General features: G+C 38.5%; 1 long non-coding RNA gene across 3 annotated transcripts; it reads right to left on the bottom strand.

Annotated features, from left to right (window-relative positions):
- Window positions 1-43,017: 43,017 nt before the first annotated feature.
- LOC105463447 (uncharacterized) lies at window positions 43,018-54,623 on the bottom strand. 3 transcript variants are annotated; one of them, XR_976332.3, is made up of 4 exons: window positions 50,325-50,460; window positions 47,290-47,353; window positions 44,652-44,719; window positions 43,031-43,154 (listed from the first exon to the last, which is right to left on the bottom strand). It is a non-coding gene; the product is annotated as an uncharacterized lncRNA (long non-coding RNA). The 3 variants fall into 3 exon arrangements; XR_976333.3 differs by lacking the exons at window positions 44,652-44,719; window positions 50,325-50,460 and adding an exon at window positions 54,544-54,623 and having other exon boundaries at window positions 43,018-43,154; XR_976334.3 differs by lacking the exon at window positions 44,652-44,719 and having other exon boundaries at window positions 43,018-43,154.
- Between the last annotated feature and the right edge of the window lie 17,466 nt (window positions 54,624-72,089).

The raw sequence follows: 72,089 nt of genomic DNA, 5'->3' as shown, positions 1-72,089 counted from the left end.
ACTTGGACAGATTACTGAGTACTTATAAAGAAACAAACCTTGTCAGACTCACTCATTATGACCATGAAAAGTAGGTCAGGAAGACTTGGTGCACTTTATTTCAATTTTAACACATTTTAAATTATATTCTACATATTAAGGAGTCAGATTACAGCCATCCTGTGTAGGCTCACTGGTTGGGGGACCAAATGTGGAGCGTGATAATGAAAATATAGGTCTACTTGGAGGAGGATTGGTGTGGACACAGCGGTCAATAATTCAGGAAAAAAAAGTATACTGGTTAAATTTGCTGCAAATGACGGCATAGATCTTAGAGCATATGATTAGCATTATTAACATAGATTTCTTATGAATGTAGGCAAATTGTACAAGATTCCCAGACAGTCTCAGTTAAAAGTATCAAGTACTTGGGACAGGACAATACTTACTTAAAGGGAGTCCTTACTCTGTAATCTTCCTTAAATTAGCTGATGAATGTTTTAGGAGTGATTATCAAGCAATGAATCCAGAAGACAGGCCTGTAAAAGGTGGGAAGCATCACCCTGGGAGGCAGGAATAGAAGTGCAGAAATCAGGAACCATGAGGCCATTTTCCAGTTATGTCTACGGCTAGCCAGCCATGCCCATTTTAAAGCTTTAGATTTTACACAAAAGTATTTAGATGACTTAGAAAAAAACATAGGAGTGAAAGTAAAAAATAAAAATAAAAAAATAAGATCTATGAGTATAGGTTAAAATAACTGATTATTCAGCTAAGCAAGAGAGGCCTGGGTTATTTAATAGTATTTTTTTAAATAATTGTTTCATTATTATTGATGATAAGCAAGTAATCTCCATTTACACAGCGAGGGTCAAAAGAAAAGGAAATGGGCCCAAACTGCAGTGCGTGGGATTTAGATTAAATATAGGGAAGAACTGGCTGAGAAGGATGAATTACTATGGAAGGATATGGAATTTCCTATGTGGGAGGTCTTTAAAAATAGTCTCTCGATTGTAAAGGCTAATTTCAAAATTAAATCCTGTCTGAATAGTAGGGCTAGAGATTGGTGAATTAGAAGGTGTAGGAGAGTAACATAAACACTAAAGAGACCTTATGATCTTAAAATATAAAGATTATCTTGAAAATAATACAAGTTATGAAGTAGAATTAGAAAATCAGAGGCAGCTAATATGTGTTGTGAGTTAATTCTTATTTTATCTTTCTTCCTCCATTAACCTGGGCAGCAGTTTGGGCATTTGCCAAGCAAGTTATAATTATCTATTGTTGAGATTGAAATCTCTTGATTATGTAACAAGTACCAAGAAAGCCCAGATAGAGACATTGGGAAAGTTCTGCTTTGAAGAACAGTAATAAAAACAGATTCCACTGTTCTTACAGTTTATCAATTTATCAGTTTTTATTCATTGAGTAACTTCTAGATGCTCACTAACCAAACTCGATGCTGTGGGAACATAGAGGAAAATAGGACATGATTTCCAGCCTTTAAGAGTGTAGAGTCTAGGCCGGGCGCGGTGGCTCAAGCCTGTAATCCCAGCACTTTGGGAGGCCGAGACGGGCAGATCACGAGGTCAGGAGATCGAGACTATCCTGGCTAACACGGTGAAACCCCGTCTCTACTAAAAAAATACAAAAAACTAGCTGGGCGAGGTGGCGGTCACCTGTAGTCCCAGCTACTCTGGAGGCTGAGGCAGGAGAATGGCGTGAACCCGGGAGGCGGAGCTTGCAGTGAGCTGAGATCCGGCCACTGCACTCCAGCCTGGGCGACAGAGCGAGACTCCGTCTCAAAAAAAAAAAAAAAAAAAAAAAAGAGTGTAGAGTCTATATGGAATCATTTGATAAACACATGTGAAAGATTAGTACACTATATGAGACAGAATTATAGAATTATGTGATATGTGATATGGGCTATTTGCTGAAAGAGTTGGATAGTGGGGGTTTGGACAGGAGGTACCACAGAGGAGGTACGTTTTAAAGGATGGAAACGAACTAAGGAAGAGGAGGAGTGTGAGAAGTATATTTTTGGGAGGATAATATGAGCAAAGGGATAGAAGTGAGAATATATGTGCTTGAGTCATACTTTTGATACACTGAGGAGCATTGTGAATTTAACCTTTTGGATCAATTCACCATTGTTAATATGTCATGCAAAGTCTTTATGATTTGCTAGTATCTATAGACTTATCTCATCCTATCTTTTTGTGCAATCACACTCCCTTTTCTTTGTCACAACCCTGCGTGTGTCTGAGTTCAAATTCCAGTTCTACCACTCTATAACTCTGTGACTTTGAGTCTTGGTTACTTCATATATAAAATGGGGATAATAATAGGACCTGCCTCAAAGTGTTGTTGTGAAGATTAAATATGTTGATAGACATAAAGTTCTTGGAATAGTTCCCAGCTCATTGTAAGGATCAATAAGATATCATCTAGGGCTGGGCACGGTGGCTCATGCCTGTAATCCTAGTGCTTGGAAAACTTAGGTGGGAGGATCACTTGATGCCAGGAGTTTGAGACCAGCCTGGGTAACACAGTGAGACCCCATCTCTATAAAATAGTTTTAAAAGTAGCTGGGTGTGGTAGTGGACGCCTATAGTCCCAGCTATTTGGGAGGCTGAGGTGGGAGGATTACTTGAGCCCAGGAGGTTGAGGCGGCAGTGAGCTGTGTTCACACTACTGTACTCCAGCCTGGGCAACAGAGCAAGACCCTGCCTCTAAAATAAACATAAAAAAGTCAGATATCATTTGTTACTACTATTGTTATTCATCCTTTAAGCTAAAAGTCTGACAGTGGGTGTTATCTCCTGGAAGCCTCCCCTTTTCTGAGCAGTCTGCATCAGCATCATCCATGTGCTTGCTTGTCCTGTTCCTAGACCCCTTCCACAGTTCATCCTGCTTTGCATGGTGAGCCTAGGCTTCCATATGTGTCTCTTCTCCTAGGCTGTTGGTCTGGAGGCAGCCATGTCTTGTTCACTTTCTTTTCTTTTCTTTCTTTCTTTCTTTTTTTTTTTTTTTTTTTTTTGAGTCTCACTCTGTCACCCAGGCTGGAGTGCAGTGGTGCTATCTTGGCTCACTGCAACCTCCACATCCCAGGGTCAAGTGATGCTCATCATTCAGCCTTTTGAGTAGCTGGGATTACAGCCTCTTGAGTAGCTGGGATTACAGGTGTACACCACCACACCCAGCTAATTTTGTATTTTTAGTAGAGATGGGGTTTCACGATGTTGACTAGGCTGGTCTCGAACTCCTAACCTCAAGTGATCTGCTCACCTTGGGCTCCCAAAGTGCTGGGATTACAGGTATGAACCACCGTGCCCGACCTTTATTCACTTTTGTATCTCAGTGTCCATGAGCCATCTACCAATGGTTGCTGAATATGTAAGTAAATGAATGAATAGATAGTGGAAAGAAGGATATAAACCTATCAATTTGTACATTATATTCTCTACCCACTTCCACTACAATTACTAATTGCTACTACTAATAATTAATTGTTATTAATACTAAAAAGCTTTATTATGACCAAAACATCTGTGGAATACGTAATAAAGGTATATGGTTAGAAATTTAGTAATTTGTTATAACTAGTCTCACTCAAGTAAGCTTTACAAAATGGGTTTGCATTCATATTTCAAAATTTGAGGGCTACCATTAGTCATATAATCTTCACAATCATTCTGTACTTTATAGATTCACTCATAATAATCAACACGAGATATATCACATAATCTAATTAGTTCTAATGTTTATTTTATATTTTCTAACCTTTTTTTCTTAGGTTAATTGGCAGTAAAGGTAGAAGGATATAGGGATAGGAATCTGGAGATATGGCAATTTTTTTCATATTGCCAGATGCTCTTGTTTGAGGGTTTGAACTAAATGGCCTCTAAAATCCCATTCCCTGTTACTCAAGATTCTCTGAGCTCAGTGGATCTGTGATGTAGTTGTGATTACAATCTAGTTTTCCTAAAGGTAGACTAATGGTCTTTTTCCTTAAAACCATATAGTTTTATTAGTCATGCGACTAGTCACTCTTTTTAATTGTTTATTGACTAAACTATTTTTTCTGAGCAGAAGCTCTAATATGGAACAATGGCAATGGAGACTGTCAATATCTGAAACAAAAAATAAAATAGCATGACTAGGACATTTTATATGGAAATAGCATATAAGACCCTATAAGCTATTAGTTAACAATAACCAGTAGTACTTGTTAGTTATCAGTGTAACAATTCAAAGCACTCTAGTGGGTAAAGTAACCACTTTTAGAGGCACATTATTTTATTGTTACATACATTTCATATTTCAATATAAAAGAAAACCAATAAATTTATTTGAGATAGAAAATCCAAGTATTAGAATATGTATCCATTAAAAAAATCAAATAGGCCTATTGTATTTGCTTTCATCCGGGGCTGGTTCTTTCTGAGGGAGAGGCATTTGAAGACCATAATTGTGTTAGTGAAATAGCTGGAACACCACACAGTATTCCAGGCATCTAATGACCAAGTGGGTTAGCAGATCAATTACTAAAAAATCAACAGGCAGGGATGAAATTAGCCATGGCACATTCTGTCTGCTACTTACTCTCATCTATTAATTGGATTGTTTAGTGACTGAACTGATCCATCATTTAGCAATTGTAGTTAATTAACATAGCTGGCCAGACTGTACTATGCTATGGTTAATTGAGACATACACATGACCCCAGCCGCCCTGGTTCAGAGAGTAACGGCAAAAATAAGTTGATCAAGGCACTAATCTGGTAAAATGATTAAACACCAAAATAATCCATTTCAGTTTTGCCACCAATATTCTGAGAAAAATATTTCCATTCCTGTTCTTTTCTACTATCATTTGTAAAGTTGGCATTATTTATTCTAGAAGTCTGTAAAATATACTTCCCTCCTTTCCTTATGATGACATCTCTATCTCTGGTGGCTGTAGAGGATACTGCAAGCATTCTGGTGGTATAACATAGTGGCCAAAAACTGTAGAGTTAAACCTAGGAAAAGTCTTAGCATTCACCTGCAGCATTAATGTTTTTGTTCTCTACAATGGAAGTTACAATATCCACTTCCTTAGGTTGCAGGGATTAGCAGGGATGATGAAGGTGAAGGTCTTGGCACACAGAGAGTGAGGCAGGTAACGATCAATTAATTTAGCTCTTTGGGTTAAGTGGTGATGAATGAAGGCAACCAGAAGTAGAAATAGACAGTCACTTTTCTTTCCATTATCATTTGATGGAAAGTTTTAACTCAACTTTTACTAGAATTGATTGTTGCTTGAACTGCAAAATGGTATCTCTACATGTGAGGCACTCCAGGAAATGAGGATGTATGGTATTGTTTAGAAGCAATAGAATTTATTTTCCTCATTCATTATCTAATGGTCAGGCAGTATTAGTAAAAGGAAAAAGAGCCAAAACAATAGCCAACTAAATAAAACACTGGTCCTAAGGGTCTCGTTACTTGAAATGTAGTTTATTTTAAAACTGATGTGCGTTGAATTAAATCACATCCTAATCTTTTGACAGACTCATTTACTGTGAAATAGAGAGTGTGAGATACACTGGATGCAGAGAAGGTCAAAACTGAATTGGAAGATTTTATCCAGTTCTGGCTTCTACAAGTGAGGGGGAATAAAGACAACCCGTGGAAGGTAAAGTGATAAGGCCCAAAGATGCCAAGAGGCTGGAGAGGGAAGCCTGGGAGGAAATGCTAATGGGATTGTGATTAGAAAGCCTGGAGAGGAGTTGGACCATAAAAATACTACAGCCATGAAAAGAGCTGAGATTCCATGTGCAGCAGGAAGGCAGCCTTTAGTGCCCAGAGGGCCAGGCCAGACCAAGAGGTGCTGGGATGGAACCCCGCTTCTTCCTTTGGGGTCTTTAATTCTGCTCGTCTGAGGTGAAGAAGTCCCTTCCCACATATCCGTCTTTCCCTTCCCTTTCTTTTCTGCTTTCCTTTCCCCCTTTACTCCAGCATGTCTTGGTGGAAATATAAGATTTGCAGCCAGAAGTTCTGAATGTGAGGTTTCAGCAGTCATTACTAGATGTATGAACTTAAGCCAGTTCTCTGAGTTTCATTCTTAGAAAAAGAAATGAATACATGTTTTCTAATTTGTACAAGGAGGAGAATAATATCTGGCTCATAGGATTTCTGAGAGTGTAAAATAAAATAACAGATAAAACAACTTCTTTGTAACATGTAGAGTAAATATGGATGTGAGTTTTAGTGTGATCGATGGATTTCCTCAGTCTTTACCTCTTTCCTCTCTCCCTTGGAATTCCAAGTAGCAGAATGCTGGAAAATATAGATAGGAAAGTCTCACCTTTCTTTCTAAGGTAGCTTCTTATCTCTAAGAAAAAAGCTTCGTGGTTGGGGACTGGATCGTAGGCTCTGCTAGGCTTCATGCCAGTCTTAAGATTTCGTGACAAATAAGCCTTCATATATTTCCACTGTGGGGTTGTTTATTGATTTTTTCACAGTCCAGAGCAGCCACTATCCTCTTCTAACTCTATACTGTGAGACTCTGGAAATTTTTAAAAGTATAGACTAAGGACGGGAATAATTTCAGAGGCGTGATTATACTGATGAGGCTTGGGCAGTGAGCCCATTCCAGGTTTACCACCACCAAACCTTGTTCCACCTATGCAGCAGCCAGTGTGGATTTAATCCTGCAGGGTTCATGCCTTGGGGAAGAGGAGATCAAAGAAAGCCCACACCCAGGTCTTCCGCCATGAGGGCCCTCGTCACGGTTTCCATGGTGAGCCCAAAGGAGACCCGCCCTCTGCTTCCTTGCTGTTTCAATTGCATCACCTGAAAGACACAGGGCCAAATCATAGCCACACTCTCACTACTCATGCTTTTCTAAAATCACAATAAACGCGGACAGCTCTAACCACATAGCATGCTCCAACATTTCCTGGCCTGCCATGGACCACGTTCCTTCACAGCGGGACTTATGATCTGCTAAGAGACCACTGCAGATTTCTGCAGTTTCCTCATGGTCAAAGCCAGAATTTCACAGGAACCTAGAGAATCACATTGACTTTGTCCTTGATCTATTTCTGTCTGAAGGGACTGTATTCATTTCCTAGGGCTGTCATAACAAAGCACCACAAACTGTATGGCTGAAGACAACATAAATTTATTGTCTCCTAGTTCTGGAAGTGAGAAGTCTAAGATTAAGGTATTGGTGGAGTTGTTTCTTCTGAGGCCTGTGGCCTGTGAGGGAGAAATCAGTCTGTTCCATCCACCTTTCTCAGCTTTGGGGGATTGCTGGAATCTCTGGCCTCTGGCTCCTGTTCCATCATCTTGTTCTCTCTCTCCAGTTCACATGGCCTCCTCCCTGTGCTTGTGTCTATGTCCAAATTTTTGCTTGTTATAAGGACACCAGTTATATTGGATTAGGGGCCCACCTTATTCATTTACTACCTCTGCAACAACTTTATTTTCAAATAAGGTCACATTCTCAATTATGGATGGTTAGGATTTCAACAGATAAACTTTAGGAACATAATTCTATCCATAACTGGGATAAAATTTTTGAAATACCTTGATTTAAATTGAGTGTTCAATACAAGCATGGTTGTGGGCATTCTCGACATTGCTTAAAGATGTAAATTAGGGATTAATTTACATCTTTAGTAATTAGTAGATCCCTGTAAATAGTAGATTTACTATAAATAGTAGATTTACCCCATAAATTAGTAGATCCCTGTCTACTTAGAATTTACCTCTTAGTTAGAACTCAACCCTCTAGCTGAATTGAACAGATGTGTAGAAAATTATCAGATAGATGGAAAGAATCTGACCAAAATTAATAGTAGATATTCAACTTTTTTTTAATGTCAGAGAAAAATCTTTGAGATCTTACATAGGAGCCCAACATAGAAAACAAAGAAAGCACATTTGCTCTGTTTCAGATAAGATAGAGGATTTAGAGTTCCTTCTACCCACCTATTTATTTTTATAGCAGCCATGGAGGCTTCATGGGAGAAACATAATGCAATAGGACTCCAGAGAATAGTTTGGAAAAGCAGAGGTGAGAAGAGGGAGAATGAGCACACAGTATGTGAGGATAAGTTTGGAGGTAGGGATATGGAAGAGGTCTTTAGAATCTAAAGAGCTGGGCTTTTTGGAGAACAGTGGAAGCAAATATAGAAAAGCAGATCAGGGTCCTCGGATGGAGAATTCCCATCATGGCTTGACTGAGTTCAGATCCTTGAGATATATGTCAGGGGACCAGAAGCTTTGCTGGCTCCCAGTGATCTACATATACCTCAAGTCCTTTTATTTTCTTGCCTGTACCTCATTCTCATTCTGATGGTTTCCACTCCCTAGATTCCCTTTTTCTTAGAAAGGCAAACATTTAAGCAATTTGAGGTTTGGGACGGGGTTTTACAGATCTGTCTCTGCACTTCTGTTCTTTACTATGCAGTGTAATTTGAAAAAAAAAAATTACTAATGAATTCATATGTATAATGCAGAATTATGGATTTGACCAGGATCAGATAAAATTATGGAAAGGACTGTCTCAGAACCTGAGATATAACATTGCATTTTATCTCTACAGGTTTCTAAGAAAGAGATATTGCTATTCCTAATTTACAGATAAAAAATTTGAAGTTCGGGTAAAGTAATATACCTAAGATCACAGCTGATAAGTGTAAGAGTGGAAATCTGAACCTAGATCTGCTTGACAATAAAGTCTATGGTTTTTTTCCCCCAATATTATTATCCTGGAGAACAGAAAATATGGAAATCTAACACAAAGTAAAAGCCTGTGGTCAAATCCTAGGTCAGAAATAATAAAAGGTAGCAAAAATAGAAAGTTTGGGATCTGGGAAACCCTGAATCCAGGCCATTCAATATAGATTGGACTTTCCTTAAAGACCATGACCCAATTACATCTTTATTTAAACTTGGCCTTCCATTATCACTGTTGACCCAAGGAAAGAATTTTCCTACTCAGAAATGCACATTGAGTAAGTGAGAGTGATGTCTGCATTGTCTCCAGCAATCCCATGATATGGAGTGGTCCTCATGTGCTTTCATCCTTGTTTGTCTGTTGCTGCTGCCTACATTCTCGTCTCATTCATATGAATCTCATAACAGATACTGTGTTTTCTTTTAGTTATGTGCACATTATTTTTGATACGCATATATAGTCCACATGTTATATAGCACAAAGTGATTTAGCAGAAATGCAGGTCAACTGCTGCCTCTAGCATGATACTTAATGGTGGTAGCAGGAAGTGGGTCCTGAATTATGCAATGAGCTTTGAACAAGAGTTGCTTTTTCCTTCTAAAGGATGTTCAAAATGTCTTTCCATTGTCAAAATTTGCCAAACATTGACATAACAAGGAGACTGCAGCCACTATAGAAACTGAACATGGAAAAGTCAGGTATGAGAAAACCACCATATCACATGCTATTTACATTGAATAGAAGACAGGTAACTAGTATTTTACAAAGCACCCTAGAAACGTCTGCCACAGAACTCAGCTGATCCATTCTCACCATTCATAGACCCTACATGGAGCAAACATGTAAGCAAGAAACAGACGCTCAGCGAAAACATTGAGATATAAAGAAAAGTCAATATACACATGCAATTCTAAAATAAAGGAAGCAAAAATGGAGAAATTGCTTTAAAAGAGCTGTGACTGTTGTACAGTTTCATTCAGACAGGCTCCAAAGCTGATAGGCAGAGCACTTTGCTGAACCTATGAAGTCTGAACTGGGAATCTGGCCACAACAGGGAAATTGAATCGTGGATATACTTAGTTTGGGTTTAGTGAAATTTATTTCTGTACTTCACTGTCATTTCCATGAGTATTTATGTTATTGCTGTCTGTCCTGGTGTAGGGAAAACCTCTATTCAGAAATGCAGTGACCTGCTCTGTGCTGACCCACGCAGCACTATGACACAGAGGCACAGGTATATCAGGATATAAATACGTTCTCTAGTGGTGAAAATGTGGAGCCTGGAGTGGAGGAGAAATAAAGTGTTAAATGTAACAAGTCGGGAGAGTGAGCCAAAGAAAATGTTTTCATATTTTATAGTTTATGTAGGAAGCAACCTGCATGACCCCACATTCCCACTTACGGGTATGTATCAAAAATTAAATTGAAAGCAGGGTCTCAAAGAAATATTTGCACACCCATGTTCATAATAGCATTATTCACAATCATCGCCAAGGGGTGGAAGCAACCTGGGTGTTCATGGACAAACAAATGGAGGTACAAAATGTGTTATATATACAATGGAATAGTATTCAGCCTTAAAAAGGAAGGAAATTCTGACACATGTTACAGCAGAAATGAACATTGAAGATGTCATGTTAAGTGAAATAAGCCAGTCACAAATGGACAAATGCTATATGATTCCACTTCTGTGAGGCATCTAGCAGTCAAATTCAAAGAAACAGAAAGGATGGAGACTACAAGGGGCCAGGGGAAGGGAAAAAGTAGTTGTTTAGTGGGTGGAGAGTTTCAGATCTGCAAGTGGAGAGTTTCAGATCTGCAAGATGAAAAAGTCCTGGCCATCTCTTTCACAACAGTGTGAATATGTTGAACACTAGCCAACTGTACACTTAAAAATGGTACACTTAAGATGGTAAATTAGCCAGGCATATTGGCTCAAGCCTGTATTCCTAGCACTTTGGGAGGCCTAGGCAGGCAGATCACCTGAGGTCAGGAATTCAAGAGCAGCCTGGCCAACATGGCAAAACCCCGTCTCTATTAAAAATACAAAAATTAGCTGGGTATGGTGGCGCATGCCTGTAATCCCAGCTACTCGGGAGGCTAAGGCAGGAGAATCACTTAAATCCAGGAGGCGAAGTTTGCAGTGAGCTGAGATTGCGCCACCGTACTCCAGGCTGGGCCATAGACTCTGTCTCGAAAAAAAAAAAAAGATGATAAATTTTATGTTGTGTGTTTTTTACCACAATAAAAAGGCAGGGAGAATAAAAATAGAATGTTTACCAAATTTGATAATAACACAAAAACACACATGACAATACCAATAATAACTTGTGAAGCTGAAAGAAACTTTCTAAAGTATCATTAATTAAAACAAACAAATCTTGGTCTATCATGCTGGGGCAATGCTGAATTATTTTTCTATTCTCTCAATAAAAATTATAAAATTGTTGTCTTAAGAAGTGGTGAGTTAAAAGGAAGCAGCCAAAATTTATAGTTAAAAAAAGAATTATAGAACTGTGTCAATTAATAAAAACATTGTTATTTTTCTGGATTTTGTGATGCTCATCTTATTTTTCAGTCTTTAAAAATATTTTTATATTAGCTTTTCCATTTCTAAATAAGCAATCATTTTGCACCGAATTTTACGTTCATGATTTTGCATTCTTTTTCTTAAAGAAAGTCTTCCTAGGATAAGCTTCAAGCTTTGCGAAACTGGATTTTTTTTTTCCTGAATTTAAGCAATAAATATAATAGCTGATGATGTTCAAGATATCAAAACAATAGACTTTTAAATATGGTTCTTGTAAATCTTAATGCCATCAGAAGCAACATCAGGGAAAGGATTCTCTGAATTGCCAATCCAGCCTCACTCTTTCAGAAGTCTATCTTAGATTTTAAGAATATATAAATTTGGGCCTAACTACTTTTCAGGAATCTGTTAGTCCTGATGCAGTTTCTCTCAACCTGGATATGGAAATATGGACAAACACACAACAATGCTGAAAAGTAGAAGTAAAAAAGGCCATTCTATTACCATAATTTATGAAGAATCGCCATGAATTATGAGGCCATTAAAGTTTCCACTCTGGGTAGTAGTTTATACACGGTTTTCTTTCTCTAACAGATCTCATTTGGGGGTCTCAAACAAGACTGAATTATTTCAGTCCTATTCATGTTGAGCTTTGGCTGCGAATTCCTGTGTCTATTCCAAACATAAAATGGGCAACACAGGTGTCTTTGTAGCAGTTTGCTAAGGCACCATTCCCCATTTCCTCTCACCATCAGCAGCTCTTTCTATACACATTTTAGAATGAAAAAGCAAAGTAAAGATATAGCACAAAATAGGCTGTTGTAAAAAGAGAATGGGAGTGACCTATTATGTCATGAAGGCAAAAAGCTGTAAATAGAGGAAGATCTGGAAAAGCCCTTATAGGAAGACAAATTGCAAATTAGATTATTTCACACATTTCATTTACTCCAAAAGAGTGAGGATTAGGGATTCAAAGACCTGCATATAGAAGATGCAGGAATGGAGCTAGAAGTTGTATACATAATCTTGCTCTCCAGATGAGTATATGAGACTGGGAATCTACCCATCAAAAAATGGATAGTAAATGGAGCTGGGGAAATTTAGAGAGTGAATGAGTCATTAAGAAAAAAACATTAAAACAAAATTAGCCGGGCACAGTGGTGTGTGCCTGTGAGTCCCAACTACTCAGAAAGCTGAAGTGGGAGAATTGTTTGAGCCCAGGGGTTTGAAAATAACCTGGGCAATGTAGAAAGACTGTCTCTAAACATTAAAAAAAAAAATTAAGAGTGGAATACCCTCTTGAAGATTTATTGGAAGAATAGACCGCAGAAAGTGAATTACTGCAGAGAACAGAAGAAAAATTTAATAAAAACACCTAGTCTACACAATTTACAAGAAGATAAAATTTTTATTAAACAAGAGCAAAAACTATCCAGCAAAGTAGTACTATAAAGATAAACAATGGAGGTGGGATTAATTTTTTTTAAAGAACACCAATAACTAATGACAGAATTAAAATATGCCAGAAAAGGGAGGAATTAGCATTATGGAAAACCAAATGAGTAATGTCAAGGGTAAATGTGATAAGTGATCCCAGAGTGCAGAGACATAGGACAAAAACATGACAGCAAAGAGAGAGAACAGTTAGTGAAGACCAAAAACAAGTACCTAACATAAAAACTACACGTGAACCTAGAGGAAAATGCCAAACAATTGGAACAGACGCAGTAAACAAAGACAAATTGAAAAATAGTGTCTGGACTGAAAAAAAAGAAAGACCTGAGCATATGGATTGATAAAGCTCAACATGTTCTAGATAAAATTATGAAAAGAACTTATGCCAAGCTATCTCTTGGTTAATCTTTTGAATAATCAGTGACATCAGTCAGTGTCTCTACACAAAATATATGAAGACTCAAATGAGGATAATCTGAGGAGAGTTTGTTTACAGAGAGATTTATTGCAAAGGGGTGAACGGGATGTTAAGAGAACTGCAAGAGATAAGGCGAAAACCCAGGGCTGGCAGCAGCAGGCTGCCACCCACTGTAGATCCAAGGGGAAGACAGGTTATCCCATCCAACATGTAACAATGGTACATAGAGCAGGCCACCTTGAGATGATCAGTGACTTTCTGTCAAGGAACATACCAACTTTAGGCAACCTCACAGAGGAAAAAAAGTACTAATTTTGTAGTAAAAAATTACTCTCCTTTCTCTTCCAAGATTTGGCCCCATAGTCCAAATCTAACAGAAAGCCACAGGGCATGGGATCTCAATGCTACAAGTCACTGAGGTCAACCTCTCAGGGCAGAAAACAGGATAGAGAAGGGACACCGAGGGACAGATGGAAGATACTTGGCACAGCATTGCAAACAAAACACATAATAAACCCAACGTTCAAACATTTGACAATAGAGGGAATAAAGTAAATGAAGAAGAAAGAAATAATCAGACTTAATAAGTACATTAACATAAATGATTATCAATATAATTTTTAAAAATGCATAAGCCTTAATAGAAAATATGTATAATGTCAAATGATTTGAATTCTAATAGCCCCCATTTCAAGCTAAAGATTAGAGCAGGATAAGGTGGGTAAAATAATATCTGTTCTCAAAAGGTATAAAAGAAAGATAAAAGACATTATTTCATTTCATCCCAATAGTTAGAAAAAGTTGTATTTGTGTGTTTGAGACACATAAAGAGTAATACAAATAGATACAAAGTATATTTTTAAAATGACAGGAGAAATATAAAATTGCATATAGCAAAAGGTAGAGATTTTTAAAAAGGTAAAATAAGAGGCCAGGAGTGGTGGCTCATGCCTGTAATCCCAGCACTTTGGGAGGCCGAGGTGGGTGGATCACCTGAGGTCGGGAGTTTGAGACCAGCCTGACCAACATGGAGAAACCCTGTCTCTACTAAAAATACAAAATTAGTCAGGTGTGGTGGCACATGCCTGTAAACCCAGCTACTCAGGAGTCTGAGGCAGGAGAATCACTTGAACCCAGGAAGCAGAGGTTGTAGTGAGCCAAGATGGTGCCATTGCACTCCAGCCTGGGCAAGAAGAGTGAAACTCCATCTCAACAAAAAGGTCAAATAAGAAAACGAAAATAAGCCTAAAAATATTTTTAATACTAAATTACTGTGTATGTTCTAATCTGCATAGTAAAAGCTGAAAACACTCAGAATATGTTAAAAATATTAATAGTATGCTGCTTTAACAAATTAAAATAAAAAATAAATATAAATTGTATTATTTACTGTGACTTATAATAATGGTTCTTAAATGTTTTAATGTCAGGATCTCTTTTTTTTTACCTCTTAAAAACTATTGAAGATGCCAAAGAGCTTTTATTTATGTGGATTGTATCTATGGATATGAATTGTGTTACACATTAAAACTCAATTTTTCTTTTGGTCCGGTTGATAGATCTGAATACAGTAAAATTCACCCTTTATGTATAAAATTGTGTGAATTTTGGCAAATCTATACCGTTGTGCAAATGTCACCACAGTGAAAATACACAATGTTTCTGTGTTCCTTTGAGATCAATTGTCCATCTCCACTTCTTGCCCTGTTTTGTGGCTATGTAGTTTTGTGTTTTCCAAATATTATATAAATAAATCATACTTTATGTAGGCTATGAAATCTGACTTATTTCACTTAGCATAATGCTTTTGAGATTCATCTATGTTGTTACAAGCTCTTTGGTTCAGTAGTTTGGTTCCTTCTATTGTGGAGCAGTACTCAGTTGTATAGCTGCACCAAGATTTTTTTATCCATTCACTGGTCAGTGGATATCTGGAGTTTTCCAGTTTTTGGTTATTACAAACAAACCTACTATGAGCATTTGTGTCCAGGGTTTTGTGGGACATACATTTTCATTTCTGTGAGTAAAGAACCAGGAGTGGGATTGTTGTGTCATATGGTAAGTGTATGCTTAACTTAATAAGAAATTTTATAAGAAGCAATTCCAAAGTGACTGAACAATTTTGCATTTTCACCAGCAATGTATGAGAATTCCACTTACTTAGCATTAGCATTCTCGTAGCACTTGATATTTTCAGTTTAAAAACATATTTCATCTATTCTAATAGATATGTAGTATTATCTTACTGTGGTTTTAATTTGTATTTCCCTAAAGACTAATGATGTTGAGCATATTTTTATGTGCTTATTTTCTGTATCTCTTCTTTGGTGATGTATTATGTCTATTCAAATCTTTTGCCCATTGGTTGTTTGTTTTATTACTATTAAATCTCGATAGTTCTTTATATCTTCTGGATACCAGTCTTTTATTAGATATAAGTTTTGTAAATATTTTCTACTACTCTGTGGCTTGTTGTTTCTTTCTCTTTTTTCTTTTAGCAGTATCTTTCAGAGAAGTTTTAAAATTTTGATGAAGTCCAGGTTATCAATTTTTTATTTTATGGTTCATGATTTTGTATTCTACTTAAGAAATCTTTGCCTAACCCGAGGTCACAAGGACTTTCTCCTATGTTTTCTTCTAAAAGTTTTATAAAATCTGAGAAATTTTTAAAACAGAAAAAAAAAACATACTCAAGCACACATTCTGTAAGCCATCAGTGTTGATGTCATCACGTGTCATGAAGATTGGAAAGTCCTTTGCTCTCATTTTCTGAGGAGTGAAAGTCCTTACACTCCTCAGAAAATGAGAGTAAATAAGGCAACTAATATCTTAGAATTATTCTAATGATATTGACCTCATGAGCTTTCAAAAAGGGTTTCAGAGACTCTGAGGAGTTCCTAGACTACATTTGAGAATCATAGATCTAAAATGTAAAGACAATCACAGAAATTATGAGTGGTAGCATTACATTTCAAATAAAGTAAAATTAAGAGCAATATATTAAAGATGGCAAAAGTACTTTCATATTAATAAACTTTCCTTCACCCAATGAAATTATAATAGCTGTAAGTTTTATATACCAAATAGTACATTTTCTGAATATATTTTGGAAGTCTAGAGATACATGGGTAAACTAAAGTCAATGCAATTTATTTGAAGATCTTATTCTACCTCTTTATTTTTTTAGGAGATAAAAAGGTCAATAATATAGATATAAAATTTTCAGTCTTTTAAAGAGAAGGTATTATCTGGACTATGTGAAGTTTTATGTCCTGTACACAAAATTACAACTTTCTAAAAAAGCATTTATTGAACATTTAGAAACAATGCTATGTTAGATTTCAGTGTAGAAATCGGTACAGGTTCATTCATTTATTCTTTGAATAAATGCAATAAAATTAGAAATTAGCCATATAAATGGGATGAATAAACAAAATGAAAATTACAGGACATTCTTCTAAATAATTCTTAAATCATAAAATATTCAAATACCATATTGATAAACAATATAGAATATAACAAATAAGAGAATATTGTATGCCAAAATTTATAAAATGCTGCCAAAATCTTACTCAAAGGCAAACTCAGAGCCTTAACTTTTTTATTAATTAACTAGTAAAGATGACAAAGAAATAAATTGTGCAGCATTCAAAAAAGAAAATAATAACAATAGATAAGCTTAAGTAGTGATAATTGAATAATAATAATGGTAAAGTCATGGAAAGGAAATATAACTCTGAAACATCTAATGAAGAAAAAGGGGAGAAAATGCAAATAAAATATTGTAAATAAAAGTGAAATATCAAGAAATTACAAAGACATTTTTAAAAAATATTAAGTATATAACATTTTCCTGTTAATTTAACAGTCTTCATGAGGTAGGTCGTTTTTTGAGAAAAGAATTTCCAAAAGTACATATGAAGAATAGAGAATCAAAATATATCAATAACCATAAAAGAAATAAAAAAATAAATAAAGCCATTATCACCAAAAATTACTCAGACTAGTAGATTTCATAGGAGCATTCTTTCAAACTTTCAGAAAAAAAAATTATATGCTTTACATTTAAGTCACCTTAGAGAACCAGAAAATACAAATTAATTTTGTGAAGCTAGCATAAAACATGTGCCAAACACAGAAGAAAAAGAAAACTATGTTTCTTTTCAAATTGTTAAATGGAACACTTGACTGTCCTGTGAGAGGTTAATAGTTATTCTATACAGATAGCATTGTGTATATTTAGCAAAATATATTTAATAAACCAGTGGTGAAACAAATCTTAACAGAGGTCATTAATACAGGATATCCTAGAATCTAGAATATGCTAATATACATTATAAATCTCTATAATTTATGTGACCATGAGAACCTCCCCTTTATTTTTTTCTTTGCCCTGCTCTATATACCTATTAAACACGCACAATGTTTGTCCCTCAAGTGTTCCAGGCCTTGGTATGTTCTAGTGTTCTCAGCTAATATAGAGACTGTCAGAGACCAATATTCCTAACTAACATAGATGTTGAGATCCTAAATGAAGGAGATCAAACTGACACCAGCAGAGTATTCACAGAATCATCTTGTAGATTTTATTCTAAGAATGCAAGATTGGTTTACTACTGTGAAACAATATAAATATTTTAGCAGGTTAGATTTAAAATATTATAATTTAAACTGATGGCAAAATGAGCTCTGTATTAATCTGTTTTCATACTGCTGATAAAGAAATACCTGAGACTGGGAAGAAAAAGAGGTTTAATTGGACTTAAACCTCCCTTCCACATGGCTGGAGGGGCCTCAGAATCATGGCGGGAGGCGAAAGGCACTTCTTACTTGGCAGCAGCAAGAAAAATTAGGAAGATGCAAAAGCGGAAACCCCCAATGAAACTATCAGATCTCACGAGACTTATTACCACAAGAACAGCATGGGGAAACCGCCTCAATGATTCAACTGATTTCTCACTGGGTCCCTCCCACAACACGTGGGAATTATGGGAGTACAATTCAAGAGGAGGTTTGGGGTAAGGACACAGCCAAACCATATCATTCCATCCCTGGACCCTCCAAATCTCATGTCCTCACATTTCAAAACCAATCATGCCTTCCCACTAGGTCCCGCAAAGTCTTAACTCCTTTCAGCATTAACTCAAAAGTCCACAGTCCAAAGTCTCATCTGAGACGTGGCAAGTCCCTTCTTCCTATGATCCCATAAAGTCAAAAACAAGTTAGTTACTTCCTAGATACAATGGGGGTACAGGCATTGGGTAAATACACCCATTCCAAATGGGATAAATTGGCCAAAACAAAGGGGCTATAAGTCCCATACAAGTCCGAAATCCAGCAGGGTGGTCAAATCTTGAAGCTCCAAAATGATCTCCTTTGACACCGTGTCTCGCATCTGGGTCACGCTGATGCAAGAAGTGGATTCCCATGGTCTTGGGAAGCTCTGCCCCTGTGGCTTTGCAAGGTACAGCCTCCCTCCTGGCTGCTTTCATGGGCTGGCATTGAGTGTCTGTGGCTTTTCAAGGTGCACAGTGCAAGCTGTCAGTGGATCTACCATTCTGGGGTCTGGAGGATGGTGGCCCTTTTCTCACAGCTCCCCTAGGCAGTACCCCAGTAGAGACTCTGTGTGGGAGCTCCAACCCCACATCTCCCTTCTGCACTGCCCTGGCAGAGGTTCTCCATGAGCACCCTATCCCTGCAAAAAACTTCCGCCTGGGCATCCAGGCATTTCCATACATCTTCTGAAATCTAGGTGGAGGTTCCCAAACCTCAACTCGACTTCTGTGCAGTGGCAGGCTCAATACCAGGTGGAAGCTGCCAAGGCTTGGGACTTACATCCTCTGAAGCCACAGCCCGAGCTCTACGTTGGCCCCTCTCAGCCATGCATGGCTGGAGCAGCTGGGATGCAGGGCACCAAGTCGCTAGGTTGCACACAGTACAGGGATGCTGGGCTGGGCCCAGAAAACCATTTTCTCCTAGGCCTCTGGGCTGCCGTGAAGACCTCTGACGTGCCCTGGCGATACTTTCCCCATTGTCTTGGGGATTAACATTTGGTTCCTCTTTACTTATGCAAATTTCTGCAGCTGGCTTGAATTTCTCCTCAGAAAATGAGTTTTGCTTTTCTATCACATTGTCAGGCTGTGAATTTTCCAAACTTTTATGCTCTGTTTCCCTTTTAAAACTGAGTGTTTTTAACAGCACCCAAATCACCTCATGCTTTGCTGCTTAGAATTTTTTTCTGCCAGATACCCTAAATCATCTCCCTCGAGTTCAAAGTTCTGTAAATCTCTAGGGCAGGAGCAAAATGCCACCAGTCTCTTTGCTAAAACGTAACAAGAGTCATCTTTGCCCCAGTTCCCAAAAAGTTCCTCATTTACATCTGAGACCACCTCAGCCTGGACCTTATTGTTTAAATCACTATCAGCATTTTTGTCAAAGCCATTCAACAAGTTTCTAGGAACTTCCAAACTTTCCCACATTTTCCAGTCTTCTTCTGAGCTCTCCAAACATTCCAACCGCTGCCTCTTACCCACTATCAAAGTTGCTTCCTTATTTTCAGGTATCATTTCAGCAACGCCCCTCTCTACTGGTACCAATTTACTGTATTAGTCTGTTTTCACACTGCTGATAAAGAAGTACCCAAGACTGGGAAGAAACAGAAGTTTAGTTGGACTCACAGTTCCACGTGGCCGGGGAGGCCTCAAAATCATGGCAGTCGGTGAAAGGGACTTCTTAGTTGGTGCCAGCAAGAGAAAATAAGGAAGATGCAAAAGCAGAAACCCCTGATAAAACCATCAGATCTCATGAGATTTATTCACTACCATGAGAATAGTATGGGGGAAACCCACCCCATTATTCAAATTATCTCCCACAACATGTGGGAATTATGGGAGTACAATTCAAAATGAGATTTGGGTGGGGACACAGAGCCAAACCATATCAGGCTCTAATAAAAAAAAGAGAGGAATACATTCGTTTATGAAACTGGCAAAGCAAAGAGAACTTTGTTAGAAGTTGACCAGATTGCTGGAAGGTGGACTATCGCAGATCTTGCTGGGGGCAGTGTCACTTAGCACAATCTGGGGGACAACATGGTGACACATGTGTTTAATATGTAGCAAATTCTTTAAAAATTTGCTGTCTAACGATGCCTTAGATTCTAAGTAGAATGATGAGTCCAGGAGAAAGGGAGCATGCACAAGAGGAGAGGAGAGGGCTAGATAATAGTGTCTTTAATTTATAAATTTGCTCTAGTTCTTTGGAATAATCCATCAAGCCATCCTCTGACCTCCCTTCCCTGACTCTCACTCCCATAGCCAGGAGACTTCAGTGTTAGGAAAATGAAATTAAGTATCCAAGTAAAAAATCATTACTGATCCCCAAGTAAGTGATGTGTAAATAGTTTTCTGGGATCATGGGTTAAAATGTTACTGAGGTTCTCAAGTCCTATCAGGAAGACAATCTTTGGCTCAGTCAGCTGGGCTGAAGTAGCCAGGTTTTCTCTGAACAGTAATAACTTGAATTGCTCTATTACCCAGGTTCCTGAGAACTGAAAGTGCTCACAGGAGAGGCCAGTTTACCAGCAACTTCCTTGAAAGTCCAGAATCACAACCAAAAGACACAAGTGTGGTTCTTCAGTCAGAACATTCCTCCTTTGGGATTCTTCTTTTTCTTTATCCACATTCATAATACATACTAGACCTTCAGGATTCTTAATGCTAATGTGTTTTTGAAAATTTTAAAATGCATTTTGTTGTTAGTTACTCCCTGAGTCCAGAGTGTCCACAGAGCTATAATGCAGTAATATCTAAGAGGTGGGTTTTCGGTTCCCCTGCCGTGGTCTTGTAGCCACAGTGTCATGCTAATGAATCTCCTGCAGGATCACAAAGAACTCAGAATGCCAGCAGTGGAGGGGCCTAAACATTACTTACGCCTATTTGTTATCTTCAAGGTCAGCAAGGATGCACCTGGTAAACACAGATGCTGTAACCTAAATCCCGCCTGCTCACAAAGACTTGTCTCTGATTAGCCTATTTGAATAAAACATTACTTGGGATCTCACATGATACACTTTCATAGCCTGGTATTTTAAAAATCTGGGTTATGTAGGATATGCTGTATTTTAAAAAGTTTAGTGTAGTTTACCAATTACATATTTTACCTCACTTTTTACAGACTTCTAATAGCCACAGCAATGGGACTACCAAGGAATATTTCATTTAGATTCCATATAATGAGAATGTAGATACATGTAAAAGTACCAAAAAGACCGAACGTGTGTGTGTGTGTGTGTGCGTGTGCATGTGTGTGTTTTAACTATGGATGTATTGCCATGGCAACGTCTGGAGATGGAATACAGCAATTAACAAACTTTGACAAACCTTTTTTTTTTTTTTTTTAATAGAGTCTTGCTCTGTCGCCCAGGCTCGAGTGCAATGGCGTGATCTCGACTCACTGCCAGCTCCACCTCCCGGGTTCACGCCATTCTCCTGCCTCAGCCTCCGGAGTAGCTGGGACTACAGGTGCCCGCCACCACACCCAGCTAACTTTTTTTTTTTTTTTTTTTTTTTTTTGTATTTTAGTAGAGACAGGGTTTCACCATGTTAGCCAGGATGGTCTCAACCTCCTGACCTCGTGATTCGCCTGCCTGGGCCTCCCAAAGTGCTGAGATTACAGGCATGAGCCACCGCGCCTGACCGACAAACTTTTTAACCAAACCTTTGTCATTTTGAGATGTATTAGAATATGTGCTTACTTGTATTTCTCTTCCTCCTACTTTCACCACAATATTAGGTCTTGATGCTCATACCAAAGGATAGTCAATTAAATTCTAAACAACACTCCAAAATGACTTTGAGACTGTTATATAGCATTTATGATTAATTTTTCAATTGGCCTTCATTTAAAGGCCTAGAGCAAAATTTTTTATCTCATGAGAAAGAATAAGTGAGTACTGGAAGATTTCTACTGCAAAGACTTTATTAAAGTAAAATATTATGAAGCACATGATTTAAAGAATGTAATTTTATACTGCCCATATAATTTAATAATGTCATTTACACTAAGCTCAATGAGATGACAGCATCAGAATAATGACACATACTAGAAAGTCATTAAAGCTAAATATTAAAAATATTGTTTTATACTTTTAGGTATACAAATAAATTATAATGTATAACTGGCAATCTGGATAAGAAGCAGAGAATGGCTGTGAAAAATCTCTGGCCGATGCAAATACAGGTTCTGACTGCTTTTAATGTATAACTTTCTGATTGATTCACGGCCCATTGAAGTGAATTATGCTAAATGAGTAAAAAATGTAAGTTCTTGAAGGGCACCAAAAATGTACCATATTGACTTCAGCCAGTCACTTATTCTCTCAGTGCCTCAGTTATGTAATCTGTAAAATGGGGTCATTTGTACAATGGAATGAGAAGAGATATGTGAATGGTACCAGGAAAAACAAAGGTTATGAAGTGGACCATAGCCAGACTAGTCACACAGCCTTGTCGTTCATGTTTATGAGGGTACATTTTTGTGATAGATTTGACAAGAATAAAATTGTATTTTTACAAAGCTCTTTGAGGAGCATGCTTTTCTGCTCTCTGCATGTATGTTCCACTTTCCTCTATTATTTGTCCTTTTACCTGTACTAATAACTTCTGTTCCCTGATAAATTTAGCTTGTGTGTCTCATCATTGTTCCTCCAGCATCTCAGTTTTAATTCTCACTCTTATCTATTTCATTTTCCTGGTGATTTTTAGGTCAAATTTCTGAGAAAGGAAACTTAGTGGTTTACTTATCTTTCAGTGCTTAGTGCCATGTATCATGAGCCAACAGGTAGATTGAGGTAGTACCAGTCCTGGTTTCACCAGCTCTAGTTGATGTGGGTAAAAAGTTCCTATGCTATAAAACATTACTGATTAGGAATCAGGAGACCATGGGCTGGAAAATTTCACTCATAAGGGGCTGTGGACAAGTAGGTGCTGATGGATATTTCATGTGCATTTAGACATATTGAACCACTTCAGCTTCCTAAAAGTGACATGATCTTTCGTTCCTCTGGGACTTTGTAGATGTGATATTCCCTGGTCCATTTCTGTCATGGCTCTCAAACTTTGCTCAATAAATAAGGTTACTCCCTTGATTTTAATCTCTAATATCCCTTCCAATGTGGAACTGGGTCTTGGGTCTCTCTTACCATGGCTTGCACATGTGTGCTTTTAATGAGCTGTGTTCATATGTGTTGGGGAAATAGAATCTTGACAGGTAGAATGGAGAAAACCAACGTAGGTAAACTGTAGACATTTTCTTCTGATTGGATAACAACAGTTTCTCAGCAACATCATGCTATCACAGAACTTTTTCTTCACTTTTTGGTTTTGCATCACGGAAAAAAAAGGAAAAAAAAAGACCAAAATTGGAGAGAAAAGAGAGTTGAAAAGGTAAACTGACACTGTCTCTTGTGTATGCAAAGTGTAGAAAGGGGTGACTAGCCTGAAAGAGAATAGACTAAGTTTTCTAACAAGCTGCTCAGGGAAATTTCTCTGAAACAAGCTTGACCTCAGAGAGAGGTAATTTTCACCATCTGAAAGAGGTCCAGGAAACTCTTGAACTGCACCTTAGATTTTTTCCTTTCAAATGTGTTTCTAAAGTGTTTTATGCTGTAATAGTTAATACTATTTAAGTTCAATTATTTTTATAATATATTATCTTTAGAGAAAAAAGATAAAATTTACTTATGTCGATCAAATTAGCTGGCAGTTTTAAACCTTCCAAGCTTGGGTCATGTGACTGACACACTATTGCAAGCTTTTGGAATTTCATCTGTCTTGTAGATTGGTCTTTTGGAGTCATTAAATTCAAGTCAGAATTTTAAAAATTAAAGCTATTAAGTAACAACAAAGTAAAACGGGATAATGGTAGTCAAGAATGTGGTAATAGAGTCAAGACTTCACTTGTGGAAAAAAGAAAAAAGAAGAAGAAAAAAAACCTATTGGCTTTGATGTCTGAGAGAGCTGAATTGAGTTCAAATTTTAGTATTTACCTATTACATAATATCAAGCATCTTTCTTTACTTCATATATAGTGCCTGCAACTGTGTGGGGTGCTAAGTACATTGAGGAGAAAAACAATATAGTCCATGCCCTCTGAAAGCCTAATCCAAGGATTACCACAATTTATATTTTAAATATGAATAAAGTTTTATTTATCAGTTTTTTCAGACTGAGAGAAATATGATTAGTTTAATTATTTTCCCCAAATTTAAAGTGTTATTATGATTAGAGACTTTATAAAGTTTCTGATGTAAGTTCTTTACCCCTTGTAAATATGCATAATAAGTGGTATTCATTATTCACATAGTGTCTTCTAAAATTATAGTCTGAGACTATGATGATGCTGGTGATAAATAAAAGTTTATTAGGAATATAGTTAACTGAAAATGTTAAGTTACTTAAGTCAGGGAGATAAGTACATAGGTAGTATGATACAACTTGTGTTGTACATAAAAAGAATAACTTTTTCCCAGGTGATTATATATACCATATATTATTTTTGGAAACCACTGTTAAATAAATTATAAATACAAAACACTAATTGTTCTGGAAAGTCTTTGTAAGAATAGACTTTTATGAGCTGTTTAAATGAAAGGAGGGAGAAAAGTAAGTGAGTTTAGACAGGGGAGGTATTCTGAGTTTAGAGTGCAGCTTGGGAGAAGACTTGGCTGTGGGTGGGAGTGGAATGAAAACAGGGAAGAAGGCTGTTTGCCCATGTGCTCATGGCACAGTGAAGCTCCCCAGAGGAATAAAGGAATCTAAAGGGAATGAAGGATAAAGAGGCAGCGATTAACTAGATTAACCCTAATCTGAAGTGTAATAGATTACCGCAAAGCGAAATAGTATAATTCATTGTTCAGATGATGGGCACCAGTGGGTGAAGGATGCTTTTGAAGTCAGAAACTGCTATGGATAATTGTGAGGGGAGCCTTAGTTCCTAGAGACTGAAGAGAGGAAAAACGCAGGGCCCTGCAAATGGTAGGGAAGTTCTAGTTCTTGGAAATACTGCCTAGGATTATGGCAATGTACTTATCCTTTCTAAGTCCTTGGAAGAGATATAACTATAATCAGAGAAGCTTGGCAATGGCAATGCATTTCCTTTCCTGGAAATTCAAGAAACCAGATCTCAAACTGAACTGTAGGAACTGAGAGGCAAAGGGAAGGATAAGGGGGTGGAGGGAGAAAAAGTTTAGACAGAGAACAGGTAATATAGGTCAAGCTCGAGGATTTCATAGAACCTGAAAATATCACTAGAGGCTACCAAAGGCAATAGGAACCTTTTATAGTGTGACCTAGATTGAGCACCAGGGCCATGGAGTGAACAGGAACTCCCAATGGAGCAAGTCCAGTTTGGACTTTCACATTGGACAGGGAATCTGGAGAGCATATCTTCGAAACAGTTCATGTAAAAGACAATTCAGAGATTTTACCAGAGAAGAGACATTCAATAAGTCCTAAAGAAGAGTGGATCAGAAGATTTGAGAAATGTATCAACTGTCTGGGAATATTAGAAAAGATCAGTTACTTTTAGAAATATCTGAGAATCATTTTGTGCTTCTTGAAAGTCTTTTATATATCATTTTCTGATCATCTTTCATCTAATATAGAGTGTGAAGAGCTAGCATAAAAATGTGGCCATATTTTCCAAGATGATATCAGTTAGAGTCTGTTTAGAGAACAATTTAAGATTATTCTGCTGTATGTGGCAGTGTGGCCCCAGCTCTTCACAGACAGTGGGCAGATTTTACAAGCATATCACAGTGCATTAGCTATTCTTACTTTAAATATGTAAATAAGTTGTTTCTAAAGCAGACATACTGACATAGTTCTTCAAGGTTGTTCCTGAAATTCCTACTACCTTAAACTGTGAGTAAATTAGATGAACAATTTATTTGTAAATCCATTCTACAAATATTTATTAAGTACTTACTGTTTATAAGGTACTATTCTAGGTGTTGAGAATACAGAGGCAAATAAAAAAGATTTCGTTTTTGCCCTCCTGGAGTCAACATTCCATTGGTGATGGATGTGAGTAGGACATAAGACATGAGTTATTAAACACACAACGAGATCATTTTAGGCCATAATGTGTGGGACACAGAAAATACAACAGAATGATATGATGAAAGGGAATGGGGTGGGGTGGGGCTTGAATGATCGTGAAAGACCCCTCTGGGATGGTGACATTTGAGCTGAAATCCAAAGGACAAGACTGCTGGGGGAAGAGGGGATGGCTGAAGGGGGAACAAATGCAAAGGCTCAATGCAGCAGTGAGCTTCGTGGGGTTTCTAGAACAGAGAGGGTGTGAGATAGGCTAGAGTGTGGTGAGAGAGGGAAGAACAGAAGGAGATAAAGCTGGAGAGAAAGACACAGTCCGTTCACACAGGCCATGGCATGGCATGGAATTGGGAATTTATTTCCAGCCTAGTGGGAAGCTATTTAATGAAGAGCAACATTTTTTTGTTTGTTTTTTTTTGTTTGTTTGTTTGTTTGTTTTTCAGAGACAGGGTCTTGCTCTGTCACCCACAGGTTGGAGTGCAGTGGTGTGATCTCAAGTCACTGAAACCTGCACCTCCTGCTTTCAAGCAGTGTTTGTACCGCAGCCTCCCAACTAGCTGGGATTACAGGCATGAGCCACCACACTGGTTTCACCATCCTAACCTCAAGTGATCCACTCGCCTCGACCTCCCAAAGTGCTGGATTTACAGGTGTGAGCCACCACACTAGCCTTTTTTTTCATTTTAAGACAAAAATATCTCCTTTATTACTGATGAAAGTAATATTGCAGAATGTGACCAAAATATCAACTTTATTATTTGACAAAACTGATTATATCAGTCCATTTTGTGTTGCTATAAAGGAATGACTGAAATGAGGAATTTATTTAAAAACAAGAGGTTTATTTTGGCTCATGGTTCTGCAGGCTGTACAAGAAGCATAGTGCTGGCATCTGCTTCTGGAGGGACCTCAGAAAGCTTATAATCATGGTGGAAGGGGAGAGGGTGCAGGTGTGTCACATGGCAAGAGAGGGAGCAAGAGAGAGAGGGAAGGATGTACCAGGCTCTTTCAAAAGCCAGCTCCCTTGCAAACTAATAGACTGAGAATGCACTCATTATCATAGGGAGCACATCAAGCCATTCATGAGGGATCCACCCCCATGGCCCAAAGACCTCCCACTAGGATCACCTCCATCACTGGGGATCACTTTTCAATGTGAGATTTGGAGGGGACAAATATCCAAACCATATCACTAATATTTTTGAGAATGTGACCAAAATATCAACTTTATTATTGATAAAACAAACAGAGAATGTGGGCTGTATCTATGGACGAAGTGGTATTCCAAATACTAGACAGCATTAGGATTAGAATTGCCCCCCTCATCACAGGAAGCATTGGATTGGGCTGTCCCTTGAGAGTCTTGCCCTTCTGAGACTGACACCCTAGAAGGACAAAACAGAAAGGGTGTTCTGGAAGCCGATTGATCCTACAGAGTCCAGTGGAGGTGTTTAAGTAGAAAGTGACACCACACACTTTCCGAAGTACAAGAAAAGGTTGAATTCTCTGCTTTCTTCCTCGCTTTTTCGCTTTACCAAACACTCACAGAGACTCCCTCGTGCATCAGTCCCTGTGCTGCATACTGGTGATCCAAGCAAGATTGTAACCTCATGGATCCTCTAGCTTTATGATAGAGATGACATATTAACTAATGCTGGTAGAGGTTTGAGCCAGCAGAGGTTTTTTTTAGAGGAAAAAATTTCTTATTCAGGAAAATGATAGAACGGGCTGTTTTTAATTATAAAACACAACGTCTCTTAGGGGTAGTATGGTGGGAGAGGTTTGGACAGATGAGCAAAACTGATCCACATAATAAATGTGAGGAATTTGTAGTTTTCATATTGGTCCCCAGGAAATGAAATAAACTAGAGAGAGCAGTGGAAAGGATTTTAGAGTGAGACATGACAGCAGGCAGCAGGCTGGGCTCTCCGGAGAGGCAGGGCCAGTGAAAATTTCCTGTCATGGAGAAGTTTTAAGGAATATGGAAGGCGAAGTTATTTCTTGTACTGGGCTACAATTAGTGCCTGTTATTTATGACCTTATTTATGACCTTAGGAAAAGTCTGTTATGTCCAGCAACCTTATATTCCTGGTAAGTTGGAGGAACGCAGGAAAAGGAAATTTCCGTTGTGTGGGTGAAATGCTGGAAAGCAAAGAGGTACTCTTGGAGGTAGGTTGATGAATGAGAAGAGGGGATCAGAGTGAGTGGTGGCCAGAACTTAAGGCCCTTGGAAATGCAAGCTAATGAGGGAGTTTTCCTCTGGAAATTGCCTGGAGTTTTCCACCCAAGCAATTTAATGTAGGCTTTGAAGGAAATATGATGACCCAGAACTAATGAGGACTTGGAGACTTTGGGTGGCAAATATTGAGTTAAGCAGAAAATTATTGCATATAATAATAAATGCAAGGATACTGCACAAAAAGCTCGGGGCGGGGGGAGGTGGTTAAAGGTATTGCCTAAGGAATGCAATAGGAATTAGTTGTGAAGTTGAGAATGGGTGTGGGTGAGGATGAGGCTTCCCAGACAGAGGAAATATTATGGGTGCAAAGGCCCAGAGCAATCAGGGAATTAATTGCAAGTTAATTCCAAGCATTTGAAGTATAGAACTGGAGAGGGTAGGAAGTAGTGGGACTGAAAAGAGGAGTAAGCATCAGATCCTAAAGAACTTTCTGTGCTCTACTCTGGGCCCTATTCTGACAGCAGGGGGATAGAGGAAGATCTTTGAAGGCTTGAATAAAATGACACTTAAAACTATATCTTTTAAAATGCATGTAAGCAATAAAGAAGTAGCACTTTAGGCAGATTTCAAGTTGGCTCCAAAGTGGACATGAGCTTCTTTAAAGGCCCTTCTCATTTCTTCTCCCTCCTGTTGAAACTTCTGGTCATTCCAGACTTTCAGACTCTCAGACCATATCTGGGGTCAGGATGGCTTCCTTCCCCTAGGGGCATCAGCTGTCAGGGGTCTGGTCTCCCTACTCTATCTTCCTTTCCTTATCAAAGATGACTGGTGTAGTCTGGAGACCTTGTCTTCTTCTAAAGAGCGAGTTCAGCACATGTTTCTTTGCATGAGCATCTTCTCATGAGGGCTGAGAGGAGGTGAACTTGCACTTACTGAGCATCTTCCCTGTGCCATGTTACAAGCGTCATGTCCAGCGCCTGGCACTGTGCCTGGGACATGGTATGAGATGAATGAAAAAGCCTAATTAATCATCATAACTGGTTCTATCTTGCTCCAATTTAGAGATGAAGAAATTCAAATTAAGGCAATTATTAAGCTTATCCAAGGTCACATAGCTGCTGGGTAGCCCAGTCAGGATTTAAACTGAGGTGGTTGGCTTTCCAAAACCACAGTTTTGTCCATCTATCATAATGTGTCACTCACAGAGACAAAATTAATATGAACTTCAGAAAAGAAGCTACCAGTGTGCATAGTAATATTCTTATGGAAATGATGGAGAAATAGGATGTGGATCTAGGATAATTAAGTGGATACATACCTTGTTTAACAACCACACATAAAGGCACTGATGGATTGGTTATTGTGGGCTCGGAGTAAAGTGTGAAGTAGCTCACCCAATGTGAATTCCTTAAGCAAGTTCACCTCAGCAATTTTGTTTATGACTTGGGTGAAGATATATTGGTAATATTTATTTAATTTGGAATAATAGAAATGCTGGAAGGATAGCAAGAATGAAAAACAATTCAAAATTCGAAACAGTCTAAAATATTGGATTGAATTCTCTCTGAGGTTTTAATAAGAAAAATTCCATACATACAATGAAGTTGAAAGAATACTACAATGAATACTCATATACCAAGTCCTTAGATTAACAAATGTTAACATTTTACCAGTTTTATTTACATGTCTTAGCAAATATTGAATTTCTTACTATTTGGAAGCAAATCGTAGACCTCATGAAATTTCGCTATTTCATATCTTCTAAAAATACCTTATCTTATACAACTCTAGTACTATGGCTCACACCTAAGAAGATTAGCAAGAATTCCCTCAGATCATAATATCCAATCCACATTTAAATTTCCTCCAAATTTTTTTATTGTGGTAAAATATACACAACGTAAAATTTACCCTTGTGTTTTTTTTTTGTTTTTTGTTTTTTTTTTTGAGATGAAGTCTCGCTCTGTCGCCCAGGCTGGAGTACAATGCCACGATCTCAGCTCACTGTAACCTCTGCCTCCCAGGTTTAAGCAATTTTCCTGCATCAGTCTCCCATATAGCTGGGACTACAGGCATGCGTCACCACGTCCAGCAATTTTTTTGTATTTTTAGTAGAGACGGGGTTTCACCATGTTAGCCAGGATAGTCTGGATCTCCTGACCTTGTGATCTGCCCGCCTCAGCCTCCTAAAGTGCTGGGATTACAGGTATGAGCCACCACACCAGCCCCTTTTGGTTGTTTTTAAATGCACAGTTCGTTGGCAGTAAGTATATTGTTATGCAGCCATCACCACCATCCATCTCCAGAACTTTTTCATAATCATTCTCAATTTTTGCTAAAATGAATTTGAAATGAAACTTTGTAGGGAGTACATATGATCTGATACTTGGATGTAAAAACCAACTTCATAAGCATGAGGCCAAGGAGATGGGAATATATCTATAGCATGAGTGAAAAACAATTATGGGTCTTAGCCAACAGGCTCAATTGTGATTGCCAAAGAGTAAGTGCAAACTTAGATTGAAGAATAGTCCTGGATTCAACACTGCCATTTTCCACACTGCCCACACTCTACGTACTGTGTCCAGTTCTCAGTTCTATACCATTGGTAGTCAGAAAACTGTTACCAGGAAGATGAAGGGATTTAAGAACATATTGAGAAAGAGGAACACATTTTAGAAAGAGGAAGAAATTGAGTATTTGAGTCTTGGGAAAAACAAAAGTTAACTCTTTGACTAAGAGATATCTATTAACTGCCTTGTAATAGTAAAGAACAGCCTTTTGGAAGGTATCCTTGTTTCTTCTAAAGGTAGGTCACAGACTACTAGAGGAAACTGCCATGGGAGAGACATCAGTTCAAATAGAGTAATTTAATAATAATGGTTAGAGTTGATCAAAAGCATTGCCTTAGGAAGTAGCTAGTTCTCTGACACAAGTGTCCTTCACTGTAATACAGACAGAAGACATCCAAGCACTGAGTGGCTTTTTAGATTAGATGATATTAGTCTAACTACTTTTTATTTGGGATCTTTTTGGTTGCAAGTGACAGAAACCCGAATAATAACTTCTTAGGCAAAAGAGAAATTTTTTGAAAGAATGCTTGAGTAATTGTATATAATCAGTGTTTGAGCTGAACACTGAAACTCAAGGAGGATGGAGCACAATTCTCTTTCTCACTCTCGCTCTCACTCTTGCTCTCTTCCTTGTACTTGCTCCACTCTCATTCTAGCTCTGGTTTCTTTATCTCTCAGTGATTCAAAGCAGCCTGGTAAGAAAAAATAAGGTGTTGACTGTTTCTGAATTTTAACATGCCTAGTTGAAGAATCCTGGTGAAAGACTCTGTGTTGCCAGTCAGCTCTGCCAAGAAAAAATGATGATCAATGAATTTACTCAGTTTGCTAAATTGTGAGCTCTTTCAGGTAACAAGGGAGTCTATCACAAAACTTTCAATGCTACAAAAGACAATGGTAAGGTTAAGACCCTGTCCTGCCTTAAATGACATGGACGGTCAGTTCTGAAGGGAAATATCTGTCTGCAGAATCCATGGCAAATTCAAGCTACCCCATAGGAGAAAATGCTTGAAGGTCGCCTGGAAGTACCGCATTCAATGTCGTAGCATATTTGGGAGCCACTGGGAAATCCCTGCCACCCACAGACTGGCCAGGAATGCAGCAAATAAAGTAAGGCTTTTATTTTCTGAGAAAGTATGGGAAAACTGTGAGACAAGGGTAATGGTGCATAGCAGCTCAGGCTCTGCAAACATTTGCACTGTGGCTGAAAGCCAAGGCTAGGGCTTGGAACCTGCAGGACTGTAGATGAGATCCTGGTGTTTTAGTAGAAAAGTCCATTCTTCACTGTACACAAAGGAAAGTTGATCCTCAAGGTGAAATAACAATTCAGTGGCATAAATTTCCTTAACATGAAAGTTCCTCGACTCCCATCTCTTCCTTTTTATATACCACCTTGCCTTTGAGAAATTATGTTAGCTCTGCAGAGGTCCAGTTTGGCTTCCCAGGCATTTATGGTCTGAGAAGTACTCAGGCTTAACTTTGCAGAGGGGGACAGATATCCCCAAATACCAGTTCATGGGGTCATTGCAAAGACACCAGTTGAAGAGCTTTCAATTTTAACTTTTGCATTAGTTATTTTTAAATTTGCAGAGTATTTTTGTGGAGTCAGGGTGCCACTATATTGCCCAGACTTGTCTCAAGTGATCCTCCCACTTTGGCTTTCCAGAGTGCTAAGATTACAGGCATGAACCACTACACCTGGTCACATGTATTAGTCTGTTCTCACAGTAGTTTAAAGAACTGCCCAAGACTGGGTAATTTATAAAGGAAAGAGGTTTAATGGACTGATAATTCCACATGGTTGGCGAGGCCTCAGAAAACTTACAACCATGGTGCAAGTGGAATCAAGGACCTTCTTCACATGGCATCAGGGGAGAGAAGAAGCTCGGAAAAACTGCCATTTATAAAGCCATCAGATCTCATGAAAACTCACTCACTATCATGAGAACAGCATGAAAGAAAGTGCCCCATGATCCAATCACCTCCGTCCCTTGACATGTGGGGATTATAGGTCCCTCCCTTGACACATGGGGATTACAGTTCGAGATGAGATTTGGGTGGGGACACAGAGCCAAACCATATCACCATGCATATTAGTTTTGCTGTGAAGTTATTCATTTTTGAAAAAAAATTCTACAAGTTGTAACAGGGAACTAGGGAAGAGAACACAAATATATCACCTGCCCTGGGAGCTAAGCACTCTCTTAGCTGCCCACCTTCCAAATTTCCTAGTCTTATCTGTATTTCTCTCCATCCTTGTAAGGCTAACTTGGAACTAGGCCAGCTCCAGGAAAGTATGAAGCAGGATTCAGAATGGATGTCTGTTGGTACAGCTAATCTGGCTTTTGTACAATCTGCCATGGAAGTGAAAGTTAGATGATGACGATGATGATGATGATGAGGAGGATGATGATGATGATGATGACAATGATGAAAATGGGTTGCCCTGCCAACCAGCAAGTGCAGGTGGATCTGTTTTGCTATTCTGAGAACGTTGTTGGAGTGCAGAGGTAACTAATGAAATGAAAGCTAAAGCGTGTGCACACTGTTGCTTCTCTGAAAACCCATAAGGAGAATGTCAAATGTTTGAATGTTTTATTATATTTTATATTTCATAAGATGCTGCAGGGTACAGAAAGAATAGAAAGTAATGGCTCAAAAGTGGAGGAGCAGGAGTGATAAGTCCTAGAATTGAAAATAACCATCACCCTTAGTTACTGTGGGTAAATAATACACTATAAAAGCCTTGGGAGGGAAAAGGGCATTGACTCAAAAGAGTATCCCTGACAGTGAATCTAATTAGGTCTACAAAAAAAAATAAAAACCAGTTGGGACAAATGAGAAACAACCTTACCTTCTCTTCCCAAACAATTATGCCAGAAAAGATAAAAGCGACATCATTTGAGAGAATTTGCTACAGACTATAACAGTGGCTGCAGTGACAACAAAAACGTTCTTGCCTCATCATGAGTTATTGATGAAGCCTATGTCTATGACAAATGTGCCTCATGAAAGCTACGGCATTTCAAAATAGATGCTTTTCCCCTACTGCATCTTTTAATACAGAACACATAATCTATTGAAGATGTATGCAAGTTCATGCTCAGAGTAACTAAGAGTGAGTCCTGCAGGATTGGGATATGGAACGCAGGCCACTGCTTTTCCTTTGTAGCCTACAGGGAGTCTCCAAACATTTTAGTATGTATCTGTGTGAATATGTTTTAGAAGGTGGGCTTCTAGGAGTGGCAATATGTCTTTTTAGGTTGCTCAGCAATATGATTTTTACACGACTACTTGAACTTTGGAAATGGAGAAAACCATTTATAAAATGTGGGAAGACATTTCTTTTTTCCTTAAAATATGTATTTCTCAGCACAAATGGCTATTTGTTGGTCAAATTGAGCAGAATGTGTGTGAAGAGTATTGCCCCAGCTTCCTCAGGGAGAATGAAGTAGAGTATGCAATTTGTGAAGGCAGTGTTTTCACATCTTTTTGATTATGACTCACACTTAACGCATTTTACATCTTTTACATTATACCCGAAATATGTATAAGCACATGCACGCGCGCACACACACACGTGAAGCAATGATTTCATGAAACAATAATTACCCTTGAATGTTTTCCACTCTTCTCTATTCTTTCTTTCTTCTTCCTTTTTTTTTCTTTGCTATATGTTAAATTTTTTGTAGATTGATGCCTGAAAAACTCTGAATTCAAGGACACCAGAGCACATGTGCTCTGTCCAACAGGTTGACGATAAGCTCTTAGAGGGTAGAGGCATCTCTAGTGCCTAGTGTAGGATTTAACGCATTATGGGTACTAAACACATGTTGGTTTAGGTCTAATAAGGTCTACAAAAAATTATTATCAACACCATCCTCTAATTATTTGACCTTGGGCAAGTTGTTTAACTTCTCTGCGCCTTGGTTTTCTCACCCATGAAAAGATACTACTAGTACTAACCTCTTGGCTTTGTTGTGAGATGAGAGCATCTAGAACAGTGCTTGCCACATAGTTAGCTATCATTTTTATTGCTTATGCTATGATTAAAGACTCCGTGGCAAATGTTGTCAGTTATGGCCAACTTACTTGTCCATTATCTCATTTATTCATTTCAGCAGTGCCTCTTAAGTTCCTTGAACAATGCTAAGCATTTTACATTCATTTCTTTTGTTATCTTCTTAACAACCCTATGAGGCAGGGACTACTAGTGTAGTTTACAGATTAGGCTTATAAAGGTGAGCTGTTTGCCTAGCATAACACGTAACACATAGTTCTTGACAACAGGGCTATATGACTCCAAAGCTTGAGCAGTTATGGTGAGGGAAGGGGAGTGGGGCCAAAGGTATTTCAGGCAGATGATATGCCAATTGCAGAAGTCCAGGGAATGATCCTAACACTATTTCATATATGTTCCTTCCCTCTGATTTTTGTAAATACTGTGAATTCGATAAGTTGCACAAAAGGTAGAAAAGGTTCATATCATTTTCAGCATAGAAAAGAATAAGGGAAGTACAGGTTTACAGGCATATTTTGTTTTTGTGGGCTTCCCTTGTGCCTTGCTTCATCGTGATTTTTTACAAATTGAAGGTGGTGGCAACCCTGTGTAGTGAGGCTATTGGTGCCATTTTTCCAACAGCATTGCTCACTTTGTGACTCTGTGTCAGCCTGTTTTAACAATAAGGTATTCTTAAATTATGGTATATACATTGGTTTTTTTAGATGTAATACTACTGCACACTTAATAACTGCAGCATAGTGTAAACATAACCTTCATATGCTGTGGGAAACCAAAAAAATTGTGTGACTCACTTTATTACAATATTTGTTTTATTGCAGTGACCTAGAAACAAATCTGTAATGTCTCCAAGGTATGCCTGTTGTACTAGTTCATTTTCATACTGCTATGAAGAAATACTCGGGACTGAGGAATTTATAAAGAAAAAGAGGTTTAATGGACTCACAATTCCACATGACTGGGGAGGCCTCACAATCATGGCAGAAGGTGAAGGAAGAGCAAAGGCACTTCTTACATGGTGGCAGGCAAGAGAGCATGTGCAAGGGAACTGCCCTTTACAAAACCATCAGATCTCATGAGACATTCACTATCACACAAACAGCATTGAAAAACCCAACCTCATGATTGAATTACCTTCCACTGGGTCCCTCCATGATATGTGGGGATTATGGGAACTACAATTCAAGATGGGATTTTGGTGGGGACACAGTCAGACCACATCATTCTGCCCCAGTCCATCCCAAATCTCATGTCCTCACATTTCAAAACCAATCATGCCTTCCTAACAGTCCCCCAAAGTCTTAACTCATTTCAGTATTAACTCAAAAGTTCACAGTGCAAAGACACATCTGAGACAAGGCAAGTCTCTTCTGCCTATGAGCCTGTAAAAGCAAAAGCAAGTTAGTTACTTCCAAGATACAATGGGGTTACAGGCATTGGGCAAATACACCCATTTCAAATGGGAGAAAATGGCCAAAACGAAGAGGATACAGGCCCTATGGAAGTCCAAAATCCAGCAGACAAGTCAAATCTTAAGGTTCCAAAATGATCTCTTTTGACTCCATGTCTCACATCTAGCTCATGCTGATGCAAGAGTGGGTTCCCATGGTCTTGGACAGCTCCTCCCCTGTGGCTTTGCAGGGTACAGTGCCCCACTCCTGCCTGCTTTCATGAGTTGGCTTTGAGTGTCTGTGGCTTTTCCAGGTGCACAGTGCAAGCTATCATTGAATCTACCATTCTGGGGTCTGAAGGATGGTGGCCCTCTTCTCACAGCTCCATGAGGCAGTGCTGCAATGGGGACTCTGTGTGGGGTCTCCCACCCCACATTTTCCTTCTGCACTGCTCTAGCAGAGGTTCTCCATGAGAGTGCCACCCCAACAGCACACCTCTGCCTAGACATCCAGGCATTCCCATTTCGCCTCTGAAATTTAGGTGGAGATTCGTAAACCTCAATTCTTGAGTTCTGTGTACCTGCAGGCCCAACACCACATGTAAACCACCAAGGCTTGGGGTTTACACCTTTTGAAGCAATGGCCTGAGCTGTATGTTGGCTCCTTTTGGCCATGACTGGGGCACAGAGCACCATGTCCCGAGACTGCACAAAGCAGCAAGACCCTGGGCCTTGCCTACAAAGCCATTTTTTTCCTCTTAGGCCTCTGGGCCTGTGATGGGAGGGGCTGCCATGAAGACCTCTGACATGCCCTGGAGACATTTTCTCCATTGTCTTGGTGATTAACATTTGGCTCCTTGTTACTTATGCAAATTTCTGCAGCCAGCTTGAATTTCTCCTCAGAAAATGAGTTCTGTTGTATAATCAGGCTGCACATTTTTCAAACTTTTTTGCTCTACTTCTCTTTTAAATATAAGTTTCAATTCCAAACCATACTTTTGTGAATTCATAAAACGGAATGCTTTTAACAGCATCCAAGTCATCTCTTCAACACTTTGCTGCTTATAAACTTCTTCCACCAGATACTCTAAATCATCTCTTTCAAGTTCAAAGCTCCACAGATCTATAAGATGGGGCAAAATGCCACCAGTCTCTTTTCCAAATTGTAACAAGAGTCACATTTATTCCATTTCCCAAAAGGTTACTCATCCCCATCTAAGACCATCTCAGCATTGACTTCATTGTCCCTATCACTATCAGCATTTTGGTCAATGTCATTTAAGAAGTCTCTAGGAAGTTCCGACTTTCCCACATTTTCCTGTCTTCTTCTTAGCCCTCCAAACTCTTCTAACCTGTGCCTGTTACCCAGTTCCAAAGTTGCTTCCACGTTTTCGAGTATCTTTATAGCAATACCCCACTCTACTGGTACCAATTTAGTGTATTAGTTCATTTTCATACTGCTATGAAGAAATACCCAAGACTGGGTAATTTATAAAGAAAAAGAGGTTTAATGGGCTCATAGATTCCACATGGCTGGGGAGGCCTCATAATCATGGTGGAAGGCAGAGAAGTAGCAAAGGCACATCTTACGTGGCGGCAGGCAAGAGAGCATGTGCAGGGGAACTGCCCTTTATAAAACTGTCATATCTCATGAGACTTATTCACTATCATGAGAATAGCAGGGGAAAAACCTGCCCCCATGATTGAATTACTTTCTACCAAGTCCCTCCCATGACGTGTGGGGATTATTGGAGCTACAATTCAAGATGAGATTTGAGTGGGGATACAGCCAAACCATATCACCTGTACTTCTTTCTGATTTTCCATACAACTACTTTCTTTGGAAGCTGCTTGTCTTCAACACTGTGGGTGTGGTACTTCCTTGGTGGCAGGATAGAGTCAGACAAAAGAAATTAAAGCTCCAAATTTGACAGAGGCCAAGGAAATGTGGCAAAAGGTAGTTTACCTAAAAAGCAAGAATAAGAGATACCCAGGGTAAAATGGACAAATCTTAGACAATGGTGTACCAAGTAAATAAGAACACATAAACAGATAAGCTTTTGAAACTGGTGATATCAGGGAATGTAGGCTGGACTGGTAATGCCAATTGCCTGGGGATGGTTTTATTTGCCCAGGTGCCACTTTTGAAGGGGTAGGGCTGTCCTATCCTTGGTTCAAGCCTTGAATTTTGGAACCCAGCTTCCAATAATCGTGGCAGTTGCAGCCATTGTGTTCAGTGGCCTGTGGCTCTTTCTTCAAATAAAATTCTATTTCTTATTAATTATAACTTACTTGCTTATTAAAAATTTCTTTTCAAACTTAGGTCATAGAAGTAAAGTACATTTATTGCGCCTCCTCTCTGGTGTTCCAAGACTAGATTTGAAAAGCAATTCATTTTTGTTTGTCTTGGAGGAGACAAAGGGCTCTCTACCTGTTAAACATCACAGTTGGCATCACAGGATAAAAAGTCACTCTTTCTGCCACATGGCTTGGTCTCTGAAGGAAATGGTCGAGGCATTCTTAACTTACTAACTGGACGATTTGATGAGTGAGAAACCCTTTCTTGTAGAATGGGAATTTCCTTTTTAGGGATGTACTTATTACAACCTTTTCACCAAATCTGCCTATTGCGTATTTTGCTGGACTTTCTGTTGCATCTCTGACCCATCTCAGATTATGTCTGTCCCTCCTTGGAACAGATAAAGGCCCTTTGTTAGAAAGGACTCCCATGATTTGGTGGCTTTTACACACCAGAGAGCTCAGCTACTGTCTACCCCCCACTCTCCATTTCCTTGGATGCTTCCAGGCAGCCTCTCATCATCTCTATCAAGCTACCAAGTATACACACAAGTATGTGTGCACATATTTGAAATATTAGGCCTGTACACCATGGACCATGGGTACTGGCCTTAACAAACCACTTGTATTGAGTGAATAATAGTCCAGCTTGCCAGTACTTTATATTATCATATAAAATTTATGATATATTATCATAAATATCTGAGGAAAAAGAGGTATTTCTTATATTAAAGGAGCATTCTCCTTTGGTCAGGAATGGCAGGCTTGGAACAGAAATTCCTGGACCGTTCTTTGAATTATGTGCTCAGCTCTGACTCTCCTTTCTACCGAGGGCCACCTCTCTCTTAGCTGGAAACTCATGGAATCCCCTCTGCTTTGTAAAGTCTTTTACCACTGTTTGCTGTTACTGTTAGCAGTTTTATTCTGTTAGGCCCTCTGAGCTGATATTTCTACCTGGGAAACGACTATTTCTCTCCAGTTGTCTATCGTCTGTTCTGCTAACCTCTAGTATGTCACTGAACAAAGTTGTATGCAAATGTGTAAGTCTACCAAAAGGCTTTGAGAATTAAAGGACATTGCAATGACTCAGGAAAGTTTGCACAATTCTCCTTTAAATATGACATTTACCATAATCCTACTCATTTAAGGGAAAAGCATTTGAAAGCTAAACCCTTCAGAAGGTGTTCTTTCTAGCAGATTTTCTCAACAACACTGTCAACACTTTGGGCCAGATAATCGTGTGTTGTGGGGGCCATTCTGTGCCTTGTAGGATGTTTAGCAACATCCCTGGTCTCCACTCACTAGATGCCAGTAGCACTTCCACAATGACAACCAAAAAATGTCTCCAGAGATTACCAGATGTCTTCTGGGGGTCAAATATCCCCTCTGTTTGAGGAACACTGCCCTCTAGAACCTTGCTCTTCAAAATGTGGTCTGAAAACCAGCAGCATTGACATTAGCAAACTTGTTGGAAATGCAGAATCCACCTGAACCACAGGTGTACCTAATAAGAATCTGCATTTTAACAAGAACCCCCTGGTGACTTATATTCAAAACCTTAAACGCTGTGAAGCCTTGCTTCTCTCAGAGCTCCTTTTCATCTTTCCTGACAAATTACCACCTTTTGGGAAATTCCTCAAGCTGCTCACAGGTATTTGTGTTGACTCAAGACCTACAGCCTCACTGCTTCCTTCCAGCAGTACCTGTTGTGTTGGACCCCTGTTAACTACAACAGGGATGACACCAGGTTCAAGAAGCCGAAGAAGAGATCCAGAGCCAGTGAGTGAAACATAGGGTGTATTTGAGGGAACTTGCTTACAGGGTTGTCCAGTGTCAGTGGGCTGGACAGGAGAACTGCTCCCACTTATAAAAAGCATGCAGTTTATATACATAGTGTCTTCACTTAGCTCCCTCCCCGCAGTAACCTCCATGTGGTAACCCTCATTTCTTAGGATATTGCTGTCAGGTGTCTACCACACAGCACCTTTCCTCAATTCTGGTTATATACAAGCATATATAATTTCTCTCTTGCTTCAATATATATATACTGGTTTTTATGTTGTTGTTCCCTAGTCTCAGCCCTATGCTTTTATTCTATGAAGTTGGGCCTTCCTGGACTGGGTATTCAGGCTGTAATAGTGCTCTAGAGGCTCTAGAATAATATTCCACAAGATGACCCTGGGCTGAGGAGGGAAAAAGGAATTTGGGTCTTTAAGTCTGCAGAAACAGCTGAGGTGGTACTGACACTGTGTGTGTGGCCACTTTGATGTCTCCTTGCTTGCGGCATTTGAAAGGAAGCCTAGAGTGACTTTGTATTTAAGATTATCAGCGTTCATCAATTAGTATTACCCATGATAACTCATGAGATTCAGAATTATGAACTGACATGAAAACATCGAAAGTCTGTTAGTCTGATGCCACTGACACTCTTCATTTCCACTAGTCTTTAGATGTTAGAATCCAATATCATTGCTTAACACTCACAATGAATTAATTTATATACTTGAGTACTATACTACTGTTGCTAATATACCTGCATTATTTTGACACTGAATGTCCAAGTTTCTTTTAAAATTATTGTTTGGTTATCTAGTCTATGTTATTAAAATTCAGAACTGGGACAAAACTTCCACCCACTTTTATATACTTATGCTCTTTGTATCTCAATTCATAAGTGGTTTTTTTAGCAATTAAAGGCAACCCGTTGCTGGGCATCCCAGCTACTTGGGAAGCTGAGTTGGGATGATTCCTTGAGCCCAGTGTTTAAGTTGAAGACTAATCTGGGCAACATAGTGAGATCCTATCTTAAAAAATAAACAAACAAAAGAAAAGAAAAACAGCAACTATTGGGTATCACACATGTGTCAGTCCCTGAGAGACAATGTGAAATTGTGAGCCATATAGTTATAGATTTAACAGGGCTGGGTATAAGGAGAGACAAGCAAGGTACCTAGGACACAGACACACTTTCCTGGGTTTCTGCAAGTGCTGACTCTAGTCCTAGACCTAAGACCTAGTATTTTCAATCTGCCTGTGGTATGTTTTCCTCTAAATTCATTTCTCTGTCACTGAAATCTTGGTAACAACTAATTTCTCCGTTATTTAAATTGTTTCCTAGACTCAACTCCATGCTTTTATTCCATGAAATTTGGTCTTCCTGGACTCCTATATCTAATGGAGTCACTCCAGTAACTTGATGATTGGGAAAGATATAATTCAAGAGAACAGACTTGGAATTTTGTTTCCCAGATCTATTACCCACATGTGCCAGTTGCCAATTTGTTACCTTCTTAGTACAAATTCACCCTCCCGTGTACTTCATTTTGAAACTGAATCTGGATCCTATAAAAATGTCTCTTGTGCCAGTAATCTCCAGGTTAAGCTTTATCAGTAGAGGATGCTGGAGGAACTCTGCATGAGCACCTTGTTCCATTGCTTTTCTTCTGGCTTCTACAATGCAGTGTCCAGCAAGCATCCTCACATGGGAGACCAGAGAATGCACATTCTCCAGCAAGTCTTACTGGCACTCCTGCCAGCATCTTTCTAGTGAGTTCTGCCAGCACCTCAGTGGGCAGCTTTCAGTGAGTTTCACCAGTACCCCAGTGGGCAACTCCCTTGACAGTGCAGTGAGGGAGACTCAGTACTGTCCATCCCCAACATGTTTCCCTGACACCCCAACTCGTTGTTTCCTGCTTGTCAATCCCAGCCTATGACTCCTCAGTGTCATCCAGTGGGCCACACCCTCTCCAACAAGCTATAGATCTCAGTCTTGGTGGGGGTGGCATAGAGGCTTCTAAGTTTGTTTCTTCCTTGAGTATTCTCAATATGGTCCAAAAGGGATTCACAATATGGTCCAAAAGAGATATGTTAAAATGTGATCTTACTCTATTTTTAGAAGCCGTCTGAAGGAGATACAGGACCACCAATGGTTTGAATGTGTCCCCTCCAAAATTCAGGTATTCCCAATGTGATAGTATTGAAACAGTCTTGTTATCTGAGGCATCACCTGGAGTTCTTCATCATAACTGAAGAAATCAAGGAAAGTGGACTCCAAGGGTGAAGTTAGAGCAGAAGTTTAATAAGCGGAAGGAAGAGAGAAAGCTCTCTGCCACGAGAGGGGTCCCGAAAGAGGGTTGCTGCTTTACAGTTGAATACAAAGACTTTTATAAACAAGCTAGTGGGGAGAGGTGTTTCCTCTACATAAGGTGCAAACCCATTAGGACTAGGTATGTCATTTGCATAAGATGTGAATTCCCAACAGCCCCCACCCTGTTCTTCTAGTGTGCATGTGGGCTCTTGGCTGAAGTTACTCCATGTTGTTTAATCTCCCTTCTTGCACGTGGGTTAGGGGATGGGATTCTCCATTGCGGATGTGCCTGGTCCAGTGTAGCTCCTCTTATCTGTGCAGCTGTAGACATGTTCCAAGCAAACCTTCCACGTGTGTAAGCTTCCTTACCTAGGTATATCTGAAAAAAGGAGAAGAATGTGCCCACTGAGGCCCATTGTGTTTACGTGAGGCTTGCTGGTTATACAGAAGACCTTATTTTATGCTGGACCTTGCTTTCTTATCTGTGCTTGCAGCTTGGTCTTTCAGGCTGTCCCTTCTGTCAGAAAAGAAATTCAAATCAGGACTTTGCCCTAGCTATCTGCCTAACTGATCCTATCCTTTCTTCCCTGTTGGTACTAAGAAGTGGGGTTTTAAAGAAATGATTAGGCCATGAAGGTTCCTCCTTCATGAATGGGATTAGGTACCCTTATAAAGGGGCTTGATAGAGGGAGTTTGGCCCCCTTGCCTTCTACAATATGAGAACACAGTATTCCTTCTCTCCAGATGATGCGGCATAAGGCACCATCTTGGAAGCAGAGAGCAACCCTTACCAGCCAACCCAACCTGACAGTGCCTTGATCTTGAACTTCCCAGCTTCCAGTACTGTGAGAAAATACATTTCTTTTCCTTGTAAATTATGGCATCTCAGATATTCTGTTGTAGATGCCCAAAACAGACTAAGACACGGTCCTTATTGGGTCCACTGTCCATTTCCTTGTAGACAGTTTAGAAATGGGCTTAGAGCAGCTTGGAAGTAATGAAATGCTAATTGAAAGGTGCAATGCAGCAGTAAGTCTTTGTTAGTATAGCTTATCTTCCTGGGCCCTTGCCCTCTTACTATTTCCTCTTTTTTAGTTCTAACCATACTACAACTACTACCAATATTTGGACTCTGTTTATCTACATTTGAGTCTCAGGCTTTCCCTGAAATGATGTATATCTCTCTCTCTCTCTCTCTCTATCTATCTATCTATCTATCTATCTATCTATCTATCTATCTATCTATCTACCTATCTATCTGTCTATCTATCTATCTTTATCATCTGTCTATCTAAATGTAAATATAGATATACACCAGGATCTCCCTGGAGGAATAAAACAGATTCTCACTTTTTTCTTTGGTTTTTATTTTTAGTTTTTATTTTGACAATTCTCAATCACTGGAATTGCCTTTGTACATGACTTTCTGTGCTCAGTGTAGGGTCTTTTTGAAAAAGTGCTTACTTATACCCAGGATTAATGTTTTCCTGACTAATCTTTCTGAGATTGATAGCAACCACATTGCTTATTAGCCTTAATGGGAAAGTAAAATGTTTCTCCATTTCTCAACTATGATTTTCCTATCAGCTGGGTCAAGAGGCCATCTGACATAGGAGGAGTTTTTGAATACTAACTTATACAGGACACTCATTGGCTTGAAAATATACATTAGCATTACTGTGTCCTTAATTCTGAGTTTAGATATAGCTGAAATATAGGGAACATTAATATATTTAGTTTGCATGCCTAGAGACAGGTTTTTTAATACTCAGTATTCATATTTATGAAAAATAAACTACACATCAGCATTTGAGCCAATGGCCTTAACCCAGATTTTTAGCAGTGAAATACTACAACACCGATTTCTGATTCATACCCTTCATAAACAGGTCTCACGCCTGCCAATGTGGTTTTGGTAAGCATCTTTTTCATTATTTCATTTTCCTGTCGATAGAATTGGCATTGAATTATATTTTGGGGTCCATACATGGGCTGCACATATATAAGCTGCAAAGTGTTATTACCAATGATAGACACACTGAACTTTGAGGGTTGATAACTCTCTAAGCTGGCATACTAAGTTTCATACAGCTTATCAGGTAAAGTTTGATTTAACAAGGTGGCTTTCACAATTGACTATGTTTCTCACTCTAAACTTTTCCATGAATATTTTCATTTGCACCTTGAGGGCTGTATCTCAGCATCTCGAAGTGCCTTGTGTTATCTATCACTATTACACTGTCACCCGAGAACAAGATAAATGTTCCGTATAGACTTATTTAATACAGAGATTCTATTAGAATATATTTTTAAATACTGTGTCATTTATAGACTGTGAAGATATAAAATAAGCAGATTTTTTCCCCTATCTTTGTGGTCAGCAGCTTCATTCACTGATTTTTGCATCTTAGTTATACTTTAGCAAGTAACAACAATAAAAAACTCCATGTCAGATAAAAGCAGCCTGAAAATGGTACCTTCTTACTGACAGCATTAGTGATATTACGGAACACAATTCCTGTGTTTTAAAAAACAATGGGGCTTGTTGTGGAATTGAGCTTCCCAGAGAGTGCCACATGACCACAGGCTATTAATTATACAGTTTTATTGTTATCTTTTGTTCAGAACAATAGTGCTCTGCAGGTCCTGTGGAACTTTTCTCCCATACGATCATGTCAGGTTTTGATTAAGCATCATTATATACAGTTCATTAACAATGTATCTTAAAATGAGTTTTTGATTGAGCATTTTTATTGGTCATTTACCATAATTGATGAATTCTGCTGCAATTTCACATAGAAAATTTGCCAGGACAGTAACAGTATTTTTCATTATGTATCATTATGCTTTCCCCGCCCCCCAAAAGAACACAAGTTTCCTCCAAAAAAAAAAAAAAAAACTAAACTAAAATATTAGATATTGATCCATTGCAAAGGCAGTTGCTCTTTCCATAGTTCATTCAGGAAGGACATAAACTGGAATATTGAATAGGAATGAGAAAAATTTGTAAACTTAAATAATTTTATTAATGTTGCCCTTTTTCTCCTAGTGCCCAAGTCATTCTTTAGGGAAGTAAATCATCTTTTTCAAGTTGGTAAGTGTCCCTTCAATGTAGTATTAAACCTGAGTTGTTTACCTGGATTCTCCAATATTGTATTAGCCACAATATTCACTGCTTCTGTTTTTAATCTTTTAAAAAACCCTTTAATCAAAGAGTTAAAAATAGTTTGGCAATAAATTATCTGATTACTTTTGGGAATGCTCTTGTTAAAGAAACGGTAAAAATGTCTTAGAAATTATTTAATACATTAGTAAAAACTGCCCTGGAATATTTTGATGGTGAATTATTGTCACTGGAGGTATTCAGGCGTGGCTACATAGCTACTTGCTGAGAAGGAGAAAAGGACAAAATAGATAATCTTCAATATTTCTTCCAATTTGAATCTTCTATAAACTACTCGTATAATAACAGCATAAGACATAGGCCAAAGGGAGAAAAAGAACTGGCAAAGAAGTGTGAATAGTACTGCCTGGTCTCAGGTGGTTACTTAACTTATCTTGGCTTCAGCTACTCTATCCGTGATAATGAGGAAATTGGATAAGATGGCCTTAAGGATTTTTTTCCTACTGTAATATTCCATGTTTCCCTATTTTACCAATGGTTGAGTAGTAAATTAAAGTCTTCTAGGAGACTATTTTTCAATTGGGAAAAACTAGACACTTGAGGCAATAGAGCCTACTAACAAATACTGGCAAATTTATAAAATTTCAGTGAATTGACAGTTTGGCTATCTATTGTATTTATTACACTAACACATATTCCTACTTCACCTAACTTTTTGTATAATTTTTCTTCTGCTGAAATTGTGAATAATATACACATTCAGGAAAAAAGCTTTCTCTTCATGATTGTCTATTTTCTTTTTTCAAAATAACAATTACTGCTGCCTCTGGAAGCTTCTATGAAGTGGAATATACTTTGTCATTGTCATCATAGAGAAAGGGTCACATTAAAGTTTTAGTTGCTGAGCATGGGTTATTTTTTCAGGAAAGGAAGAGCTGGTCATTGTTTACTTATCTAAATATCATCTACTGATGTCATTGTCCTTCTGTATCTGTTTTCCTCTTTTCTACCCTGGGTAAAATATAAGGCCTATTCGCTTACAAATATATGTCTAACTCTGTGGTGAAATCAGGTCGATGGGGCGGTTAGAAATTAGCCAACCAACCATTTTTTTGAGGGTCCCAAAGTATTAAATATTCTGGAACTTAAAAGAAAAGGAATCCTAAATGTAAAGTCCATATTTTAATATTTTTATCTATTACAGAACTCTACTTTCTCTTTTTATTTCTCTCTCTCTTAATATCTTATCTCTTTAAACTGCATGGTACCACTAAGGAAAAAAAATGTGCCAGAAATTTACTGGCTTATAATTTATTTGATCACTATTCACTTTATGACATTGACTGGATCATACTTCCTCATTAACCTGTATCTCAGAATTAATTGCTACCTCAAGTGGTGGCCATGTAGGACACTGTCTCACTCTCCCCTCTCTTCTTACCTTGATCTTCTTTCTATTTCAGTGGGGAAAAAAATATGAGAAAATATAGTGTGAAGAAAACAAATCCATTGTAACATTAGGCTTATGGATCAAGTTTGACTGTGTTTAAGTTCATTCACATGATGTTTTATTTCTCGTAAAAGAGGTAAATGAGCAAAGTAGCTTTGTTAGCATTTGCTGTTTTAACCATATAGAGAAGATACGATACTTTTTATTACCCATTTTATTATGGAGTTGGTCTAGTGAAATAATAGGAATTTCCTTCCCCATAGTATATCTGTACGCATTTGGATTGAGGGAAAAAAAAAGTCACAGAGTCAAAATGGCAGCTTGAATATCAACTAACCATTCTGTCAATTGGTGTTCTTGGCCAGAAGAGGGAAAAATAGACAAATGTGACTCTGTGTCATCGGTATTTAATTATTGGAAAAAATGTCTAGCATATAAACCCTATGGATTATCAATATTATGATCTTTATGTAGAGAGAACAGAATTTGAGAACAGATTCCAATTATCCAACCTCGGACAAAGATGAGAAAACCAAGGTGTCTTATCTTTATGCCAGCAATAAGATATTTTGGGAAAAACGTAGAATTTGGTGGTTAATAAACCTGGTTTCTAGCCTTCAGTTTGTCTTCACTACTTGAATAGCTTAGGCAAGTTAATTCATCTTTTAGATTTCGTTTCTTACTGTATAGACAAAGATTTCGTTTCTTACTGTATAGACAAAGACAGGAAACATCCTGTGAAAATCTCTGGCACAGTGCCTAGCATATAGCAGGCACATAAGAAGTAGAATCATGGGTTCTGAATGTTTTTTACTGTCTTCATCCATGACATGAGAAGTCTTAATTGATAACACAAGCATTCTCAATTTTGAAAAAAGCAATAGAGCCTTTTGAACAACAACAGCAACAAATTTTTCATGGAATCCTAACAAATGAACCAGATAAAAGCTAAGCGGTCCTGACTAAAGTGAAAGTAGAAAGCCGAGAGCTACATCCACTGGTCATTTATGGCGTGAAGCCAAAAATATGGTATTAATTCAGGCCTCCTGTTAGTGCATCACACTACCACACGTGTCACAAATGTTTTCATCACCTTTAAATTATTCACTATTTCTTGGACCAATACACATTTCTTGTGGGCTACACATGACAAGGTCTCTATTGTTTCCACCTCCCATTTCCTCAAGGTAATTCCTCTGAAAATTCATAATTAAAAGGGGGGTGATATTGATGTGGTGAACTTTAACAATCCTTTGAAATTGTGTTGGAAAACACACTTTCGTAATTGAAGGGTGGCACATACAATTGCAAACCAGCCTGATTCAGGCAGAATGTTCAAATGGATGCCATCTATCTGTTCTGCTGACTGCGTATACCGGACTGCTCACTGAAATGATCACTTGTGGCCCACTCAGTTCAGCTATCTGTATTTAACAATATACGAAGAGTTTCTTTTAACTCAAGACTATATAAAGACAAAAGAACCATTTGGTTTGGAATAAATCAGAGCATTGTAATAATTGTGTATATTTTACTAAATATATAACTTACTTTTACAATAACTACACTTAGCACCATTCCATAATTGGGAGAGACTGCAGAGTCAGATTAAACTAATTTTAAACCCCAGCTCTTCTACTTACTAGCTTTGTAATCTTGGGCAATTATTTTATCCTTGTTAAACCACCATTTTCTCATTAGTGAAATGGAAATGAAAATTCATTTCTCATTTGGGTTGCTGTGAGATTGAAAAGAAAAAAACAGACCCTGGAACCTGGCATCAGACCCAGCATATAGTGTGTGCTCAATAACTGTTCATTCATTTTGCTTAAAGTATTGTGTGGTTTTGATGTTCCCTTATAGTCCCAACTTGACAAAAAAAATGGTGAAACTGAGTTAAATTTGGTTAACCAAATTTACTGGAATTGTACCAGTATAGCCTGTTTCCTTATCTTAGTTTTCTTTTATTTTTCTACCTCTGCAGGCATTTTTACCTCTGCAGTGATCATTTACTGATCATCTCCAGAGCCTTAGGCTGTCTTGGATTTTATGCTAATTTAGAATCTCAGATTCTCTGTTTCAGTCATTGAATGTTTACACACAATAAAGAAGTAAATGCCCATCAACTGTATGCCTAAAACTATCAGCTACTAATGGCTGCTGCACAGATTTATGCAAAGTTAGAACAAGAGGAATTCAACCCTTTTTCAAAATGTGCTCTGCTAACTGCCTAGTACTGTCATAAGTTAGCCTAGGAATGTGCATTCTCTCCCTGCTCCCCTGACCCATCAGATATCCCATTAGATATTTTAGGATGGAAATGACTCTAATTTACCATATGAAAATATTTGCTCTTCTTGCAGATGACATTAACTGTAGAATGAAATTCTCATAAATTGAATATGCAAGAAAAACACCTAGGGATCCTTCTTGTTAACATGCAGATTTGAATTCACTAGGTCTTAGGAGAGGCCTGAAACTCTACATTTCTAACAAGCTCCCTGGTGACACCCATGCTACCGGTCTGCAGATCACAGCTTGGGTAGCAAGGCTCCAAGGTACATCCTGGGTCACCGTGTATTATTTGTTTATTTGTTTATTTATGTATTTCATGCTAGCCATGTTTGAAATACAAATGGACCCAAGGAAACCTCATTGCTGACTTGGACATTTTTAGCTGTTTATCTCTGAGAAAGTTATCGTCTAAAGAAAAACAGCAAATAAACACTCACAGCTCTGTGTCAATTTTTAAATGACTTAACTTTACATGATGTCTTTCTTTGGTAAATTTTAATCTTTTTGACCATCCAGTAGGTTGGTTTTCTAACCACAAAGAAAGTAAAAATCCCTTATGGAACAACAACAACAACAACAACAAAACACCGTTGCTACTTTGAACACTATTAAAATAACATTGGCATGTGACTGAGGCCAGCACCCCAGAAGGTGGGCATTTATAATAATAACTACCTTACCTTGACTTCCATTCAACAGTGATCTGTGAGTCTTATCCAATCAATGAGGATGATGCAGATGTGAACTGTGATTGCCACAAATTTGTTAGTTTGTCAAGCACATCAAAGACATGGCAGGTCACCCGCTGGGCTCCCCTTTACCTTTCTTAAGATTAGAAGATATTCAGAAATTTTGTCCTAAACTCCATTATTTTAGGAGCTGTTTCTTAAGAAAACTCTGAGCCAAGCATTCCAGAATATATTATCGCTTTGAACACAGATTTTCATTGACAACATTTTGTGGGCATCCATTTAATATTAATATTAAGCCAAGGAAATAATGGTCCTTGTTTCTTTCCTTTAAAATGACAGGAATAGTGGGTACTTGTTCCTTCTGAAAAACAGGAAATATCTAAGCCAGCAGTATTCACACTAGTGTCATTCCTGCATTACTTCAGTTATCAATTGAACCTTGCCAAATTCTCCATAATGCATCTGCCTACCAGCGAGGGAGAGGCTTATGTGGGAGATTGACTTGTAAAGGTTATCTCAGGAACAAATGATATGCAGCTCTCCACCTTTTAAAAAGTCTTGAAATGCTGAGAAATTGGATAGCCACTGAGGTACAGAAAATGGGGCATCTGCTCATAATTGTCTGAAATTAGTAAGGTAATGTTTTAATATAATTGGTACAGAATTTGGACTTAATTCTTTAGAAGGGATGTCCAAACCAAATAAGCACTTATTAGTGCTGTTCTCTGTCACCTTAAAACAATGTAAGTCTAAGTATTTTCAAGGGTTAGAACTCAGGAGTCTCTAGGAGTTTCCCAGAATCCTTGAGACTCTTGTCCACCAGGTATAAGGTGGGAGAGGGTGGGTTAGGGGCATAGCAGCCAGGAGTAGAGGTTTTAGATGAGTTTATCCTCAAGTCTCAGGGAGACTTCTTGTTGGTACTTTTGCCAACATTTGAAAGTGTTATATTTTGTTTTGTCTCTTCTGTTGAATCTAGACCGATAATACCCCCCAAATTTTGCCCCAGGGTCTGCACATTTATAAACACAAGAAATGCAATTGCCGAGGCCTCAATTTGTTCTATTGATTTGGAGAGTGCTGCAGGGAGTCCCAAGATCAATAAAGCACTGGCTTGCTTCCTTTCACTTCTTCCTTGCCAGTTCCCATTGCCCCCAATTTGCCTGTTTTCTTGTCTTGCTCTTGGGAATCAGTGCCATATGTGTCTGATCTCTCTCTCTCTCATCTCTCCTGGGAGAAGAAAATAATTCTGAATGCTGAATGATTGTTTTTTAGAATTCTAACAGCAATACATTTCAAGGTGGATGAAAGAAGTCCTGAAACTTATAGGAATACCTATAGGTCTACCTATTCTTGTGTCTACCTTTATATGCAACATGGTGTAAAAATGCAGGGCTTCAGACTTCACTTGTACAAGCTTGCCAGTGATTTTTCTGGTCCTGGAGGAGGGCCATTGTGGATGTTAGTCCATGAGGCCTTGTACATACCTAATGTATTCTTTTCCTGTGTTCCTGTTCCTTCTCTGTTTGCATGTGTATCCAAGTGAGTGTGCACGTATATGTAAGCAAAAACGCACACACTGTGGGCAACATCTGCATGAAAGAAAATTTTTTTTTTTTTTTTTTTTTTTTTTTGAGACGGAGTCTCGCTCTGCCACCCAGGCTGGAGTGCAGTGGCCAGATCTCGGCTCACTGCAAGCTCTGCCTCCCGGGTTCACGCCATTCTCCTGCCTCAGCCTCCTGAGTAGCTGGGACTACAGGCGCCCGCCACCTCGCCCGGCTAGTTTTTTTTTGTATTTTTTTAGTAGAGACGGGGTTTCACCGTGTCAGCCAGGATGGTCTCGATCTCCTGACCTCGTGATCCGCCCGTCTCGGCCTCCCAAAGTGCTGGGATTACAGGCTTGAGCCACCGCGCCCGGCCGAAAATATTTTTTGAAAAGGTCAAAGTAGAGAATGGTAAAACTCAAGTGAGGATAAAAATAGAAGCCCAGCCTTGGGACAACACTGTGACTATTTGATAATTAGGTTCTACCCAAGACCCTTGTCTTGTTCTTTGGAAAATCACCTCACTCTGAACAAGTCTTCCTTAGATCAACAGCTAGAAAACGAGTAGGTGATTGAGATCCTCTGTGAACAAAGGACATATTCTGAGGAGACTACCTTTTGTCTCCTTAAGGCTTGGGATGAGTTTGTTTTATTCATTCATTCTGCTTCAAGAAGAAGACCTGGGAGTAAGAGTGAAGTTTCTCAGACGAGGTTCTATATGCTCACTTAAGAAGATGTCCTTAGCTTTCCCTGAATTTTCTCTTCCTTATCCCCAGAAAAGTAAGAAAGTGAAAAATATATAGTCAAAATAAAAGAAAACATGGAATAAAGGCCCCTTCTGATGTAAAGGAAATTTTAAAAACTTATTTTCATCACTACAAACTACTCTTTCCCCTCAAGAATAAGTTACCACTGTTGGAGTCAGTTACAGTTTCCAGAATTCTCTCTGGGAACTGTTGTGATAACCTCCAAGGAGCCCCTGTCCTCTGCAACTCTGTGCCTCCTTTCTAGACTCTGCTGTTATGTCAAGGGGGTGGCTATGGCCCTTCTACCTGGGGAGAAAGGCAGTCAGTCTTGGCACCAATACTAAGAAGACATTTACACTGGAAACAACATTTCTTCAATGATCAATGACCTAACCAAACTGAATAATGGCTAGAAAAGAGGCATGATAAAATGGGTAGTCCTCATTTGGTTGTTCATTTCCCTGTTTTTTTTTTTTTTAAAGAAAATTCAGCAGTCTTTCAGTTGGGTCCAGGAATTCCCTGAAAGTGAACCAATGTAGAGTTCCTCCATTTTAACTTCTGATACTGGACCCGCTTAAGGAGTGCTCTTGATCCACACTTCACACGTCAGCCTCGTGTTCAGCCCTCCCCATCATGACTGACAGTCCCTACCCTGTACCAAGGAACCATCTGTCTCCACAGCTCGCCCACACAAGGATGGAGTTGTCGTTGATGTGGCAGCCAGGACTGCAGCAACAGGCATCGATGCCAGACAACACAGGTGGTCCAGAGCATGGAGAGTCACCAAGGAGACTCGGAGAACACCAGCACTTCCGTTATTAGGGTGGAATACATCTGAAGGCATCACAATTCTATTCCAGTCTAAAGAAACCTGAGCCAAATGACGGACGCTGGGTCCCAGAATGTGTCCATCAAATCCCTAATTCATAGAGATGTTAACAAATGTAATATCCGTTACTGTTCACTGAAAACTTACCAGGAGCCACTGTGCCATGAACTTTATGAGAATTGCCTAATTTAATCTACAGAAAATACTATTATCTCCATTTTTAGAGAAGGAACATGAAGATTAGTGACTTGCCCAATATTACACAGATAGTGATGGGTGAGTCAGAATTTGTACCCACGCAGCCTTGTACCTGGGCCCACACTGTTATCCACCAGACTTCAATGATTCTCTTGACTTGTGGAACTAGGCAAGTTGAAGGATGTGTTTTCTGGTGGTCTATGTTTCTAACTTTAGGGTTCACAGTAATTAGAAAAAGGCACAGAAACATTTCAAATATTTTCTCCCAAGGTGACCCACACAAATCATTAGACTATGTGCTCTGATATTGTGGCCTATACCAAACTGTCTCAGACAATTCAATCTATTCAGTACTTCATTGTTGCAAAGAATGAAGAGAGACAGTGAGAGACAGGACTAGCTGGATTTCCTAGGCCAACTAAGAATTCCTAAGCCTAGCTGGGAAGGTGACCGCAGCCACCTTTAAACATGGAGCTTGTAACTCAACTCACACCAGACCAATCAGGTAGTAAAGTAAGCTCACTAAAATACCAATTAGGCTAAAAACAGGAGATAAAGAAATAATCAAATCATCTATCACCTGAGAGCACAGGGTGAGCGACAATGATCGGCATATAAACCCAGGAATTCGAGCTGGCAGGGGCAACCCCCTTTGGGCCCCCTCCCTTGTATGGGAGCTCTGTTTTCACTCTATTAAATCTTGCAACTGCACACTCTTCTGGTCTGTGTTTGTTCTGGCTTGAGTTGAGCTTTTGCTTGCCGTCCACCACTGCTGATTGCCATCCTCGCAAACCCGCTGCTGACTTCCACCCCTCTGGATCCGGCAGGATGTCCGCTGGGCTTCTGATCCAGTGAGGCACCCATTGCAGCTCCTGATTGGGCTAGGGACTCACCACTGTTCCTGTTAACTTCCCAGGTTCATCCTAATCCAGCTGAGCACTAGTCACTGGGTTCCATGGTTCTCTTCTGTGACCCACGCCTTCTAATAGAGCTATAACACTCACCCCATGGCCCAAGGTTCCATTCCTTGGAATCCATGAGGCCAAGAACCCCAGGTCAGAGAACAAAAGACTTGCCGCCATCTTGGGAGTGGCCTGTCACCATCTTGGGAGCTCTAAGAACAAAGACTTGCTGGTAACAAAAACATCCTCTATGGGTCTAAGAAAAATCAAGCAACATATGACTCTAATGGAATTATAGAACTAAAGCTTAATTCTTTATCTTCCCTTCATAATGATGATTCAAACTCTTATTTGAACACTCAGCATAGTATTTTTGTTAATTTTCTTCTTCAGTATACATCTCCTAATATGCAATATATCTCCAATGAAATCCTATTGATTCTTTTGAACCTATCTCCATTTGTTCCCATTATATAATTTCAGTTCCTAGATTCATCACATCCACCATGAATGCTTTAATGGAATCTTAATTTTTATTTCTATCTCCAATATCTGTCTAATATTTTCTAATGACTTAAAGGAACTATTCTAAAGTGCCAGTCTGACCCCTTTCCTCCACTGTCTTCTTTTGTCTCTTCCTAGCACTTCTCATCTTTAAATGTATTGCATAGTTTTATTTTGCTTATTGTCTGCCACTCTCCATTAGATTATAACACCCATTAGACCAGAAGTTCTTGTGTGTTTTGTTTCAGACAAGGATATCTGTTTCCTCACAGCTGTGGGTACTGTGCCTGGCATATACTAGGAGATCAATAAATATGTTTGAATACTTGATATCCCCTCCTTAAAAAATCTACCTTGCCCTTCTGTTTCTTCCGGGATGAAGTACAAACTTCTTAACACTGATACTTTATGCAGTGGTCTCGACCTGAATTTCTACTTAATTTCTTTGCATCTTCCTCTGCACAAAACTTTTGTTCAAATAACATGAATGTTGTCATTCCTGAAGCTTGCCATGTTTTTTTCATGCATCCCTGCATTTGCAAATGCTGTTCCCTTTGTCTGAAAAACCCTTCCCAAGGCTGCTTAGAACACAGCATGTGTGGATGATTGTCTCTTCAGTTATCCGGCCAAACAATTGATTGATTCATTCATTCATCCCTCCATGTGTTACCTGACCCACCTCTATACATCCTTGAAAATCCACACGAAATTTTTCCATTCCTCTGAAGCACCCCCAGATTCCCACTTGGCATTGGGCACATTTCCTTGGTGCTCTGATAGCACTATTTATATAGCTCTATTTTGATTCTTATCACATTGAGTTGTAATTTATCTTATATGCTTTCTTTGCTTTCTCCGATTGTGAGATGCTCCAGAATAGGGAGTGAGTCATTTATCAACTTGTCCTCAGTATATTTTACAGTACCTGGCACATAATAAGTACTCAATAAATGCGTAAAGAATAAATGAATAATTAACCTATCTAGAGCAGATGTATGTTTTGGGAAGAAGAGGTAATTGCTCTGGATTGAGAATTCAGCAGGTAAGCATTCTATTCAGATACCTGAAAAACCTCAAGAAGTTCCTTTAGTATTTATGTGAAATGAATATTTTAATTTTACTAAAATAATAATTTACATTATGTGAAATTCATAGAATAGTAACCAAGTAACAGAAAAATCCTGGAGCAGTAGACCAAGTAATATAATAGTGAGTCATATATTGAGTAAAGAATAATGTAGCCCACAGAAAAATGTTTAGGTTCTGCTCAGGTCTCAATTATCTGTACGTAATTCTCTATGAAGCCAATGAGAATGATGAATGACTAAGAAGGATGACATTTGGTCTCGGAGCAGATAAATTAACTATTTCAAACCAGAAAATATTATACAAATGTGGTAATTATTCTCAAGTTTCTTTAAAAAATGACTAACATGCCAAAAAATGACTTATTTAAATTTAAATGGAATTTGATTTTTAAAGTAGGTACTCCTATGTCTCTTCAATGCCAAAAGAGAAGAGCTGCCTAGCCATTTTGTTTACCAATCTCTCATTCATTCCTTCTCCATCAATGGGTATTTTTTTTTTTCCACCTGAAGCTGCCCACAGAGAAAACAAAACAGAACGTTTGAAGGACATTAAGAATGAACAAGCAGCCAGGTTTTCCCCAAGAAGGGGTATTTTTTAAATGAACTGACAATTTTCTTTGTTGGTACAAATGAAAAGCTAACATAAAAATATTCTCTAAGCTTCACTTGTAGTGTTTTATAAGAATGGAGACGAGCCTTGACATATTTCTGTGTGCCTATCTTAATCCTCCAGGACTGAGGATTCCAAGCAAACTGCTGAACCTGCAGTGTTTGCCTATTTATCTGTCTTCCATCTGCACATAATATAGACCTCACATTGTTCATTTGGGAGTCCCTGTTATTGTCCAAATGTCTATCACAAAAGAGGGTGTCTTAGTCCTCTGGGGTAACTGGCCGTGGTACCAGTGGACACAGATGGTAAATGAATGCATTAATATGCTCTGTTCATGGTGGAAATTACACAGAAATAATATATTAACTTGAAAGGATTGCTTCCCATCTTTGTGGCAGAGTTTTTGAGGCCAAGTCTGTATGCACAAAATAAAGTAGAGATTTAAGGTAATTATTTGAGTTGTGGGGTGGGGGGGTGGGAATAACAGCTACCTGTTAATGAAGATTCTGTAATTAATTTTGACATGAATTTAACCAACTAATAGGCTTTCCTGATAGATTTCACCACATTTATTCTTTAATTGCCCCGGCTATGCTTCCTGTGTAGTCAAAATCGTAGTGTACTTTGGTGTTTGCAGTACAAAGCTGTGTTTCCTGTTCCCTAAGGATAGAGGGGGGAAAGTGACAATGTTTCTTAGTGGCTCAGTTATCATTTCAGGTTGTTTAAGAGTTTGTTTCTTCTGTAAAATGGGAAGCACAATGTCTATGCCCCTCATAGGAACAGGGCTGGAAAGAAAGTAGTTCATAACTGCAAAGCCCTTTACAGATGTCAGTTATATTTGTAGGTGGAGCAAGGAGTCATGATAGTGGCCACCTAAAGAGATTTAGATGTACAGACAATCCTCGGCTTAGGGTGGGGTTCCGTCCTGATAAACCTATTATAATTTGAAAATACCTTAAGTGAAAATGCATTTAATACACCTAACCTACCAAACATCGTAGCGTAACCTAGCCTGCCTTAAATGCACTCAGAACACTTGCATTAACCTATAGTTGGGGAAAAGCATCTAACACAAAGCCCATTTTATAATAAAGTATTGAATATGTTTGTGTAATTTATTGACGACTGTACTGAAAGTGAAAAACAAAATGGTTATGTGGGTATTCCAAGTACAGTTTCTACTGAACTCATTTCACTTTCACACCATGGTAAAGTTAAAAAATCATTGTGAGTTGAAAGATCGTTTTAAGTCGAAACGTAAATTGATGTTTTTTCTATTTGAAATTTTCAGCAGGAAGGAAATTCTGTCTTTTATTAAATAAGATGCAAACATTCTGGAGATCAATTGTGCTTATTATACACACAGAGTTAGACAAAACTCTCTGCTCCCTATTCTTTTGTGTTTAGTACCTGGGTGTTGGCTGATCTTGTATGGGAAGGCAGTGTACATGAGGGCTAGTGTGTTCTTCGCTTCTGTCTGCAGACTATTTTCACCTCACATTCTTCTTGCTTTCTCCCACCTCACTGCCAAATTTCCTTTAAACATTTTAAGAGTAGCCCATGATTCCTGCAACCAAAGTTGTAATGTAAATACATAGAAAGAAAAATAATTAAGAATCTTCCCCTATCATCTCTTACCCTGTACCCTGTTGTTTATGGCCACAACCCATCAGCTGCTAGTAGATAATGATGTTAACAGCCTTGTGTGCATCTTTGAATACTTCTCTTCATGCTACACATCTGTATGTATATTAAAACATATAAGTACATGTATAATTTTGGCTATTTTTTGCCTTTATAAATTTTGAATTATACCAAACACATCACTCTGCAATTTACTTCTTTTTCACTTAAAAAATTATTATGGACTGTATTCCTGGCCAAGAATGTATTTTTTCTAATATGTGAAAGTTTTCTATTTATTTAATTGACATATAAATTTGAATATATTTATTGTGTAAAACAAGTTGTTTGAAATATGTATATGAACATCTATTATGGAATAGCTAAAGTGAGCTAATTAGCATATGCATTACCTCATATACTTATTGTTATGTGATGAGAACATTTAAATCTACTTAGTAATTTTCAAAAATAATGTATTATTTTAATGACTCTATAGTATTTCATGATAATATGCCATTATTTGTTCAAACTACTCTATTTTTTCAGTCAATTTAGTTTTTTCTGCTAGAAAAAAATTGTGTTGTAATTAACATACTTTTCATATATATTTATGTACTGGCTTATATGTTTTATATATATATATAGGTTATATATATATATATATGTATATATATATAGGTTACACAAGAAAAAATGACATGAGTAGGTCAAAGTTGGAGTTTCTTTACTTTTGATCAGTATTACAAGAAAAATTTCCAAAATGGCTTATAGCAATTCACATTCTCATCAGAACTGAAGAGTATCTCTTTCTCCTTTTCCTGGATCAAGACTGAATTTAATCACACTTTTAATGATTTTGCCAATCTGTCCCTTAAAAATGGGATCTCATTTTACTTTCAGTTTGCATTTCTCTTACTTGTAGTGAAGTTCAGTATGTTTTCATACATTTATTGACCGTTTACAGACACTAATTTCCATGAGCAATCTCGGATTTCCTAGGCCACTCTCAGAACTCTCCAGAGGAGAGGCAGTTGTAAGCACATTCTATTTCAATTCTTTAAAAATAAGCAAGTTAAGTCACTTCCATTTTATTGTATTTAAATTAATAGTACATTTCCATGGCCCATGGCCTACAGACTTTATGAAGTGATGAAGGAAAGTACATAGGGAAAAATCTTCCTCCCCACCTTTCTTCTTGTCAGTCAATTCTTCTCCCAGTAGACAAAGGTACTAGTTTTCTTATGAATTCTTCCAGAGTTATTTTATACAACACACACACACATTTATTCCCCCTTTAATCGGATTTTCCACCCTAGATCCTGAAGTCCCAACTCAGCCCCTAATTGACTGGGCTACTCATTTAACTTCCCTCAGGCCAGCTTTCCTTTTGTTCAGTTGAGCTTCTGGGAGAATCAGGAGAAGCATACCGGTAATTGTCAAAGAGTTGACCACAAAACCATGGGATATTCTCCCCATTAAACAAACTGCAAAACCATGCTTCTCCCTACCATTTGTCCAACACTCTGTTGTCAGGTGAGTACATGTTATTTAATTAATGGAAAGGGTGTTGGGCAGTCTCCAAAGCACCTTTTCACACATTTATTGACCACTTACTGCTCCTATTGTGCTAATTGTTCATAGCCTGTTTCTGTCTTTTTATTATCAATATCTAGTCCTTTTTGTATACTGGAGATATTGTATATTCTATGTTTTGTATTTTTTTAATTCTCTAATTTTTCTGTTGACATTGTTTATGCTATGAGTTTAAAGCCAGAAAAGATGTCTTGGAATAGGATGGGTAAAAAGCTGATAAAAGCTATAAAACACTTGGTGACTTTTGATATGCCTAGCAACCACGTGGCTGCCCCATGTCCTCTTGTGCACATACCAGAGCTGTGTCCTTATGAGAGATAAATGACTCCAGAACAGGCCTCTCATGTCACCTGTGGGGCTTTTACTTAATGAAATAAGAAAGCAAGGCATAACCTTCTCAGCCTGACAAATTGGACACAGACATGAGAGTGGCTCTTTGTCAAAATGAAGGCAGAACACATCTTTTAAGACATTTTGAATGAGCATGAGCAGTCAAGGAGCATACAAAATAATAATAATAATAATAACAACATATGTATTCCAAAAACAAGTTTTGTTTCTCTGCATGATGGTGTAGTTGATATCCTTTCAGTGTTAATTTTATCTCATTTATATGGTGCTCAGGTCTTAAAAGAACTACAAAAAAGGTAAACTCAAATATTTATATTTAAATTTCCTATTAATTGAATTGTCTTTGACTGTGAAGTGATTTTGAGTTGAGATGTATGGAGCAACAGTGCGGTGAACGTAGGCCCTCCCTAAATACTACTTGACTGAATAAATAAAAATGTCTCAAAGAAGTACATTTTTGAAATGGGCAGAAATTTTGTGTGGTCTGATTTCCTCACTTTCCAGATAAAGAACTTGAAATCCAGGAAAATAGGTGACTTGCCGTGATCAGCTAATAAGTCTGTGGCAATATCAGGACAAAGATAGGCCCTTTGCTTTTGGTATCTCTGCCCAATACCCCTTCCATTAATTATTAATAAAATGTACGCACCTGACTGTCTAACAGAGACAATAGTAGGGGGAAGCTTGATTTTGCAGTTTGTTTAATGGGAAGAACATCCCATACTTCTGTGGTTGATTCTTTGATAATTACCAGTATGCTTTTCCTTCATGCTCCCAGAAGCTCAACTGAGCAAAAGAGGAGAGTTGGGATGAGGGACGTTAAGTGACTGGCCCAGTCAACTGGGGGCTGAGTTGGGACATCAGTGTCTACTTGTGACTCTTGCCCTATGGTGCTAGTATAAGAGAAGGCAGCCTCAGAATGAAGATACTTGTCTAAGTAAACCATGGCATCTCTATTATTGTTTCCATTTTGCAGTAAGACTAGTTGTTATCATATTTTATGAGTTTCATAAACTTCTGCCATGAATATGATGACGAGGGTTCTCAACTATTTTTACCTCCGATAAGATGGTCAAATGTCTTATCTGGTATGATTGGTGGTGGCCTACACCCAACTTGGACATTGATCTGAAACTGTTTCTAGGCCAATAAATTTTTTATCTGTCTTATAAAATATGTCTTCCCTCTTTTGCTGATACCATTCCTGGCACGTCTCAGATGCCTCGTATAGCCACTAATTTCCACAGGCAATCATGGGCTTCCTTGGCGACACTCAGAACTCTCCAGAAACAGACTCTCATATGAGGAGAGGCCATTGTAAGCACATTCTATTTCAATTCTTTAAAAATAAAGAAGATAAGTCACTTCCATTTATTTTATTTAAATGAATAGTACATTTACATGGCCCAAAGACATTCAAAAGTATATAAGAAAAAGTACACAGGGAAATATCTCCCTCCCTCCCCACCTTTTCTTTCTGTCAGCCAATCCTTCTCCCAGTAGACAAAGATATTAGTTTTCTTATATATTCTTCCAGAGCTATTTTATACAATATATACACACACATGCTTACACACACACGCTTACACGCACGCCACATGTATTCCCTCTTTATTCACAAATGATTGCCTTCTACACATGCTGTGCTATATTTTGAGTTTTTCACTTTATTGGACCATATATCTTGGAACTCTTTCCTTATAATTAGGAAGAGTAGTTCCTTATTCTTTTCATGGCTACCGAATAAATATTCCATTCTGTGGACACATTTGTTTAACCAGCTATTAATAAACATTTAGATATTCTTTTAAACATTCTTTTAAACATTTGTTATTATAGAAAGGTTACAATAAATAACTTTCTATGTGGATTAATTCATTCATATGTGAAAATACATTTCCATTGGGTAAATTCCTAGAAGCAGAATTGCTTAGGACATAGCATAACCTGCACTTATTTTGATAGATATTGCCAAATTTCCCTACATGTGAATGTTAGGTGATTGATCACCATATAAGACATTTTTGCTTCTTTAAGATCCTGTGAGCTTGAATACAGGTGCTTTTGGTTTGGGTTAAGGAAGAAATTTTTATCAAGTAAAGAAAGAGTAAGGTAATTGTAACAGTTGATACTAGCAACAAATATTTCCATAGCATTAGTATGTTCCAGCATTGTTCCAAGAGCTGTGCATTGGTCTGTAAGTAAATATTTCACCTAGCCCCTCCTTCATCCTCAAAGAGTTGTGAATCCTCTATATTTTCCACATTTGGCCTAAAATATTTTCCAGCAGTCTTCTAATAAGACATGTAATTTGGGGAGGATACTTATTTCAGCTGCTTAGCTTCATGTCTTTTCTCATGTGATCGTTCGAAAGAAGTCGAAGTCCTCCCTTCTTTATACCATTCCCCCTCCTTTCTTTTTGCCATCTTGCCAATTTCCTTCCTTCTCTCCTTGCTCCCAGCTATAGACTTCTCTGACTCTCACTGCACCACACTGCCATGAGGGAGGAGCAGGTACTAATAAGTTTTATCAGAAGTTTTTTCTTATTTCCATATACAGTATGTGTTGGACTCGCTCCTTTCATGGAGTTGGGTGGCTGCGGATTTCTGTGTTCTTCTTTTTAGCTTATCCAAAATTTCTTTTTGACTAATCAAGAATAAGCCATTTTCCTAAATCTTAATTTTTATTTTCTTTTATTACCAGCACAATTGACTTTCTGTTTGGAGCTTGTTTTCTCAATGAAACATCACTCTCATCTCTCCGTGGTTTACTCTCAGGGAGCTGTGAGCACTAATGAAGGCACTTGCATGGTCTTCCCCCTGTGCTAGGCTCTGTTCTGAGTTCTTTGCATACTGCATGGTAAGGGGTGGGGGGAGGGTACAATTCTTTGGTGCCTTCTCAGATTTCCCCAACCACATCCTTCTCCTTCAACATTCAACTTGCATCTGCTACCTCTCCATTTTAAGACCTGGCCAACACATGGAATCTAGCTTTCAAAGTGCCTGCCAAGGGACCACATGATGCTCTTGGTAGTAGAAAGGAGTTAGCTCTCTGCAAAGTGAACACTGGCCATTGGAATTCAGAGGCAGAAAGGAGCCAGACAGGTATGTTATCTTCCTCTCTATCTTTTGTGGGCTGCTTTGAGATACAGCAACTCTTTGCAACCCTCCCACAAAAATACTGTGAAAGTCCTGTGTGTGGAAACAACACCTGCTGAGCAATGCACTGTCTTCTTAGCTGCTTGTGAGGTAATCACAGTGCATTTCATTGTACCTCCATTTCCCTTCTACCCTCACTGTCTCCACCCTAGGCTTGGAATCCCACATAAATTATTCTTAATATAATGTTTGCTTCCAGATCATCTTTCTAGAGGACTCCAGCTAAGATCTGTACATGAACCAATTTAATTCTTATGAAAACTCTACAAAGTAGATAACTAGTAGTATTTCTAGTAGTATTTCTTATGTGTCATAAATCTTTGGCAGTTGTTTGGGAAATGTAGAAACTGTTGAAACTGAATTCCAAGAGTTTGTTGTAAGTGTGGTAAGCCTCACATTTACTTTCCTAAAATGTATATGTTGGCATGTACATTCAACAACTGATAGGGTAATCATATTTTCTGATCTAAGCATTAGGAAGTATGGCTTGATGTACGATGTGGCTCTCAATACTTCTCCCATGCTAGATGAAAAGTGACCCAGGAAATCTGAGACACATGGTTATAGTACATGCATATTATATTATGAAAGCAAGTGAATGCAAGGAAAAAGGTCTGAAAGAATTTCTTTACAGAGCTTTTTGTCAGAATAAGGTTGACTCTCCACATTTGACCTTCAACTCCCAGGAAGCCTGGGCTTAACTGCTTTGATTTACTCTCATAATAAGGTGATCGATTAATGTGAAAGGCCAGCTTTATGAGGCCTGTCTGGGAATGGTGCTGGAGACTGCTGTAGTGAGAGAGTTATACTGCCACTACTCTAAAAAAGGTCATTGGAAAAGAATCAAAGATAGCATAAATGATGGTTTACACATCAAAAATCTCTCTGTAGAACAGAGAATGTTGAACTTAATACCTCTTAGGGTTTGGTGCAGAGGTTGTGTAGTAAATATAGTTTGAGTTGTTGCTGTATAGGTTCTTTTATTGTCAAAAATTATGTTATTTGAAGCCCAAAATGTTCTTATGATTAAATGAGAAGGCCCTGGAGAAGCATCATATGTTACTGGCTAGAATTGATTTCACTGTCATTAGGGTCTGTCATAGCTGTTTCATTACCCTGATGGCCAGTTGTTGGGGTCCAAGTTCAAAATGGCCGTTCTTTTTTTGAAACTGGATATTTAAAATAAGACAGCCACATTGAAGAGGAGCCCAGTTAGAGATTATCTTGACTTTATCATTTGGTCTACCCTGGCAACGGAGAAGAACAGAAAGACTTTTGCATGTGTCTTGGTTTGTCAGGAATGAGAGCAGCCTATTTGCTGCTGGGTCCCCAAGCATAATTATTATGTGGGTATGAGTGTGATGCATGACCATCTGAGAACAGGTGTTAGCGTTCTAAAGCCGGTGGCTCTCCCTGACATCCAAGATCCTCCCAGTCTCTGGGCTTGCCAGGGCCATTATTTGTCATTTGTTTAGTTTTCATCTTTCTGAAATAATATGGCAGAGCACAAGACCACAGCTGTGCCTCTTCTCAAATCCTTTCATATTTAGACTTGGTTTTCGTCTGATGAGGAGAAATTCACCATAAAACATCATGTCTTCTGGTGATGGTTAACAGAGCCAAATAGGATGGCAATGTCACCTGGCTTTTAAAGAGGCTTAAATACTGAAAGGCCAGTTTGCAAGCCCCACATATTTTGTCGCTGACACCAAGCTGGGAAAGAAGCTAAAATATTTTGATCACTGGGTATGGGCCTTTGTGGCAGATGGTCTCTTCAGCAGTGTTCCAGTTGGGGCGAGGGGGAGGTCAGTGGGGGACAGAGGAAGGTATCCAAAGAGAATATATAAAGTCAAAGGGAGAGAAACTTGGCCTCATTTTACAAAGTTTTGTGCCAAATCTTGGAACACCCATGCGTCTCCAGTCAAGCAGGGAGAGGTTCCCATTCTGAGCAGAGTGACAGGGATGACAGTTCATTTAAACAGTCTGCTGGGCGCATTTGCTGAGTTGGAAGCCCAGGACCCGGGGACCCTGAACAGGATGGGAAAATGTGCGTGCCCATATCACTGGTCATTAAGTGGTGGGCTTCCAGATGGGCCTGCATAAACCCTTGGAAGGAAGAATGTTGACAGAGGCACATGCCTATGTAAAAGGCTTTGAGAAATGCAGCCAAGAAAATAGCTGAATCATCTGACTTCACCTTAGGTGACTTTGCATAGGACTAAAATCCCCGGCACAGCTCCATGTCTCAAGACCTGGATGCAGCCGGCCAGCTGGCTGGTTGGCAGTGGTCCAGAGACTGAGTTGCCTGGATGATTTGGCCCCACCCTACTCCTACCAAACAACCATTATGATAATGCAGATGCACTCAGAAAAAGCATGGGTCACCACAAGCTACAAAGGAGAGCTGGGGCTCTTTGAGGTCACAGGACTCTGCCAATTCCAACTTACCTGGGTTTGCTGTCTTGATATTATTTATGTATTTGCCCAGAAACAGCAGCTTTACTGTAAAAACTCTTGGGCAGAAGCAGTCAAATTATTTTTCCCAGGGGTCCATTGGGTACAGAAGTTGACATTGTGGGAAGGCCAGAGAATGGAATCAGTGTCATTGTAATTGCCCATCATGGCCCACTGGGCCTCCTTGGTTGAACACATTTTTCCCATACAGTTTCTTTGACTGGTAAACTTGGACTATTCTCTGTTGATTCAAATAACAGAGGCCATGATGAAGCCTCTTATGGGTCGGGGTTGTGAGACATGACACATTTAGTACCTATGTGGTGGCCGACTCAGGCAATGATTAGCTCAGGTGATATAGACTGGTGCAAAAGTAATTGCAGTTTTTACATTGTGGAAATTTGCTGTTTGATATTGCAATACATTCTTAAATAAATGTGGTTATGTTATACATCATTTTAATGCACATTTTTCACTTTATGTGTATTTTTGCTAAAGACTTATTACTTGATGTTTATTTTGTATTTATTTTAGACTATGGAAATGATGTTAGACAAAAAGCATATTTGAATGATTTTCTTATTCGAGTTCAAAAATGGGTTGTAAAGCAGTGGAGACAACTCACAACATCAGCAACATATTTGGCCCAGGAACTGCTAATGAACGTATAGTGCAGTGATGGTTCAAGAAGTTTTACAAAGGAAATGAGAGGGTCGAAGATGAGGAATATAGTAGCCAGCCATTAGAAGTTGACAACGGCCAATTAAGAGCAATCGTTGAAGTTGATCCTCTTACAACTACATGAGAGGTTGCCCCAAAACTCAATGTCAACCATTCTATGGTCATTCAGCATTTGAAGCAAATTGGAAAGAAAAAAGCTTGATAAGTGGATTCTTTATGAACTGAGTGAAAATAAAAGAAAAAAAAATCATTGTTTTGAAGTATTGTATTCTCTTATCCTACTCAACATCATCAACCATTTCTTGATCAAATTGTGACGTGTCACAAAAAGCAGATTTTATGCATTAACTGGCGATGGCCAGCTCAGTGGTTGGACCAAGAAGAAGTTTCATAGCACTTCTCAAAGCCAAACTTGCACCAAAAAAAAGGTCATGGTCACTGTTCGGTGGTCTGCTGCTGGTCTGATCCACTACAGCTTTTTGAATCCTAGCAAAACCATTACATCTGAGAAGTATGCTCAGCAAATCAATGAGATGCACCAAAACCTCTACTGCCTAAAATCAGCATTGGTTAACAGAAAGGACCCAATTCTTCTCCATGACAATGTCTGACTGCATGCTGCACAACCAACACTTAAAAAGTTGAAAGAATTGGGCTGCGAAGTTTTGCCTCATTCACCACACCATATTCACCAGACCTCTGGCCAACTGGAGACCACTTCAAGCATCTCGGAAATATTTTGCAGGGAAAACGCTTCCACGATGAACAGGATGCAGAAAATGCTTTCTAAGAGTTTGTCAAACCCCAAGGCATGGATTTTTATGCTACAGGAATGAACAAACTTACTTCTCTTTGGCAAAAATGTGTTGATTGTAATGGTTTCTATTTTGATTAATAAAGCTGTATTTGAGCCTAGTTATAATGATTTAAAATTCATGGTCCGAAACTGCAATTAGACCGGAACAGGTGCTGGTATCCAAAGCTGAGAGACCCATAGACAGTTCACATCACAGTACTCTGTGCAGACAACCCCCAGCTACCAGTCCAGAGCTGAGTAGACTCACTGGGTGGCTAGACCCAGAAGAGAGACAACAATCACTGCAGTTCGGCTCACAGGAAGCCACATCCATAGGAAAAGGGGGAGAGTGCTACATCAAGGTAACACCTCGTGGGACAAAAGAATTTGAACAATAGCCTTCAGCCCTAGACCTTCCTTCTGACCCTACCCAAATGAGAAGAAACCAGAAAACCAACTGGTAATATGACAAAATGAAACTCTTCAACACTTCCAGAAAATCACACTAGTTCACCAGCAATTGATCCAAACCAAGAAGAAGTCCCTGATTTACCTGAAAAATAATTTAGGAGGTTAGTTATTAAGCTCATCAGGGAGGGATCAGAGAAAGGCAAAGCCCAATGCAAGAAAATCCAAAAAATGATACAAAAAGTGAAGGGAGAAATACTCAGGGAAATAGATAGCTTAAAGAAAAAAATAACAAAAAATTCAGGGAACTTTGGATACACTTTTAGAAATGCAAAATGCTCTGGAAAGTCTCAGCAATAGAATTGAACAAGTAGAAGAAAGAAATTCAGAGCTGAAAGACAAGGTCTTTGAATGAACCCAGTTGAACAAAGACAAAGAAAAAAAGAATAAGAAAAAGTGAATGAAGCCTCCAAGAAGTCTGGAGATATGTTAAATGACCAAACTTAAAAATAACTGGTGTTCCTGGGGAAGAAGAGAATTTTAAAAGCTTGGAAAGCACATTTGGGTGAATAATTGAGGAGAACTTTCCCAGCCTTGCTGGAGACCTAGACATCCAAATACAAGAAGCACAAAGAATACCCAGGAAATTCATCACAAAAAGATCATTGCCTAGGCATATTGTCATCAGGTTATCCAAACTTAAGACAAAGGAAAGAATCTTTAGAGCTATGAGACAGAAGCACCAGGTCACCTATAAAGGAAACCCTATCAGATTATCAGCAGATTTCTCAGCAGAAACCCTACAAGCCAGAAGGGATTGGGGACCTATCTTCAGCCTCCTTAAACAAAACAATTATCAGCCAAGAATTTTGTATCCAGCAAAACTAAGCATCATATATGAAAAAAAGATATGGTCTTTCTCAGACAAACAAATGCTGAGAGAATATACCATTACCAAGTCACCACTGCAAGAACTGCTGAAAGAGCTCTAAACCTTGAAAGCAATTCCTGGAAACACAACAAAACAGAAATCACACAGAACCTATGAAACAGAAATACAAGTTAAAAAGCAAAAGCAAAAACCAAAAAAAACCCCAAAGTACACCGGCAACAAAGAGCATGGTGAATGAAATAGTGCCTCACGTTTCAATACTAACACTGAATGTAAATGGTCTAAATGCTCCACTTAAAACATACAGAACCGCAGAATGGATAAGAACTCACCAACCAACCATCTGCTGCCTTCAGGAGACTCATCTAACATACAAGGACTCCCATAAACTTAAAGTAAAGGGGTGGAAAAGGCATTTCATGGAAATGGACACCAAAAGCAAACAGGGGTAGCTATTCTTATATAAGACAAAACAAACTTTAAAGCAACAGCAGTTAAAAGAGACAAAGAGGGACATTATATAATGGTAAAAGGCCTTGTCCAACAGGAAAATATGACAATCCTAAACATATATGCACCTAACACTGGAGCTCCCAAATTTATAAAGCAATTACTAATAGACCTAAGAAATGAGATACACAGCAACAGAATAATAGTGGGAGACTTCAGTACTCCATTGACAGCACTTAGACAGGTCATCAAGACAGAAAGTCAACAAGGAAACAATGGATTTAAACTATACCTTGGAACAAATGGACTTAACAGATATATACAGAATATTTCATCCAACAACCACAGAATACACATTCTATTCAACAGTGCATGGAACTTTCTCCAAGATAGAGCATATGAAAGGCCATAAAACAAGTCTCAATAAATTTAAGAAAACTGAAATTATATCAAGCACGCTCTCAGACCACAGTGGAATAAAACTGGAAATCAGCTTCAAGAGGAACATTCAAAACCATGCAAATACATGGAAATTAAATAACCTGCTCCTGAATGATCACTGGGTCATAAATGAAATCAAAATGGAAATTAAAATTTTTTCAAACTGAATGCCAATAATGATACAACCTATCTAAACCTCTGGGAAACAGCAAAAGTGGTGCCAAGAGAAAAATTCATAGCCCTAAATGCCTACATCAAAAAGACTGAAAGAGCACAGACTGACACTCTAAAGTCACACCTCAAGGAACTAGAGAAACAAGAAGAAACCAAACTCAAACCCAGCAGAAGAAAGGAAATGACCAAGATCAGAGCAGAACTAAATGAAATTAAAACAAAACAAAGCAACAACAACAACAAAAAACCCACAAAAGATAAGTGAAACAAAAAACTGGTTCTTTGAAAAGAAAGATAAAATTGACAGACCGTTAGCAAGATTAACCAAGAAAAAAAAAAGAGAAAATCCAAATAACCTCACTCAGAAAAAAAAAAAAAACAGGGGGAATACAAAAGATCTTCAAGACTACTATGAACATGTTTACACACACAAACTAGAAAACAGAAGAGATGGACAAATTACTAGAAAAATACAACTCTCCTAGCTTAAATCAGGAAGAATTAGATACCCTTAACAGACCAATAACAAACAGCGAGATTGAAATGGTAATTTAAAAATTACCAACAAAACAGAGTCCAGGACCAGATGGATTCACAGCAGAATTCTACCAGACATTCAAAGAACCAATCCTTTTGACACTATTCCACAAAATAGAGAAAGAAGGAACCCTCCCTAATTCATTCTACAAAGCCAGCATCACCCTAATACCAAAACCAGGAAAGGACATAACCAGAAAAGAAAACTACAGACCGATATCCTTGATGAACATAGATGCTAAAATCCTTAACAAAATACTAGCTAACCAAATCCAACAACATGTCAAAAAGATAATCCAACATGATCAAGTGGGTTTCATACCAGGGATGCAGGGATGATTTCACAAATGCAAGTCAATAAATGTGATACGCCACATAAACAGAATTAAAAACAAAAATCACATGATCATCTCAATAGATGCAGAGAGAGCGTTCGACAAAATCTAGCACCACTTCATGATTAAAGCTCTCAGCAAAATTGGCATACAAGGGACATACTTTAATGTAATAAAAACCATCTATGATAAACCTGCAGCCAATATAACACTGAATAGGGAAAAGTTGAAGGAGGGCTAAATCTTGAAACAAATCCTGGAAACACAACAAAACAGATGCCCAAGAAAAGAAGCCCACTCTCACCATTCCTCTTCAACATACTACTGGAAGTCCTAGCCAGAGCAGTCAGATCAGAGAAAGAAATAAAGGGCATCCACATCGGTAAAGAGGAAGTCAAACTGTCCCTGTTTGCTGATGATGCAATTGTTTACCTTGAAAACCCTAAGGACTCCTCCAGAAAGCTCCTAAAACTGATCGAAGAATTCAGCAAAGTTTCTGGATACAAGATTACTGTACACAAATCAGTAGCTCTTCTATACAACAATAATGACCAAGGGGAAAATCAAATCAAGAACTCAACCACTTTTAAAATAGTATAAAATGAAATGAAATGAAATGAAATGAAATGAAATGAAATACTTAGGAATATACCTAACCAAAGAGTCGAAAGACCTCTATAAGGAAACTACAAAACACTGCTGAAAGAAATCATAGATGACACAAACAAATGCAAACACATCCCATGCTCATGGATGGGTAGAATCAATACTGTGAAAATGACCATACTTCCAAAAGCAATCTACAAATTCAATGCAATTTGCAACAAAATGCCACTATCATTCTTCATAGAATTAGAAAAAACAATTATAAAATTCATGTGGAACCAAAAAAGAGCCTGCGTAGCCAAAGCAAGACTAAGCAAAAGGAACAAGTCTGGAGGCATCACATTACCTGATTTCAAACTATATTATAAGGCCATAGTCACCAAAATAGCATGGAACTGGTATAAAAATAGACACATAGACCAATGGAACAGAATAGAGAACCCAGAAATAAACCCGAATACTTACTGCCAACTGATCTTCAACAAAGCAAACAAAAACATACAGTGGGGAAAGGACACCCTTTTCAACAAATGGTGCTGGGATAATTGGCTAGCCACAGGTAGGAGAATGAAACTGGATCGTCATCTCTCACCTTACACAAAAATCAACTCAAGATGGATTAAGGACTTAAACCTAAGACCTGAAACTATAAAAAGTGTAGACGATAGCACTGGAAAAACCCTTCTAGACATTGGCTTATGCAAGGATTTCATGATCAAGAACCCAAAAGCAAATGCAGCAAAAATAAAGATAAATAGCTGGGACCTAATTAAACTAAAGAGATTTTGCACAGCAAAAGGAGCAGTCAGCAGAGTAAACAGACAACCCAC

The sequence above is a fragment of the Macaca nemestrina genome, chromosome 3 (genome assembly GCF_043159975.1).
Source record: "Macaca nemestrina isolate mMacNem1 chromosome 3, mMacNem.hap1, whole genome shotgun sequence".
Lineage (NCBI taxonomy): Eukaryota > Metazoa > Chordata > Mammalia > Primates > Cercopithecidae > Macaca > Macaca nemestrina.
This window is presented reverse-complemented; position numbering and strand designations above follow the sequence as displayed.